Source organism: Rutidosis leptorrhynchoides, chromosome 10, assembly GCF_046630445.1.
Source record: "Rutidosis leptorrhynchoides isolate AG116_Rl617_1_P2 chromosome 10, CSIRO_AGI_Rlap_v1, whole genome shotgun sequence".
NCBI lineage: Eukaryota > Viridiplantae > Streptophyta > Magnoliopsida > Asterales > Asteraceae > Rutidosis > Rutidosis leptorrhynchoides.
In genome coordinates this window covers 108,830,849-108,902,937 of record NC_092342.1, presented here as the reverse complement: position 1 = coordinate 108,902,937, position 72,089 = coordinate 108,830,849, and the positions used below count along the sequence as shown (strand labels likewise).

At 34.9% G+C, this 72,089-nt stretch overlaps 4 protein-coding genes across 5 annotated transcripts; 2 read left to right on the top strand and 2 right to left on the bottom strand.

The window, feature by feature from the left end:
- The first annotated feature begins 37,691 nt into the window (after window positions 1-37,691).
- On the top strand, window positions 37,692-41,724 carry LOC139871957 (cysteine-rich receptor-like protein kinase 2). Of its 2 annotated transcripts, XM_071859720.1 has the most exons (9): window positions 37,746-37,771; window positions 37,812-37,821; window positions 38,144-39,023; window positions 39,205-39,318; window positions 39,408-39,547; window positions 39,630-39,840; window positions 40,532-40,766; window positions 41,060-41,210; window positions 41,378-41,724. In XM_071859720.1, the coding sequence occupies exons 3-9, from the start codon at window positions 38,255-38,257 to the stop codon at window positions 41,711-41,713; spliced, it is 1,956 nt and encodes a 651-aa protein (XP_071715821.1). In that variant the 5' UTR covers window positions 37,746-37,771; window positions 37,812-37,821; window positions 38,144-38,254; the 3' UTR covers window positions 41,714-41,724. The 2 variants fall into 2 exon arrangements, with proteins under 2 accessions (XP_071715820.1, XP_071715821.1); XM_071859719.1 differs by having other exon boundaries at window positions 37,692-37,821.
- Window positions 41,725-43,227: 1,503 nt separating this feature from the next.
- LOC139872302 (ubiquitin-ribosomal protein eS31 fusion protein) lies at window positions 43,228-43,846 on the top strand. The gene has a single exon (XM_071860151.1). The coding sequence runs from the start codon at window positions 43,252-43,254 to the stop codon at window positions 43,711-43,713; it is 462 nt and encodes a 153-aa protein (XP_071716252.1). The 5' UTR covers window positions 43,228-43,251; the 3' UTR covers window positions 43,714-43,846.
- Window positions 43,847-48,111: 4,265 nt separating this feature from the next.
- On the bottom strand, window positions 48,112-53,212 carry LOC139871573 (probable serine/threonine-protein kinase PBL10). The gene is made up of 6 exons (XM_071859276.1): window positions 53,133-53,212; window positions 51,117-51,436; window positions 50,735-50,870; window positions 49,928-50,070; window positions 49,677-49,800; window positions 48,112-48,750 (listed from the first exon to the last, which is right to left on the bottom strand). Exons 1-6 carry the CDS (start codon window positions 53,182-53,184, stop codon window positions 48,323-48,325), a joined length of 1,203 nt encoding a protein of 400 aa, XP_071715377.1. The 5' UTR covers window positions 53,185-53,212; the 3' UTR covers window positions 48,112-48,322.
- Window positions 53,213-63,499: 10,287 nt separating this feature from the next.
- On the bottom strand, window positions 63,500-63,934 carry LOC139870532 (uncharacterized). Its single transcript, XM_071858318.1, has one exon. It carries the CDS (start codon window positions 63,932-63,934, stop codon window positions 63,500-63,502), a length of 435 nt encoding a protein of 144 aa, XP_071714419.1.
- Between the last annotated feature and the right edge of the window lie 8,155 nt (window positions 63,935-72,089).

Genomic DNA, 72,089 nt, shown 5'->3' with positions numbered 1-72,089 from the left:
TGCCTAGTATGTAAAACATAAAATTCGCATGTATTCTCAGTTCCCAAAATAAGTTAAAGTAAAAAGGGAATGCTATAACTCACAATGATAAAGTAGCGGTAAAGTATGACTCGGAAAGTAAGCAAGTAATGAAGGTTGTCCAAACGGGTCCTCAACCTAAGTCAAATAGTACTAAGTCAGTAAATCGTCCGAATAGGTTTAAAAGTATGTAAATAAGGTCTTAAAGGTCATCATCATTCATCATCAAACAAAAGGTGTAAAGTAGGTTTCGTTTATGAAAGTAGTTTAAAACAAAGGCTGAGTTCGGTCAGTCACCACGGCCTCTACACATACTGAAATAAGGTGAGACCAGTGTCCATGGCTCCGTCTATGAGTCCTTTAAGTGTGGTAAAAATTACAGAAGCAAACTCATCTTCGTTTGACCGTGGCGATGGCCTAAGTGCGAGTAGGTCAGAATTTTCAGCACAACGTTAAATGGACATAGTGACGATCGGAGGGCCATAAATCCTAAACCGTAACTCGGATTAAGATGAGTCCTATATGAAAAGTTATCTACTCGAACAGAGCTATCTGAAAATCATAGTTACAGTAGCCCAGGACATACAGGTCAGACACAGAAACAGTAGAACAGTAGGGTCAGTAGGTTCCGGTGGTTCTTGGTGCTCGATGCTTATCATGGTTCTCATCCTTGATGCATATGGCTTCAAGTGTACAACTCGTTGATGTGTTTGCATCATTTTCACCAAGGTTTGACCATCATAACCCAAGTGTAAGTCTAAGACATGAAGCACAACTCACTTAAGTGTTGCAAGTGTTTTGATGAACCAAAGTTACATCAAAGTCTTAGATCTAACACATACATGAACTTTAAAACTAATAATAAGTTACAAACTTGAAAGTGAACTTATGAAATCAAGATCTTAAGATGTAGAACATAGTTCTTATTTTGATCTTGAAGATCCAAGACTCAAAAGTCTAGATCTAACATAAGTGTACCAAGTTATAATTAAAGAAACTTACTTACATGTTCTTGAACTTTTAAAGTTAATTTTAGTTCAAGATTAATGAGATCAAAGTTAACTAGTAACATTTGACCAATAACAACCAACAAACATGAAATTAAAGTGCATAAAATGAAGACATAAACTAAGTAAACAAGTAACTAGTTCATTGTTGTTCATACTTTAAAGATTCAAACCAAAGTTTGATCTTTAAGAAAGTAAACTTTAAAGTTTACTAACATGAATTACAAGTATGAGTTTAACAACTATGAACTTACAATCTTTTGATACATTAAGTGTAGAACATAAACTAGTAAGTTTATTTTCTTGAGTGTTCTTGTAAAAACAAGATAAAAGAAGAATGAAACTAGTAAGTTTGATTCTTGAAACCAAGTAAGTAAGTAACAAACAACTACTAGTAATCAACATAAGTAACAAAAGATTGAAACAAACAAAGAATGATAATGATTAAGGGTGTTCTTAGTTTCGGTTTTAACAAGAAAAGAAAAAAGAAAGAAAGTTCAAGTTACTCACAATATTTAGAGAGAATAAGAGAAAGAAATGAGAGAAAAAGTGAGCAAGTAATGTGTGTGTAAAGTGAAATGAACATGTGAAGACTACAAGTAAGAAGTTAATCAAAGTTTGAAAATAAAATCCACTCCCCCATGGGTGAAAGTCGACGGTCAGCAGCCCAACAAAGGGGGAAGGCAAATGTTTAATGGTTACTAGCATGAAATTGTCCTTAAAGGTGGTTACTAGATGGCCATGCATGGGAATAAGGTGATAACTAGATTCCTACAAGTATTTACTAACTAGATAAGTTCTAAAGTGGTACTTACATGTTAGGTTGGGCTAGTTAAACCATTTAAGATGTAGGGTGGGCTTATAAGCCCAAAATCATGAGTCCATAACATTAACAAGGTCCAAGTTCAAGTATTTAACAAGTAAGTCCAATTAAAGCCCAAGTAATTAACTAATCACCATAGTTAATTAAAATGATTAATAAAACTTAATCATGAATGCAAATAATATCTAAAAATATTATTCGTGAAAGTTTCGTGTGTCACAAAGACGTTTCGGGCAATTAAAGTCAGGTACGGGCAATCATGGCAACATGTAAATGTAATAACATACATTCGTTTAATCATAAGTATTAATAATAACAATTATTAATAATTAACGTTGGAAAATCCAGGGTCGTTACATTACCCACCTGTTAAATAAAATTTCGTCCCGAAATTTTAAGCTGAGGTAGATGGAAGAGTCAGGAAAAGGTGAGGATACTTCCGCACATTTGATCCTCTCGCTCCCAAGTAAACTCAGGTCCTCATTTGGCATTCCATCGTAACCGGACGATCATAATCTTGTTGCGTTTCAAAGTCTTGACCTCACGGTCCATAATTTCAACAGGCTCTTCCACAAAGTGGAGTTTGTCATCAATAGTAAGTTCTTCAAGTGGTATGATAAGTTCGGGTGCAGCAAGACACTTCTTCAAGTTCGACACGTGGAAGGTAGGATGAACTGAGCTCAATTGTGCTGGTAGATCCAAACAGTATGCAACGGGTCCAACACGTTCCAAGATTTCAAAAGGACCAATGTATCGTGGGTTCAACTTTCCACGTTTTCCAAAATGAATCACACCTTTCCAAGGTGCAACCTTCAACATTACACGATCACCAACGTTGAATTCAAAGTCCTTACGTTTAAGATCGGCATAACTCTTCTGACGATCGCGGGCAGTTTTAAGTCTAGCTTGAATCTGAGCAATCTTCTCCGTCGTTTCATGGACTACCTCGGGTCCAGTGATTTGCTTCTCGCCTACTTCGGCCCAACAAATAGGAGATCAGCACTTTCGGCCATACAATGCTTCAAAAGGTGCAGCATTAATGCTCGAGTGATAACTGTTGTTGTAAGAAAATTTGGCGAGTGGCAAATGCCTTTCCCAGGCCTTTCCGAAATCAATGACACATGCACGCAACATGTCTTCCAATGTCTGAATCGTTCGTTCACTTTGCCCGTCAGTCTGTGGGTGATATGCTGTACTCATGTCGAGACGGGTTCCCATGGCTTCTTGTAAAGAACGCCAAAATCTAGAAGCAAAACGGGGATCGAGATCGGAGATGATCGATAAAGGTACACCATGACGAGATACAACCTCCTTGATGTATAATTGAGCAAATCTCTTCATCGTATCCGTTTCCTTCATCGCTAGAAAGTGTGCAGATTTAGTAAGGTGGTCAACAATAACCCAGATGGTATCGTATCCGCCCATCGTCTTTGGTAGCTTGGTGATGAAATCCATCGTTATCCTTTCCCACTTACATTGTGGGATTTTCGGTTGTTGAAGTAAACCAGAAGGTCTCTGATGCTCGGCTTTAACCTTCGAGCAAGTCAAACAATTCCCAACATAAGTTGCAATGTCTTTCTTAAGATTCGGCCACCAATACTGTTCTTTAAGGTCGTGGTACATCTTGCCCGCACCGGGGTGAATCGAATATCTCGATTTGTGTGCTTCATCAAGTATAAGGTTCCGTAGATCTCCATAAAGAGGTACCCAAATTCTTCCGGCATAACATCGGAGTCCAGACTCCCTAACCTCGAATCGAGAAACAAGTATGTTCAAATGTTCATGAGATATATTCTCCTCCTTGAGAGCCCCATATTGGGCTACTCGGATCTGACTGTTGAGATTCGAATGGATGGTGATGTTCAGAGCCCTAACACGAAGAGGTGACATCCTCTTCTTTCAGCTTAAAGCATCAGCTACAACATTGGCCTTGCCAGGATGATAGCGAAGTTCACAATCATAGTCGTTTAGCGTCTCGATCCATCGACGCTGTCTCATGTTCAGTTGCTTCTGATCGAAGATGTGCTGGAGGCTCTTGTGATCGGTGAAGATAGTACTCTTAGTTCCATAAAGATAGTGTCTCCACAATTTGAGCGCAAAGACAACGGCTCCAAGTTCGAGATCGTGAGTGGTGTAGTTCTGCTCGTGAATCTTCAATTGGCGGGAGGCATAGGCAATAACCTTTGATCGTTGCATCAGTACACAACCAAAACCACTCTTCGATGCATCACAATAAACAACAAAGTCGTCACTGCCCTCAGGAAGTGATAGGATAGGTGCGGTGGTTAACTTCTTCTTCAAAGTTTGAAATGCTGATTCGTGTGCGGGTTCCCAAATGAACTTCTTGCTCTTGTGAGTCAGCGCGGTCAAAGGACGCGCAATCAGAGAAAATCCTTCAATGAACCTTCGGTAGTAACCGGTGAGACCTAGGAATTGGTGAATGTGGGTCGGAGTAGTGGGAGTCTCCCACTTTTTGATAGCTTCAATCTTGGTGGGATCAACTTTGATACCCTGGTCGCTCACAGCATGACCCAGAAACTGGACTTCCTTCAACCAAAATTCACACTTGGAGAATTTGGCGTAAAGTTGCTCTTGCCTCAAGAGTTCAAGTACTAGTCGGAGATGTTGCTCATGCTCTTCTTCGCTCTTAGAGTATATGAGGATATCATCTATGAAGACGATAACAAACTTATCCAAGTACGGCTTGCAGACACGATTCATGAGATCCATGAATACGGTAGGTGCATTTGTCAAACCGAATGGCATCACGAGAAACTCATAATGACCATAACGGGTCCTGAATGCAGTTTTCATCACGTCACTTTCCTTTACCCTCAACTAGTGATAACCGGATCGCAAATCGATCTTTGAGTAAACGCTCGATCCTTGTAGTTGATCAAAAAGATCGTCAATTCGTGGAAAAGGATACCAATTCTTGATAGTCAATTTCTTGAGCTCACGGTAGTCGATACACATACGGAAGGATCCATTCTTCTTCTTCACAAACAACACAGGTGCGCTCCAAGGCGAGAAACTTGGTTGGATAAATCCTCGATCAAGTAGTTCTTGTTGTTGGCTTTGTAATTCTTACATCTCGGAAGGTGCGAGTCTATAAGGTGCGCGAGCTACAAGTGCAGCTCCTGGCACTAAGTCAATTTGAAACTCTACTGCTCTCTGTGGTGGCAATCCCGGCAATTCCTCAGGGAAGACATCGGAAAATTCGTTAACAATTCGAACGTCGTTCACGCTTTTCACCTCAGTTTCTACTGTTTTCACGTGCGCTTGGACAGCAAGACGTCCCTTCTTCATAATCTTTTGCGCTTTCATGCAACTAATGAGGTTCAACTTCGAGGTACATCTCTCTCCATAGATAACCAGTGGTTCGCCATCTCCTTGTGGTATGCGAAGAGCTTTATCTCCACAGATAATATCGGCCCTTATCTTGCTCAACCAATCCATACCGACGATCACGTCAAAACTTCCCAATTTGATAGGTATCAAATCAATTTCGAAATCTGCACCAGCTATGTTGATAATAGCTCCTCGACTAATATGGTCAACTTTCTCAAGTTTACCGTTGGCGACTTCGACAAGCATACTCTCTTTTAACGGGACTAATGACCAATTAATCTTATCGCAAAAATGTCTACATACATAACTTCTATCCGCACCAGTATCAAACATGACAGAAGCTAAAAGATTGTTGATTTTGAATATACCTGTCATCAATTCGGGGTTTTTGCGTGCGTCCCTTGCATTAACATTGAAAGCTCTAGCGCACGGTGGTCCGCCGTCTTTTCTCTTGTTTGGACACGCATTTCTGAAATGGCTCATCTGCCCGCATTCGTAACACTTCTTCGGCCCGTTGGTGTTCGGCTTCCCATTCAAAGTGGTGACCTTGCAGTCTTTTCCAACATGCCCAGACCGTTGGCACTTCTCGCAGACAACATTGCAATACCCAGTATGATGCTTGTAGCACCGCTTGCATTGAGGTAGGGTTCCCTTGTAGTTCGGGTTCGTGTTGGTGTTCGGATTGGGGTTTCCACCGTTGTTGTTTCCCCTAAAACCCTCATGTCGTTTCGCCGGGTTCTGTTCATAGTTTCTTCCCATGTTGTTGTTGTTGTTGTGGTTATCCCATTTGCGCTTCTCACTAGTACCCGCTTCAGTCTTAGTTTTCTCCGGTTCATCGATGGTTATTTGATTCATTAAAGTATGCGCCATGCGCATCGCTTCTGGGACATTTGGTGGTTTGGATGAGGTGACGTTTCCCTTAATGCTCTTAGGGAGTCCCCAAAAGTATCTCTCCATTCGCTTGAATTCTAGGGTGACCATTGTCGGACACATCAGGGCTAGTTCCAAAAATCTCCTGTTGTAACCATCAAGGTCGTTCCCAACGGCCTTTAACTGCATGAATTCCATTTTCATCTTTTGGATTTCGGTTCTCGGACAATACTCCTCAATCATGGCACATTTAAATTCTTCCCATGGCGTAGCATACGCCTCATCAATGCCTTGTGCCTGTTCCATTGTGTTCCACCACGTGAGCGCGCCGTCAGATAGCGTGCAAGAAGCAAATTTGGTTTTGCTATCCTCCGAACAGTTGCTAACTAAGAATACTGATTCAAGTTTCTCGAACCATCTGGTGAGACCAACCGGTCCCTCAGTGCCGCTGAAGTTATGTGGTTTACAGCTCTGGAATTCCATATAAGTATACCCATTTCGAACGGGTTGAATAACCGGTGGTGGTGGCGGTGGTGGTGGAGCTTGGGGTTGCATTTCCTCAATGGCTGCGGCTACACGTTCTTGGATCATCTCTTCGATCTGAGCGGTGGTAGGTGTTGATCATCCGTTGGCCATGGTGTTCTAAACAAAAATTTTGACTCAAGTCAAAATCCGGTCTGCAAATAGTAATAATACAGTATATAGTAACCAATCATGGAATCAAAACATCACATGTTATTAAATAACGCATCTAGGTACAAATACCACAAAATCATCATACTGTAATGCAAATAGAACGTCGTGCAAGGATTAAATAACGCAAAGTTCCATTAATAATAATAATAAGTTTCATACATCTGAATAAGTTCGTACAATACATGAGTAATACCATAAACTACAACTAGATTACATAACGAAATCTAAATACAAAAGTCCTACGGTGAAGGTGGGTGAAGGATGTCCATAACCTGAGACATCTGCTCCTCAAGCTCAGCTACCCGAGCTCGGAGGATCTCCACCTCCCTTGTCAATTCCTCGACTGTGGGAGATGGTGGGGCAGGCGGTGCCAGCGGTGCAGGTGGTGCCGGTGGTGCAGGTGGTGCCGGTGGTGTAGGTGGTGCGGGTGGTGCCGGTGGTGCAGACCGCACGAAACGGGGTGCAGATGTTCCGGCTCCAGAAATAGTCAGTACATAACAGGGTGTCTTACGCACTTGTGGGTCGGCAGGGTACGGCACAAGCCGCTTACGAGCAGTAACCCTACGACGCCGACCAAATGCGTCAGTGAAAGCACGGCCTCCGTTGATCCCCGGAATAATGGTACCATCGAAGCGGTACCGCTTCTTCGGCGGGGTAGAGGGTGCATGTACGGGTACATCAGCAGGGTACTCATCATCACTGGAGTCGTCTGAGGAAGAGTCATCTGATGAAGAATCGGCGGATGATGAGTCATCCGAATCATGTGGTGGTGGCACTGGTGGCTGAACTGGCAGTCCGTGGTCGGCCATCATCTGTCTGTATCTGCCTGGCGGAATTGGCACTAAACGTCCATTAGGAGCGCATCGGCACGGCATGCGCATATGGTTACGGAATGGCCCTTCCCCGAACTCCGCGGGAATCACAACACCACCGATGCGGGGTTGTGGCTCCGAGGGTCCGGGAGCAGACGGAGCTGGAATCTCCGTAGGGTCCACGTGTCCGTCAATAGTAGCCACTGGTGCCGGCGAACTACTACTAGCTCCGGAAGATGAAGCGCCGGGGTCACTGGTGCGTATCGGGATCGGTGTGTCGGCAGCAGCAGCAGGTGGGGTGGCTGACGAGTCTGAACTGCCCAAAATGATAGCAGGTGGAGTATCCGACATCTGAACAAGGAAAAATAAATTTTTCCATGTCAGTAAGTCATAAAGCAAGCACGTATTAGGCCAACAGTTTAAATCATGTATAACAATAAGTAGCATGGCAATAATAACGAATCGTACAGAAGTAGCATGCAATCGAAAGTAAGTAATATCATACAGTAGTGAAATCATGTAATAGCATACGGCATATAGCAGTAAAAGTAAGCAGCAGCATGCAGTAAGTTCAGCGGAAACAAGTAAACTAGCAAGTTTTAGATTAGTCCTATTAGTGAATCCTACTCGGGTCGGTCTTAGACTCACTAATGCAACCTAATTCCCTACAACCAATGCTCTGATACCAAATGTGATGCCCCGTACAAAACTATCATGTACGAATCATCAACAACAGGATCATTACAAGGTTAAGTACTATATGCTGTAATAAAAGAAGTTGCATTCACGATAAAAAAGATGACGTCATAACCGACGTCAATTGTTTTACACCAACAGTATGCTTCTACGAATAGCAAGCATGAATAAATGTATGTGACCCTTAGGTCGTTACAAAACATAGTTTCAAATGTATTAAAGTTTGAATGCAAGATAAACAGTTCATGCGGTGATAACACTAGAGCAGCGGGTGTCTACGGCAAGACTAGCATGACAGCGGAAGCAAATAACCTTAATCACCTGAGAAAAACATGCTTAAAAACGTCAACACAAAGGTTGGTGAGCTATAGTTTAAGTATAACAGTATGTAAGGTAGGCCACGAGATTTCAGTGCTACAAAGAGCGTTTCAAAACAGTATGATAAAGTATATGTTAACCGTGGGCACTTGGTAACTAACTTAACGTTTATACCCCCTGAAAGTACACTTGGCAAGTGCGTATGTCTACGAAGTATTAAACACTCGTTAAATGCTAGCGCGACTAGCCCGAGTGGGGATGTCAAACCCTATGGATCCATATCTAAGATTCGCGTTCACGGTTCAAAAACCAATGATTAAACGTTACCGAGCTAAAGGGAATGTTTATGCCGTTGTATAACCCACACATATATAAGTTTAAGTACTCGTGCCTAGTATGTAAAACATAAAATCCGCATGTATTCTCAGTTCCCAAAATAAATTAAAGTAAAAAGGGAATGCTATAACTCACAATGATAAAGTAGCGGTAAAGTATGACTCGGAAAGTAAGCAAGTAATGAAGGTTGTCCAAACGGGTCCTCAACCTAAGTAAAATAGTACTAAGTCAGTAAATCGTCCGAATAGGTTTAAAAGTATGTAAATAAGGTCTTAAAGGTCATCATCATTCATCATCAAACAAAAGGTTAAAGTAGGTTTCGTTTATGAAAGTAGTTTAAAACAAAGGCAGAGTTCGGTCAGTCACCACGGCCTATAAACCTACTGAAATAAGGTGAGACCAGTGGCTATGGATCCGTCTATGAGTCCTTTAAGTGTGGTAGAAATTACAGAAGCAAACTCGTCTTCGTTTGACCGTGGCGACGGCCTAAGTGCGAGTAGGTCAGAATTTTCAGCACAACGTTAAATGGACATAGTGACGATCGGAGGGCCATAAATCCTAAACTGTAACTCGGATTAAGATGAGTCCTATATGAAAAGTTATCTACTCGAACAGAGCTATCTGAAAATCATAGTTACAGTAGCCCAGGTCATACGGGTCAGACACAGAAACAGTAGAACAGTAGGGTCAGTAGGTTCCGGTGGTTCTTGTGTAACAACCCGACATCTTAAATCCCTTAGACGCGTACCAAAAAAAAAAATTTCTATGTCAGTGCATCTGGACGGCGTCCAGAATCCTGGACGGCATCCAGCTCAGAAAGGTGGGACGGCGTCCAAAGTTTGGGACGGCGTCCCAATGGTCTTCCAGCTACTGATCACGGGTCCAACTCACACGAGCGGAAAATCCGCTTCCCGACACTTTCAAACGAAAACCTTTTTACCACAAGTCAATATAAGTGAAACTAAGAGATTTTCATCATCAAATCAAGTTTTACATCAACGGGCCCACATCGCCCATTTTACGAGTTTCGTTCAAAAATAAAAGTTTTGACCAAATATAAGTTTAAGTTCCAAACGACACTAGAGCATGGTGTTTGGGGTTAAACTACCCAATCTCGGTCGAACTCTAAAAGCTAACACCCAAAAGCATCCCCTAACAATACAAGCGGGAGATCAATAATCCAATTGAATGCTCTTACCCTTGTCAACGCCCGAGCCTACAAAAAAAAGGTAAACAACGAGAGGGTAAGCAAAGCTTAGTGAATGCAATAATTATATGAATACATATATAATTATACCTACTTGCATACACTTACACAACCGCAAACATGCTAGCAAACAACATTAGCTTATCGTCGCAATAACAAGCTATAATTCACCAATACCCCCAAGCTAGCATAACATCCGCATATAAATATAACTCGAATAATATAATATGCTTACAACACAAATAACCATGGTTAACCAATAGTACAAGGGAACGGCGCTCGTGAAAACGCCATCGGTGTTCACAACATCCGTTAGGGCACTTAACACCTCACACCACTAACCCCTAAGGTGGCACCTTAACACCTCGGCATTTCACCCCGAGTGGCATCTTAACACCTCGATGCTTCACTCATTATTTTACGGTGTGGTGTCTTAACACCTCGGCACTACACTCCTAGGTGGCATCTTAACACCTCGATGCTACACCCGAGTGGCATCTTAACACCTCGATGCTACACTCTTCACGTGAAACGTGGTGTCTTAACACCTCGACACTACACATTTCACGCTACAATAAATAGATACATTATATACCTACGCATATAATTATTCCACTCACTATATTAACCCTTCGTCATTGGGGTTATATAAGTCCACATCACACGCCCATGTGATAACGTACACACAAAGTGTGCACCTCGCCAACGTGGTCAACCAAAACGCACAACCGTGCCAATTGGACCTATACACAAGTCCAATAATTCCATCTATACGAGAAGCGAGCTCTACAAGCGAGAACCCCTTCTCCCGACCCGCACCCATCCTACACATACATATGCATATAGGATATTAACACTAATAATGGGTCAACTTCACCAAAAACCCTAACTTTAGTCAAATATGGTCTTATTACATTTTTAAATCACCAATTTAACTCATTTTCACACATGCAAGACCACTTAGGTCATTAAAGACCCATTTAACCCATTTCAAGGTCAACACACCCATTTGGGTCATTCACAACCCAAATGACACCCACTAACATTAACTATAAGTGTACTAGTGATTTGCTAGGCCTTTAAGACCCATTTACCCTTTCAAAACCCTAGGTTAGTCACCATTTGGTTCTTCATGACCCAAACTTACCCAAAACCCCCAAATTACTCACAAATGAGTTTTATGTGCAACACTAACCCAAACCCTAACCCTTAAACACATTAAACTAAGGTAATCAAGTTTAGGGCTTACCATCATAATCAAAACGAAGCTAACGAGGAGATGAACAACTTTAATGCTCGATCTAAAACCCGAAACGCGCTTCTTCTTCTCCGATTTGAGCTTTCTCACACTTGAATCACACTCTCTCACTAGGATTTAAGTGGATGAAGTTTGGTGGTTAGAAATGGAGTAATGAGGCTCAACCAAACTGATCTAGGGCCTTTAATTCGTCCACCAAGTGAAATTACCAATTTATCCATCTAAAATATTTAAAAACCCAATTCTGGCTCGACAGATCATCTGGACGGCGTCCAAATTTCTGGACGGCGTCCAGGCCTTCATAATGGGACGGCGTCCCAGATGTTTGGACGGCGTCCAAACCAAAAAGAAAACAGGATCTTACAACTCTCCCCCACTTGAACCGGATTGCGACCTCGCAATCCACGCCGCATGACAAGCAGGAAGATAAACAAAACAAACTCTTCGGGCTCTCAAGTAAACTCGGAGCCTATACTTTGACGCCATTGGACTTTAAAAGTCCTCACCTCCTTCTTTCTCAATTTCTTAACCTTTTCATCAAGTATAGCAACCGGCTCCTCAACATACTCTAACTTATTATTTAGCTCAATCTCGTCTAACGACACCCACGAAGAATCATCCGCAAGACACTTACGGAGATGGGAAACATGAAATGTATTATGGATACCCGCAAGTTCTTCGGGTAATTCCAAACGATAAGCAACTTCGCCAACATGAGCTAAAACTTTGAATGGCCCAATAAACCGAGGAGCTAACTTTCCCCGTTTTCGAAATCGAATAATACCTTTCCATGGCAAAACCTTAAGCATCACCATGTCACCTTCTTGAAATTCGATCGTTCGTCTACGTTTATCGGCATACGACTTTTGTCTATCTTGAGCCTTCTTCAAGTGATCCCGAATAATATCAATCTTGTTATTCGTCTCCAAAACCAAATCGGTACTCCTGATTTCCTTTTGTCCCACTTCACCCCAACAAATTGGGGTTCGACACCTACGCCCATAAAGCATCTCATATGGCGGCATCCCGATACTAGTATGATAACTATTATTGTACGAGAATTCCACCAAAGGTAAGTGCTCGTCCCAATTACCACCAAAATCAATAATACACGCCCATAACATATCCTCCAAAGTTTGATTCGTACGTTCGGTTTGACCGTCCGTTTGAGGATGATATGCCATGCTCAATTTCAATTGTGTACCCATATCTTCGTGAAACTTTTCCCAAAACCGAGATGTAAAACGAGTATCTCTATCCGAAACAATAGATATAGGAACCCCGTGTCGAGAGACCACTTCCTTGATAAACAACTTAGTCAAGGCCTCCGACGATATTGCTTCTTTAATGGGAAGAAACAAAGCACTTTTCGTCAACCGGTCAACTATCACCCAAATCGTATCAAATTGGGTTCTCGCCGTCTTAGGTAACTTTGTTATGAAATCCATGGTAATGTGCTCCCATTTCCATTTCGGAATTTCTAACGGTTGCAATTTACCATACGGCTTTTGGTGTTCGGCTTTTACTTGCAAACACGTGACGCATTGCTCAACATATTTCACAACATCCCGTTTCATGCCCGGCCACCAATAATCTTTCTTCAAATCATGATACATTTTCATCGCACCCGGATGAATGGAATATTTGGACTTATGTGCTTCATCAAGTAGCACCCGCCGGTAATCACCCATCTTAGGCACCCACACCCTTCCTTGAAAAGACAACAAACCACGCGAGCCCATAGTAATGAACTCTGATTGGCCCACGATTCGTTCTGCATGCTTGTTGTGAACGTAAGCCTCTATTTGAATCTCGCCAAGCCTCTCAAGAAAATCGTTGGAAATAATCAAACGTAACGATCACACTTTTATCGCCGGATGTTGACTCTTTCGACTCAACGCATCCGCGACAACATTCGCCTTACCCGGATGATAAAGTATCTCACAATCATAATCTTTCACCACATCCATCCACCTACGTTGGCGATAATTCAAATCTGGTTGATTAAAGAGATGTTTCAAACTCTTATGATCCGAATAAATCATACACCTGACGCCATACAAGTAATGGCGCCAAATTTTCAACGCATGCACAACCGCCGCCAACTCAAGATCATGAGTCGAATATCTCGTTTCATGTTCCTTTAATTGTCGAGAGGCATAAGTGATGACTTTACCTCTTTGCATTATAACACACCCGAGACCATTTAAGGAAGCATCACAATAAACCACCATATCTTCTACCCCTTCTGGCAACACTAACATCGGAGCTTGACACAACTTCTCTTTTAACAATTGAAAAGCAATCTCTTGCTCGTTCTCCCAATTAAACCTAGCATTCTTTCTCGTCAACTTCGTCAATGGAGAAGCAATCTTAGAAAAGTCTTGGATAAATCGACGATAATAACCGGCCAACCCGAGAAAATTTCGGATTTCCGTAGGTGTAGTCGATCGTCCCCAACTCTTCACCGTCTCGATCTTCCCCGGATCTACTTGAATACCGTCTTTGTTCACAATATGACCAAGGAATTGGACTTCCCTTAGCCAAAATTCACATTTGGAGAACTTTGCGTACAACTTCTCCTTTCGTAACATCTTCAATACCTCACGCAAATGACGTTCATGTTCGTTCATACTTTTCGAATAGACTAGTATGTCGTCAATGAACACTATTACCGACTTGTCCAACATAGGTTGGCACACTCGGTTCATAAGATCCATGAATGCCGCCGGTGCATTCGTAAGACCAAAAGGCATAACCACGAACTCAAAATGCCCATAACGCGTTCGAAAAGCCGTTTTCTCAATGTCTTCCTCACGGACCCGCATTTGGTGATAGCCGGACCGTAGGTCGATTTTAGAGAAATACGTTGCACCTTGAAGTTGATCAAACAAATCGTCAATCCTAGGTAACGGATAACAATTCTTGATCGTCACTTTATTCAACTCTCGGTAATCGATGCACATCCGCATACTACCATCTTTCTTCTTCACAAATAACACCGGAGCACCCCATGGCGAAGCACTCGGTCGGATAAAACCCTTCTCAAGCAACTCTTGGGTTTGATTTAACAACTCTTGCATTTCCGTCGGCGCTAAACAGTAAGGAGTTTTAGCAATGGGAATAGCTCCCGGAACCAACTCAATGTGAAATTCAACTTGTCTTTCCACCGGAACACCCGGTAACTCGTCCGGAAAAACGTCTTCGAATTCACTAACAACCGGAATTTCACGAATGGGTGGTGGCTCATCACGAGTATCAACAACATGAGCAAGGAAAGCCATGCCACCACTAACAACAAAACGACGTGCCCGTGCAAAAGTGCATATCGGCACCGGTCTCCTTCGCTTATCACCATGAATAATCAACTCTCCCCCACTTGGGGTCTTCACATGAATAAACTTATCATGGCATGCAATATCGGCTCTATAACGATCGATCCAATCCATACCAACGACAATATCAAAATCGCCCAAGGTCATTGGAATGAGATCAATTTTAAAGGTTTCGGCACCGAAAACAACATCACAATTTTCACACACATCAACCACTAGCACTGTCTTGCCGTCCGCTATTTCGACTTCTACCGGACGACTTAACTTAGCTAACCGTCTATCAAGTTTAGGCACAAATTTAGGAGACACAAACGACAAATTTGCACCGCTATCAAATAGAATTCTTGCCGGATTAGAATTAACCACGAAAGTACCTGAGACAACTTCGTTTGATTGCTTGGCTTCATCATTGGTCATCAAATAATTTCGACCCCTAGCTGTACCCGCCGCCTTCTCTAATCGCTTCACATTATTGTTTCGCAAATCGGGACACTCCGGCTTCTTATGCCCTTCTTTTCCGCAATTAAAACAAGTGACCTTGTTTCCGAAAGATGGTTTAGGACATTCACGAGCCATATGACCCGGTTGTCCACAATTGTAGCACGCATAAGAAAAACCCCCGGAAGCGCCCTTCTTCACGCTATTAACACTCTCGGAACCCTTCTTGTTCTTGTTCTTCTTGTTTGAAAAGTTAGAATGACTAGAACCTTCAAACTTTCTTTTGAAAAACGTGAAATCGCTTTTTCTTGGAACATCCGGCTCAAAACCCCGGGCCAATTCAAATAACTCATCAAAAGACTTAGCCATACCTTGACTAATCTTGCCCTTGAACTCATCATTCAAAGTACGGTAGAAATCTTTCATTAGCTTGTGATCGTCACCCACATATTCCGGACAAAAACGAGTTTTTGCCAAAAAGGTAGACTTGAGTGTGACCAATTCCATTGAACCTTGTTGCAAATGGTGCAACTCGTCCCGGATTCTATCAAGATCGGAAGAAGTTCGGTATTCTTTGAAGAATTCCTTCTTAAACTCCTCCCATGTCAAGTTCATGCATTGCTCTTCACCATATAAGTTGATTTTGTCGTCCCACCACAACTTGGCTTCTTCCCTCAACATACTAAAACCATACCTCGCCTTCCTTTCGGGAGGACACTCCGCGGTACGGAAAGCCCCCTCGATATCGGAAATCCAACACGTGCTTTTCAACGGATCTCGCACCCCATTAAACATCGGAGGTTGAGTATCCTTGAAATTTTTGTAGTGGAAGTCCCGCCTTCCACCCCCACTATTACCTTCACCCCCTTCGCCTCGAGGATAAATGTTTCTAGCCTCTAAAGCCTCCTCTATTGCGGCTTTCATTCGATCATTGATCATTTCGGTCACTTGTCCATCGACCGACTCTTGGAAGACCTTTCGAACGTCGTCAAGAAAATCCCTCTTTAGCCTTTTAAAGATGGCCTCAACCTTGACCGTGAGTTCAACGTCCTCACTCGTACCTCCGTCATTGGTGTCGTGTCCATTTCTCATCTTCATTATATAAAACAAAGTAAATTAAGCAACAAAACAAAAGGACTTAACCCATATGTATATACATATACACCACACTACCCCGTCTTGCTCAACAATCGTCGTACATTGCTTGTTTGACACGATTTGAACCCGTAACAATGGTAGCTAATCATTGTTACGCGAGCACATCGCATTAACTCACTAGTACCACGTCTATCTCGCTTGACGATTTTAAATACCACACAAAACAATAGCGCATGATTAGTTCACATAAACCTATGCACTAACCAAAACCCGATCCGACCCAAAGTCCTACAAGTCCCGCATAACGCGCACACAAAAGTCTAAGTCTAGGCACCTATCTCAAATCACCTAAATCCCTTAGACCATGCTCTGATACCACTTGTAACAACCCGACATCTTAAATCCCTTAGACGCGTACCAAAAAAAAATTTCTATGTCAGTGCATCTGGACGGCGTCCAGCTCAGAAAGGTGGGACGGCGTCCAAAGTTTGGAACGGCGTCCCAATGGTCTTCTAGCTACTGATCACGGGTCCAACTCACACGAGTGGAAAACCCACTTCCCGACACTTTCAAACGAAAACCTTTTTACCACAAGTCAATATAAGTGAAACTAAGAGATTTTCATCATCAAATCGAGTTTTACATCAACGGGCCCACATCGCCCATTTTACGAGTTTCGTTCAAAAATAAAAGTTTCGACCAAATATAAGTTTAAGTTCCAAACGACACTAGAGCATGGTGTTTGGGGTTAAACTACCCAATCTCGGTCGAACTCCAAAAGCTAACACACAAAAGCATCCCTTAACAAAACAAGCGGGAGATCACTAATCCAATTGAACGCTCTTACCCTTGTCAACGCCCAAGCCTATAAAAAAAGGTAAACAACGAGAGGGTAAGCAAAGCTTAGTGAATGCAATAATTATACGAATACATATATAATTATACCTACTTGCATACACTTACACAACCGCAAACATGCTAGCAAACAACATTAGCTTATCGTCGCAATAACAAGCTATAATTCACCAATACCCCCAAGCTAGCATAACATCCGCATATAAATATAACTCGAATAATATAATATGCTTACAACACAAATAACCATGGTTAACCAATAGTACAAGGGAACGGCGCTCGCGAAAATGCCATCGGTGTTCACAACATCCGTTAGGGCACTTAACACCTCGCACCACTAACCCCTAGGGTGGCACCTTAACACCTCGGCACTTCACCCCGAGTGGCATCTTAACACCTCGATGCTTCACTCATTATTTTACGGAGTGGTGTCTTAACACCTCGGCACTACACTCCTAGGTGGCATCTTAACACCTCGATGCTACACCCGAGTGGCATCTTAACACCTCGATTCTACACTCTTCACGTGAAACGTGGTGTCTTAACACCTCAACACTACACATTTCACGCTATAACAAATAGATACATTATATACCTACGCATATAATTATTCCATTCACTATATTAACCCTTCGTCATTGGGGTTATATAAGTCCACATCACACGTCCATGTGATAACGTACACACAAAGTGTGCACCTCGCCAACGTGGTCAACCAAAACGCACAACCGTGTCAATTGGACCTATACACAAGTCCAATAATTCCACCTATTCGAGAAGCGAGCTCTACAAGCGAGAACCCCTTCTCCCGACCCGCACCCATCCTACACATACATATGCATATAGGATATTAACACTAATAATGGGTCAACTTCACCAAAAACCCTAACTCTAGTCAAATATGGTCTTATTACATTTTTAAATCACCAATTTAACTCATTTTCACACATGCAAGACCACTTAGGTCATTAAAGACCCATTTAACCCATTTCAAGGTCAATACACCCATTTGGGTCATTCACAACCCAAATGACACTCACTAACATTAACTATAAGTGTACTAGTGATTTGCTAGGCCTTTAAGACCCATTTACCCTTTCAAAACCCTAGGTTAGTCACCATTTGGGTCTTCATGACCCAAACTTACCCAAAACCCCCAAATTACTCACAAATGGGTTTTATGTGCAACACTAACCCAAACCCTAACCCTTAAACACATTAAACTAAGGTAATCAAGTTTAGGGCTTACCACCACAATCAAAACGAAGCTAACGAGGAGATGAACAACTTTAATGCTCGAGCTAAAACCCGAAACACGCTTCTTCTTCTCCGATTTGAGCTTTCTCACACTTGAATCACACTCTCTCACTAGGATTTAAGTGGATGAAGTTTGGTGGTTAGAAATGGAGTAATGAGGCTCAACCAAACTAATCTAGGGCCTTTAATTCGTCCACCAAGTGAAATTACCAATTTACCCATCTAAAATATTTAAAAACCCAATTCTGGCTCGACAGATCATTTGGACGGCGTCCAGATTTCTGGACGGCGTCCAGGCCTTCATAATGGGACGGCGTCCCAGATGTTTGGACGGCGTCCAAACCAAAAAGAAAACAGGATCTTACGCTCGATGCTTATCATGGTTCTCATCCTTGATGCATATGGCTTCAAGTGTACAACTCGTTGATGTGTTTGCATCATTTTCACCAAGGTTTGACCATCATAACCCAAGTGTAAGTCTAAGACATGAAGCACAACTCACTTAAGTGTTGCAAGTGTTTTGATGAACCAAAGTTACATCAAAGTCTTAGATCTAACACATACATGAACTTTAAAACTAATAATAAGTTACAAACTTGAAAGTGAACTTATGAAATCAAGATCTTAAGATGTAGAACATAGTTCTTAGTTTGATCTTGAAGATCCAAGACTCAAAAGTCTAGATCTAACATAAGTGTACCAAGTTATAATTAAAGAAACTTACTTACATGTTCTTGAACTTTTAAAGTTAATTTTAGTTCAATATTAATGAGATCAAAGTTAACTAGTAACATTTGACCAATAACAACCAACAAACATGAAATTAAAGTGCATAAAATGAAGACATAAACTAAGTAAACAAGTAACTAGTTCATTGTTGTTCATACTTTAAAGATTCAAACCAAAGTTTGATCTTTAAGAAAGTAAACTTTAAAGTTTACTAACATGAATTACAAGTATGAGTTTAACAACTATGAACTTACAATCTTTTGGTACATTAAGTGTAGAACATAAACTAGTAAGTTTATGTTCTTGAGTGTTCTTGTAAAAACAAGATAAAAGAAGAATGAAACTACTAAGTTTGATTCTTGAAACCAAGTAAGTAAGTAACAAACAACTACTAGTAATCAACACAAGTAACAAAAGATTGAAACAAACAAAGAATGATGATGATTAAGGGTGTTCTTGGTTTCGGTTTTAACAAGAAAAGAAGAAAGAAATAAAGTTCAAGTTACTCACAATATTTAGAGAGAATAAGAGAAAGAAATGAGAGAAAAAGTGAGCAAGTAATGTGTGTGTAAAGTGAAATGAACATGTGAAGACTACAAGTATGAAGTTAATCAAAGTTTGAAAATAAAATCCACTCCCCCATGGGTGAAAGTCGACGGTCAGCAGCCCAACTAAGGGGGAAGGCAAATGTTTAATGGTTTCTAGCATGAAATTGTCCTTAAAGGTGGTTACTAGATGGCCATGCATGGGAATAAGGTGATAACTAGATTCCTATAAGTATTTACTAACTAGTTTAGTTCTAAAGTGGTACTTACATGTTAGGTTGGGCTAGTTAAACCATTTAAGATGTAGGGTGGGCTTATAAGCCCAAAATCATGAGTCCATAACATTAACAAGGCCCAAGTTCAAGTATTTAACAAGTAAGTCCAATTAAAGCCCAAGTAATTAACTAATCACTATAGTTAATTAAAATAATTAATAAAACTTAATCATGAATGCAAATAATATCTAAAAATATTATTCGTGAAAGTTTCGTGTGTCACAAAGACGTTTCGGGCAATTAAAGTCAAGTACGAGCAATCATGGCAACATGTAAATGTAATAACATACATTCGTTTAATCACAAGTATTAATAATAACAATTATTAATAATTAACGTTGGAAAATCCTGGGTCGTTACATACATTAATTTATGTTCACACCATAAAACATCTTTTTCTTTTCTTTTTTTTCATTTCTCCCCCTAATCTAGGGAACAATGATAATCAGCAAAATGTGCTGCAAAAACATCACCCGTTATAGGTTCAGTATATCTTATAATTGAAGATATTTCATATTTAATATATATATATATATCCCCATCCTCCTTTGAGGACCCATTTTAGTGCGTTGTGGTTGTGCAACTAGAACATACACTGCACAATCAAATGTTCTTATGGTGGGAAATATTTGGCTCTCGGCCAAAATCAAGTTGTAGGGGAGAATTTTTATGAGTTGCACTTTGTCTAATGTGAAATAATATCGCAGCATGTAAATTTGCATGTCCTCATATATATCACCTTGAATTCTTTCAAGAAACATTGGTGATTCTTTCTCAATGTGTTTTTCATTAATCACCATATGTGCTTTTCATTAATCACCATATGTGCTTTTTTCATTAATCACCATATGTGCTTTTTCATTAATCACCAAATGTGCTTTTCATTAATCGCCATATGTGCTTTTTCATTAATCACCATATTAATCACCATATGTGCTTTTTCATTAATCACCATATGTGCTTTTCATTAATCACCATATGTGATTTTCATTAATCACCATATGTGCTTTTTTCATTAATCACCATATGTGCTTTTCATTAATCATCATATGTGTTTTTTCATTATATATCCTTTTCACCATATGCGCTTTTAGTCATATGCGATGCACTTTTCATCATATGCGCTTTTCATCATATGCGCTTTTCATCATATGCGCTTTAAATCATATGCGCTGTGCTTTTCATCATATGCGATTTTCATCATATGCGCTTTTTAATCATATGTGCTGCATTTTTCATCATATGCGCCTTTTATCATATGCGCTTTTAATCATATTCGCTGCGCTTTTCATCATATGCGCTGCGCTTTTCATCATATGCGCTTTTCATCATATGCGCTTTTAATCATATGCGCTGCGCTTTTCATCATATGCGCTGCGCTTTTCATCATATGCGATTTTCATCATATGCGCTTTTTAATCATATGTGCTGCGTTTTTCATCATATGCGCCTTTTATCATATGCGCTTTTCATCATATGTGCCTTTTATCATAGTGTGTATGTTACTACTATCTGCAATACATAGGTCTTTACCATTTAATTGATGTTGTATTTCAGCAAGATTCATACTAAAACTTCAAATAAGATAACAAATAATGAGTTATATTTTAGCAAGATAATCAAATTATATTACCTGTAAACAAGTTACAATCTGAAGTACATAAAAGATAACACTTGATAAACATATGCGTTATGGTCTAAAACCATTTATTTATGAGTGATACATAACAAGCTAGGCATCTTAGAAAATTCAAACCATTCAAGTCTCAAGGTAGCTCAGGGTTTATTTAATCAAGATTTTTCAACAGATTCACTCTCGTTTTCTTTTCTTTTTTGGACTTATTTGTAGAGCTAAATAAGATGTTCATGTATTCAAGAAATAGTTACGCACAAGAAATTCAAATGATTCCAAACTTTAATTGCGCTCACAATTTGAGCATCATCTTCCCTTTCATTAACTTGGGGAGCGGTTCAACCAAGAACCTCGCAAGGTTCAACGTGATCAGGTAAAAGAACATCTTTTACTGTCAACGTTTAAAGTTCACACTAGTAAACTTTTCATATTTCTCAACATGAGAAATACCCGCATTCGACAGCGGTGGTAGATTGGAATCACGCAACAATTGTACCACAAAATTCTAGATATCCATCTACTCGGTCATTAAAAGCGGAAATTCGGTTCATGGTTTTAACCTTAGTTACATGTGTACAACCAATATCTCGTTATGTATCAACACATATACATTTGATTTACCAAACAGGCTCTTACGATAGAAAATTTATACTCGGATACAGTTAATAGACAAAAATATATAATCAAGATATTTTTCGAATATAATAGTTCAACCGATCTTTTAATATATATTTATTTATATGTTTATATTTGTCACCAATCACCACCTAATCCACTTTCTTATCTTTACAATCAAAGAGGATGTATTATTGATCAAAGTGGATGGCTATCATTATCAATATCTATATAATTGTCATAGCTACTATATTATAATCACAAAAATAGTATTTTAAAGATCAGTTGTTCTGATCATACAATCATAGTAGATGGATGTCATATAATATAAGAAAAAGTTTTGACCATATTAAAGATCAGACTTTCAACAACAGTTCATAAAACAATATTTGTGTACTATAATCGTATAGCACATCGATTATATACAAAAATATTTTTTCAGAATAAATTTAAAACCCCCAAAATTATCAAGTTAGATTCCAATATATATGATCATACTAAACATATATGATCACAACAAGCAATCCATATTCTATAGGGTGACAGGTAGTTCTTGAAGCAAAGGGAAATTAACTCTAAGATATCAAGTATACATCACTAAAGTCCAAGGTCAACATAATAATAAAGGTCAGCTAAACATAAGAATTTATCGTAACCAAATTACATATGTTTGTATGCTTATGATCTATAATCATAATTAAATCATTACTAAATAACAATAGTGGTGTAATCAATTAATACCAAAATTAGTATTGTATATACTCTTAAAAACATAATAACATAATATGAGATTATATTCCGCCTTAATAATTGATTTATTTAATATCGAATAATAATTGTCTATAACACGAACATGACAAGACTTGTTATTCGGTTAGTAGAATATACGGTGATAGCATACATACATATAAACACCATATAAGATCTATATTTATCCTCTTATATCCAGTTTGTAATACCACGTATTAATCCATGTGACATGCAATTAATAGAATGAAAGTTTCAACAAAGAGATTATAGATCGTAAAATCATTTCTTTTAAGAAAATCAATTTAAGATTATAAAACTCAGTTTCGTAGTCTGGAATTAAGTTTGTAGGAAAATTGTATACGAAACTGAAACAATTATGCATATTATCACAAACAAAATAATCATGTATAACACATAATTTGTAAAGACCCGTCCTAATCCATAAGAACGAATACAATAACATACGATTACATCGCGAGGTATTTGACCTCTATATTATACATTTTACAAACATTGCATTCGTTTTAAAAGAAAAACTTTCATTTCATCGAAAGTTGACAGGCATGCATACCATTTCATAATATCCATCTATAAATGATCTAATCTGTCATTTACTTAATCATAATCTTTACTGAACTCAACGACTCGAATGCAACGTCTTTCGAAATATGCCATGAATGACTCCAAGTAATATCCTTAAAATGAGCTAATGCACAGCGGAAGATTTCTTTAATACCTGAGAATAAACATGCTTTAAAGTGTCAACCAAAAGGTTGGTGAGTTCATTAGTTTAACATAAATAATCATTTCCATCATTTTAATAGACCACAAGATTTTCATTTCTCATAAATATACGTCCCATGCATAGAGACAAAAATAATCATTCATATGGTGAACACCTGGTAACCGACATTAACAAGATGCATATAAGAATATCCCATATCATTCCGGGAAATCCTTCGGACATGATAAAAACGAATTCGAAGTACTAAAGCATCCGGTACTTTGGATGGGGTTCGTTAGGCCCAATAGATCTATCTTTAGGATTCGCGTCAATTAGTAGATCGGTTTACTAATTCTTAGGTTACCAAGCAAAAGGGGCATATTCGGCTTCGATCATTCACCCATATAATGTAGTTTCAATTACTTGTGTCTATTTCGTAAAACATTTATAAAAGCAGCGCATGTATTCTCAGTCCCAAAAATATATATTGCAAAAGCATTTAAAAAGGGAGTAATGAAACTCACAATACGATATTTTGTAGTAAAAATATGCATACGATGATACTGAACAATGCAGGGTTGGCCTCGGATTCACGAACCTATATCATTTATATATATATATATATATACCTATAATCGTAATTGAACAATTTCATATATTATAACTTATATTATATATATTTAATTTGTGTATATACATTTATAATGACTAATATTTATATAGTTATATTAATATATATTTGGTTAATATTATATTAAAAATACTTAATTTGTTATATATGAATATCTATATAAAAATGTTAATGTGATTAATACTTTTTAATGCCTTTAAACGATCGATGAATTTTTTTTTTTATAAAACAGGTGTCCGCCCAGACCAAGTGATATGCCGCGGCGCGGCATCCCTTAGTCGCGGCGCGACATGTAGTGTCGCGGCGCGACATTACACGGCTGCTGGTACTGATCTGCAACTTATTATCAAAACCACATTTTCACCAATACGTTACATTATCAATCTTTTATCTACATGAATTTATCATTTCTAATATTAAAACGAGACACTAAAGTCACTCAGTCACGCACGACCTATTACACCAATCAACATATCGTTTCAACCCATATCGGCTTATATGTCAAACTTAACCCAATTGACTCATTCCATTATCTATCACACTTCATCTAAACACACTTAAACCTTTCATTAACCTTATTACAAAATCTTTGACTACTTGTTTACTCCAAAATGTTTAACGACATAACCAAAGACGTCAACACATGTAATTACCTAAAGCATGATTCAATTTTCGAGACTCACAGTTCCACTTATAAAGCCAATTTGATCATACTTGAAAACTCTAAAGCAAAACAACCTTGAATTACAAACATTTGAACACATGATCATCCGCATTCAATAACATAGATCATCATAATAAAAGCAAGATTTAGAAAATTGCTTTTACTTAGTTGAGCTAACTTCTTACTTAAATTCCTTGCGGAATCGGTAATTCTTCGACACTTACTATATATTTTTAAGAACTTGCGAGATCCGTTTTCTTCACTTGTCCCAATACATTCATGAAAGTCCACTTTATGATCTCTTGTCGCTTTTCAAGTACCTACATACATGACAACAATGAATATGGGTAAGCTCAATGCTTAGTGAGTAACATAGAGAGTTAAGAACAAGCGCCCATAAACTTGGCACACTATAAATAGCAATAATTATCCTTCGTAAACCGTCTTCTTGGTGGCTAATCTCTTAAGAAGAGTTTGTATGTCCTTGCTTCATGAACACATCATACACTTCATCACTAATACATCATAACAACACATATCTATAACATATTACATTCATAGAAAGAACTCTACAATAATCGTAAATCATCAATCACATAATACTTACCTTGCGCACCCGTGTATGTACAAGTATATCCCCACTTACCTGTCGTAGCCCTCATGATAGGCTTGTCCCGGTGTAGTTCATTCTTCATTGGTCTATCACAGACTCATATCTCGTCACTCTACCCGAATTCCTTTACTACTAAAACTCTTGAAAGACTTCTTTAACATCTTGAAATTGTATTAGCAAACTTAACACATCATAATATCATCTACCGCATTCATCATTAAGTACCCATTAACAACCATAACATAAACTAATAAAATTAACTTCATCAAAATCTTTAACTTGATAACTTACCGTAAACAAAATACTTGTTTACTCAATCATAATATTCATGATACAATGAAAAACACATCATAATATCGAATACATAATTAAATCGTTACTCAAACATAAATTTACCTATGTACTCACCTTGGCCTCTTTTGCACACTTGGCCGCTTTCCTTCCCTTGATTAGCTCCTAATCATAATGCTAATCACATTAATAACTTGCTTGACACATAAATCCGCTCATAACGCCATTAGGCATGAAAGTGGCTACTAGCTTAATTTTAACCCAATTAAGCTTTTGACCGATTTTGACTCAAGAAAGGGACTTGAACCACTACACTTCAAGTGGTAACTCATGTCCAAATAACTCCCTAATAACATGAACACTTACAACATGCCCAAAATTCTAAACAATAATACTTTATACAAATTTTACACAATTCCACCATTTGGACAGCCCTACATTCACAGCAGATTCTGACCCATTTAAGTCTCTTTTCAGCATTTAAAGACTTGTTCATTGGAAAGGAAACTCAAAGCCCTTTCCGAAAAGTGCTCACACGCCCAAAACAGAGCTACGGTTGATTTTATATGATTTTTACAAAATCAAGTTTTGTGTAGTTTTTCTTAGTGACGAATTTGACCAATTTTAACTCCATTTTCAACTCAAAACAACACAAAAGCATTTCCAACAAATTCAAGTTACATACATGTACTAATAACACTATTAGGGATGATTCTTGACTCAATTTAATCATCTTACATGGCTAGTAACCTCAAAAACATTACTAGTTCTTTTCTTAGGCATTTTAACAAACACCTTGTGTGCACTACTTGATTTTTAACCATTAACCACACAAGAATCTTCTTCTTATCCAAATTACTTGTTCTTTTGCAAGTTCATACATAAACATACACATTAACACTAATTAATTTCATTTTTAAGCTTAACCATAGTGCATATAACATTAAAACATTAACTAAACTTGAAACAATCATCAATTTCATCTAATTTCAACAAGATTCATACCTTACTTCTCTAGGGTTTATGAACCCTTAATTTAAGCTTGGATTTTAGGAAGAAGATGATGAAATACTTGCTTCCAGCATGAACTATAAGCCTCTAATTGTTCAATTTTGCACTTGCATGAAGAATCAACTTCCAATTTTTGGTCTCCTCCTTCCTCTTGCTCTCTCTAAAAACATCACACTCTCTCTCTCTAGAACTTGAGAGTGAATTTCCAGATTTGTTTTGAGCTGGAAATGAGCTCCACAGTCTGATTTTGGTGCTCAAATACGTTTTTGGCACTTTTACACAACTAGTCCCTCAATATACAAAAGCTGTCAAATCCCACTTTAACTAGTATTTGGCCCGTTTCCCGTCAATCGGGGCAGAATTTTGAAAAACTTAAAACACGAAAGTTGTCAAATATTTAATTACGGACGTCTGGGTTTTTGAATCACCTCAATCGAAGAAAATATGAGCAAGTTATGCTCGTTTTACGAAACAGCTCCAAAATGACAACTTATCGAAAAGTTAACCGTTAAGCATTTCGACTTACTATTTTTGGCCCACGACCACCAACACTTATTATTATTAAAAATAATAAAATGACTTTAATTCACTTCTAACCTTTCTTTTTACATTTATTCTTAAATCATACATAAAAAAACGTTAATAAAAGTTACTTATTAATTACTAGAAAAATATCTTGAAATTTGGGGTGTTACAACTATCCCCCCGTTGGATCGTTCGTGTCCTCATGAACCAATTCTATAATACCGATCGTAGCTAACCATCATTTATTACACATAAATTAAGTAAATTCACATCACTTTCCTTTATACCACTACACTGCTCACTAGTCTCTAACATAACTTTTACTGTTTTAATCATGATTTATCTTCTTTTAAACGGTTTCTCTTAAATCAACTTCTCAATCAATAACCTTTTTTAAGAGCTATTTCTATCAAATGCATTTTCTTATGAAAATACACGAAAGATGTCATAAGAAATACTTCAAGTTCCTTGGTATTGCCTTACTTCTTTCAATTTACAACAATATGACTTTAGTTCAACGACTCTACATAACTTAATTATCTTCTTATTTGTGGAAGTGCACATTTATCTCACTCTATTTCTTCCCAATTACTTGCATAAAATTTATTCATACCCGTGTGGTATATCCTCTTTGAATCTGTTCTATCAAAACAGAAACGTTAAAGTGACTTCCCGTCTACTCTTACTCGTTTTCAATTAATTGCAACTAATCATATTCAATTATGGAATCACCGTTTTCTTTTTAGCTTCATCATATAACTTTCGTGACAATGTAAACATTCTTATTTATCAAGGAAAATCTTGCTAGCTATCTTCATTTACCTAAAATTAAACGCGTAAGCATAGAATAAGGGCACCCATCATGGCATTTTGGCGTGTTAACTCACGCGTTTATTTTAAGGATAATATTCATTCTTCTCTGGCATAATCTATTACATTTCTAAGTCCATTCTACCTTAAGGCCATACTTCCTTTCTATCTAGGTATTCCCTTTAGTTAAAAGTCTATCTATATACATTGTCTGGTGATCAGTTCTTTCATCTCATAATTACCGTTAATCATGCTAAACTTTCTTAACACTTGTAATCCCATAACACTTGTGTGATAATATTCATCATAAATACAACCCTCAGGTTTTCTTAAATCAAGATATACATATAATCAACATCATGTATAGTATAAAATTTACTTATCTTGTCGTCGCGTTTAGTGTTCCAAACGTACGGATTCACATTCACTTAGTCGTTGCAGGTTCCTGTCTTTGCGCTTTAATGACCATTATCTATACTTCTCAATCGTATCATCATTCATATGAATAATTAACATAACTTACAAGAAATCAAACCTTGCTTAATGTGTGCACGACATGAATTTGATAGCCCTTTATTACATGTCCTTCCACACTTAAAGTGAAGCTCTTTCAAACATTGATACTCTGATCGATAGAGTCCATTCAGTTGTCCATCAATTATGCATTTCATAGTTCCTGCACTTTATGATCCTTACACATTACATATTCTTTGATATGAAACTTAGATTTCATCATTTACATAAATATCATTTAACAACCACATTAACATTTATATCTTTGCAACTCTGACTTTTCGTATAACCATAAAGAATCCCTTGCTCGGTGCCATCCAGAGACTTAAGTCTACCTTTCACAACTTTAACTTTTTATCAAGCATACAACTTTAACTCATTTAACATTTCTTGTCGACTCGTTCTTAAACACCATTCAACTAAGTCAAAACTTGTTTAGCACATTATCGTTACATCGTTATTAGTCATCATCACTTAAGGGCACATTCATTATACTTTTGACAACTACTTTACATGACAGTTTCTATTCATCATTTTTGTTCATCCTAAACTTGCAACTTACATCATCCTATATAAAAGTCGTGGTCACGAAAACCCAAGAGCACTCTTAGCATTAGCATAATCATAACCAAAAACATAACCTGTTAACCCGCAAGTTTCTTTCTTGTATCGAATCCGGTCATACCACACCATAGACGCAACTTACTAGGGATGACCTAGGATTGTGCCTAAGCTAAACATACATACCCATAGACATAAGGTCTAAACTCATCAAAATTAACATGGATGTCGAGTCTAAGCTCGTCACCTTAACATAGACATAAGTCTAAGCTTTTCACCTAGTGATCTTGATCGTCACCCTCTTGCACGGATGCAATCCGGAAACATCAAGTCACTTATGACATCATAATTTTTGTTCATGATAAAATTATGAACATTCTTTCATACATAATCATAACCTTTGGACTCGAAAGTTTCCTTCTAAAATCTGATTCAATCATACCATTCATAGACATATGGCCTACGCTTATCACAATTTACATGGACATAAATCTAAGCTCATCATCATGAATATGGACGTAAGTCCAGGCTCAATAACATTACCATGGACCCAAGTCCAAGCTCATTAACTTTACCATGGACACAAGTCCAAGCTCATTAACTTTACCATGGATGCAAGTCCAAGCTCATTAACTTTACCATGGACGCAAGTCCAAGCTCATTAACTTTACCATGGATCCAAGCTTATCATTATCGACATGGACACAAGTCCAAGCTTATCATCATCAACATGGACACAAATCCAAGCTAATCGTCACTGACATGGACACAAGTCCAAGCTTATCATCATCAACATGGACACAAATCCAAGATAATCATCATTGACATGGACACAAGTCCAAGCTAATCGTCATTGACATGGACACAAGTCCAAGCTTATCATCATCAACATGGACACAAATCCAAGCAAATCGTCATTGACATGGACACAAGTCCAAGCTAATCGTCATTAACATGGATCCAAGCTTCATTACTTAGTGGGTTTGATCGTCACCCTCTTGCATGGATGCAATCCGGGTGCACCAAACCACTCTCATACATCACATCACAAGTGCATAGTCTCCTCGAAACTATCTACTTGTTAACTTATTCCATATGATGCGTACCATTATCGAATTAAACTTCATACGTTCAAAATTCATTTCATTTAATAATCATATAGTCACACATCATTCATTTAGCGTAAGCAACTCATAATAATTAAAAGCCGTTACTCATAGTAATCATGCAATCATACATGTCTAAGCATAGATATACCTCGGTTTAAGTCTAAATAATCCTATGGTGGATTATCTAATTCTCTTAAAACACCGCTCTGATACCAACTTTTAACGCCTTTAAACGATCAATGAATTTTTTTTTTTATAAAACAGGTGTCCGCCCAGACCAAGTGATATGCCGCGGCGCGGCATCCCTTAGTCGCGGTGCGACATTTCAAAGGAAATCATTCCTGCTTAACAGCTCTTCTGTAAATGAAACATTCGATATGTCGTGCCGCGACACTACCGCGATATTACACGGCTGCTGGTACTGATTTGCAACTTATTATCAAAACCACATTTTCTCCAATACGTTGCATTATCAATCTTTTATCTACATGAATTTATCATTTCTAATATTAAAACGAGACACTAAAGTCACTCAGTCACGCACGACCTATTACACCAATCAACATATCGTTTCAACCCATATCGGCTTATATGTCAAACTTGACCCAATTGACTCATTCCATTATCTATCACACTTCATCTAAACACACTTAAACCTTTCATTAACCTTATTACAAAATCTTTGACTACTTGTTTACTCCAAAATGTTTAACGACATAACCAAAGACGTCAACACATGTAATTACCTAAAGCATGATTCAATTTTCGAGACTCACAGTTCCACTTATAAAGCCAATTTGATCATACTTGAAAACTCTAAAGCAAAACAACCTTGAATTACAAACATTTGAACACATGATCATCCGCATTCAATAACATAGATCATCATAATAAAAGCAAGATTTAGAAAGTTGCTTTTACTTACTTGAGCTAACTTCTTACTTAAATTCCTTGCGGAATCGGTAATTCTTCGACACTTACTATATACTTTTAAGAACTTGCGAGATCCGTTTTCTTCACTTGTCCCAATACATTCATGAAAGTCCACTTTATGATCTCTTGCCGCTTTTCAAGTACCTACATACATGACAACAATGAATATGGGTAAGCTCAATGCTTAGTGAGTAACATAGAGAGTTAAGAACAAGCGCCCATAAACTTGGCACACTATAAATAGCAATAATTATCCTTCGTAAACCGTCTTCTTGGTGGCTAATCTCTTAAGAAGAGTTTGTATGTCCTTGCTTCATGAACACATCATACACTTCATCACTAATACATCATAACAACACATATCTATAACATATTACATTCATAGAAAGAACTCTACAATAATCGTAAATCATCAATCACATAATACTTACCTTGCGCACCCGTGTATGTACAAGTATATCCCCACTTACCTGTCGTAGCCCTCATGATAGGCTTATCCCGGTGTAGTTCATTCTTCATTGGTCTATCACAGACTCATATCTCGTCACTCTACCCGAATTCCTTTACTACTAAAACTCTTGAAATACTTCTTTAACATCTTGAAATTGTATTAGCAAACTTAACACATCATAATATCATCTACCGCATTCATCATTAAGTACCCATTAACAACCATAACATAAACTAATAAAATTAACTTCATCAAAATCTTTAACTTGATAACTTACCGTAAATAAAATACTTGTTTACTCAATCATAATATTCATGATACAATGAAAAACACATCATAATATCGAATACATAATTAAATCGTTATTCAAACATAAATTTACCTATGTACTCACCTTGGCCTCTTTTGCACACTTGGCTGCTTTCCTTCCCTTGATTAGCTCCTAATCATAATGCTAATCACATTAATAACTTGCTTGACACATAAATCCGCTTATAACGCCATTAGGCATCAAAGTGGCTACTAGCTTAATCTTAACCCAATTAAGCTTTTGACCGATTTTTGACTCAAGAAAGGGACTTGAACCACTACACTTTAAGTGGTAACTCATGTCCAAATAACTTCCTAATAACATGAACACTTACAACATGCCCAAAATTCCAAACAATAATACTTTATACAAATTTTACACAATTCCACCATTTGGACAGCCCTGCATTCACAGCAGATTCTGACCCATTTAAGTCTCTGTTCAGCATTAAAAGACTTCTTCATTGGAAAGGACACTCAAAGCCCTTTTCGAAAAGTGCTCACACGCCCAAAACGGAGCTACGGTTGATTTTATATGATTTTTACAAAATCAAGTTTTGTACAGTTTTTCTTAGTGACGGATTTGACCAATTTTAACTCCATTTTCAACTCAAAACAACACAAAAGCATTTCCAACAAATTCAAGTTACATACATGTACTAATAACACTATTAGGGATGATTCTTGACTCAATTTAATCATCTTACATGGCTAGTAACCTCAAAAACATTACTAGTTCTTTTCTTAGACATTTTAACAAACACCTTGTGTGCACTACTTGATTTTTAACCATTAACCACACAAGAATCTTCTTCTTATCCAAATTACTTGTTCTTTTGCAAGTTCATACATAAACATACACATTAACACTAATTAATTTCGTTTTTAAGCTTAACCATAGTGCATATAACATTAAAACATTAACTAAACTTGAAACAACCATCAATTTCATCTCATTTCAACAAGATTCATACCTTACTTCTCCAGGGTTTATGAACCCTTAATTTAAGCTTGGATTTTAGGAATAAGATGATGAAATACTTGCTTCTAGCATGAACTATAAGCCTCTAATTGTTCAATTTTGCACTTGCATGAAGAATCAACTTCCAATTTTTGGTCTCCTCCTTCCTCTTGCTCTCTCTAAAAACATCACACACTCTCTCTAGAACTTGAGAGTGAATTTCCAGATTTTTTTTGAGCTGGAAATGAGCTCCACAATCTGATTTTGGTGCTCAAAAACGTTTTTGGCACTTTTACACAACTAGTCCCTCAATATACAAAAGCTGTCAAACCCCACTTTAACTCGTATTTGGCCCGTTTCCTGTCAATCGGGGCAGAATTTTGAAAAACTTAAAACACGAAATTGTCACATATTTAATTACGGACGTCTGGGTTTTTGAATCACCTCAATCCGAGAAAATATGAGCATGTTATGCTCGTTTTACGAAACAGCTCCAAAATGACAACTTATCGAAAAGTTAATCGTTAAGCATTTCGACTTACTATTTTTGGCCCACGACCACCAACACTTATTATTATTATTAAAAATAATAATATTTCAAGTCACTTCTAACCTTTCTTTTTACATTTATTCTTAAATCATACATAAAAAAACGTTAATAAAAGTTACTTATTAATTACTAGAAAAATATCATGAAATTTGGGGTGTTACATACTTACTTATATGTAATATTACTAAAAGTATATTTTTATATACGAAATATTTATTTAGTAACATAATATCAATAATAGTAATAAAAGTTGTTTTTGATTATAATGATAATACTACTAATAATAATAACTATAAAAATAATGATTTTACAAATAATAATAATACTAATATTTATTTTAATATCTATAATGATAATAATACTACTAATAATAATACTAGTACTTATGATAATAATAAAAATAATAATGATAATGATAATGATAATGATAATAATAATAATAATAATAATAATAATAATAATAATAATAATAATAATAATAATAATAATAATAATAATAATAATAATAATAATATTAAAAATATTAAAAATGATAATAATAATAATAAAAATTTTAGAATACAACCTTTGAAGAAACAAGCTTCTAAAAATAAAACGCCACTGCCCGAACTTGAACCCGCGACCTCTCGCTCAACGACAACACTCCTAACTATTTCACCATTGCTTACTTTCTGATTTAATTACGCTAGTTAAATTCTTTTAACTCGTCATTCATCATCATTTATTTTACAACACCGTCATCATAATATACACCGTATGTTATCATTATTATCTAGCCATATCATCATTATTTACATCATCATATTACCATCATCATCTACCATATCTTCGGCCCAACAGAGTATAAGATGAATCTCGGCCCAAATAGAAAACAAAATTGAAACATGGCCCAATAGCAAGAAAAATGGTCATTGTTCAGGTTATGGATTTTGAAATTTCAAAATAGTCCACAGAATCTAACCCTCTTAATTACTCTTCTCGGCCCAACCATCATAAGCGTATATGGGTACCGTTTATCTACCTATGATTAATATTAAGTTTTAAAATTATCAAGTGGTGAGGTGGGGTTACTTGTTATTGTAAATTTGGTCGGCCATTAAGAAGGAAAAGAGCACTTGTGCAATAATAAAAGTGAAAGTAATAAGAATAGAAAGAAGTTAGAAGTATATGGTTTGTATTCACTATTAATCGCCATTTTCATTCATCATCAATTCGTTGTTTTAGCATAGGAAAAGAATGAAACCGAAACCGAATAGTCCAGAGCCGAAACATAAGTGAGTTAGCATGAGGGTAATAGGGTGGTTATTGGGTGTGTTTACAGCGGTTTAAACAGAAGCAATAACAGCGTTCTTGAATGGTGGTGAAAGATTTCGATGGTAAAGTGGTGATGGTAACGGTTGTTCACGGTTTAACCTGTACATTCTATAGTAAATACATTGATCGATGCATATGTGGGTTAGAAACAGAAATTACATCGAGTTGCAATGTTACCCAGGAACAGAAATTAAGGCTTCTGTAGCAGTGTTTAGTGAAAGTTTCGAAGTAATAAAAACAGCTATATTGTGGCGGTTGTGTGGTGTTTTCAAACGGAACAAAATCAACATAGACAGGTTACCATCATATAGCAGTTATCGTCGATTTTGCAACAGAAAAAGGAACTCCAGCTATAGTAGTTTCGAGCAGTAAAAAAGGTTTCATATAGTGGTGGTTTGGTCACGAAGAAGTGAGTGAAGAATGGTGGTGGTCTGTTGTGTTTACGGGGAGAGAGGGAAGAAGAGAGAGAGATATAAAAATACCATTTGTTCTCGAATTCATATAGCAAGTCGTTTACAGTTTCTTCATTGGAATATTAAACACCAACGTAGCCAAATCTTACAAGGTAGTCGTGTACTTGAATATTGTAACGAATCAAACGCGAAGGTGGGTTAGGGTGGTGAGAGTGATGATTGATGATGGTGATTGTTGTGGTGGTAAGTCGAAGAAGAAAGGTGGCAATATGGTGTGGGTTTGTTCATGAACCCGAAATAAAAGTCGAAGGTGGTGGTTTCAATGGTGGTTTAAACAATACAACAGATTAGTTTGAGGTGGTTCTTGGGTGAAGGTAGTCGACGGTTATTAAATAGAAATGGGAACATATAATAAAAAAAATGGACGAGATGGTTAGTGATGGATTGTTCGAAGATGGTTAAGTGATAGTGTTAGTCTCGGTTAGCAAGTAATAACAATGAAGATGAGGGTGTGGTGCTCAAAGAAAAAGAACAAGAAGGAATTAAAGGAAGAGAGAAGGAAAGATGAATGTGTACCTAGTTGATATATATGCTATGTATATATTATAGAAGAGAGAATTCAGTGGGTGATGGAAAACAACAACAAACAGTAAATCATAAAAGTAATAACGTCCGTGAATCTAAATTCTCAAATCTCAAATCTCAAAATTAATATTAATAATAATAATAATAATATAATAATAATTATAATATAATATAAAATTAAAACGTGTGATTAAGTTAGCCGTCGTCTACTATTTCATTTACGGAATGAAATTCGTGCTCCGTTGATAAATCAGTGGCGGACTAAAAGTCTCCAGAAAAATTCCAAATTTTTAAAATTAAATAGCTTTATTTATTTTGGTCATTATGGTATAAAATTCAGTTATTAACTATTAAATAAAAATTACATTAATTATTCACTCCCAACCCCCAAGTGAAATATAAAAAGTTCTAAAATTTGACAAAAATTTGACAAACAACTTCTAAATTATTATTAATAAGCCTAAAATTTATAAAACTCATTTTCGGATCAACATTTATTTTAAAATCATATAAGTTTGAATTTAACTTGCTTAATATTATTCGGAACATCAAATAAGAATTACAATCATTTAATATTTATTTTTAATATACATAATATATATATATATATATATATATATATATATATATATATATATATATATATATATATATATATATTCATATAACTTCATTATCAAATAACTTCATTATTTAATTTTACATGTTTATTTCTAATACTTAAATAGTATATTATTTCAATTTATATTTCAAATTATTATATAGATACATTTAAATATATATATGTATCTATTTACAATTAGTTGTTCGTGAATCGTCGAAAATGGTCGAAAGTCAAATTAATTCATGTAAACAGTTCAAAACTTTATGAGACTCAAAAGTACAGACTTTGCTTATCGTATCGAAATCATATATAGATTAAGTTTAAATTTGGTCTGAAATTTCCGGGTTGTCACATAATTATAATAAGAACGGAAAGATGGAACGATCTAACCGAATTGAATGTTGAATCGGGCTTGTGTTTGACACAATTCCCTTAAACAGATTTGACGTCTGTTCCCAGGGTACACCGGTCTGAAGCAGCGTACTACCGGACTTGAACACTTGCCTTGATTAGTGACTTGTACTTACTTAGATAAACCTTGATTATACGGAGCACTTCGTGCTGATAACGTGTTATAATTTAGTATGCTTATAACTACCTTTAGTGTGTGTTATAATTCAGTAGGCTTATAACTACCTTTAGTGTGTGTTATATTTCAGTAGGCTTATAACTACCTTTAGTGGATTGGTTCTTGAATATAGACTTTGAAAATCTTATGAATAAGAGTATATGGGTAAAGAGAGAAATTTTCTTGTAAGAATGAGCAAGTATTATGCTTGCTTGAAGGTCTATTTATAGCAAGAATTCAAGTACTTTAAGTAATACAATAACATTAATTTTGTGTATCAAAATTCACTATCCACTCTATTATATTTATATTTATATTTATATTCTATAACATTTTTAATATATTTTGTGAATGAAGTACACGTATATAAACTTTATCGCTTTTTCTTTCTGTTGGAGTTGTTTAAATCGTGACTTCTCAAATTCTTAGTTTTTATTTTATTTATTTCATTAAATTAAATAATCCGTAGTAGTACAATAAATAAATGGTTTTATACCTAAAAAAAAGGTAAGCAAGGGTCCCCCACAAGAGTCAATAGCGTCAGCGTGAACAACACAGTTGATAGTGGACTGAATCTTTACAAATTACACCTGCACATGAACCTGTACTTCCACTCTATTCTTCTTCTATATTAATCAAATCTTTCCGCACTTTCCTAAACTCAAAATCAAAATCAAATATCAAAATTCTATTCACACAAACTAATCCTCAATTCTCTTTCTCAATTTTAGGAAATTCATCTTAATCCTGCTACAACTGGTAAGATTTCGAGTTATTGATTGTTTACTTGAATCGAATTTGATGTTTTATTCATTAAATTATACTCTACTGATACGTTTATTTGATTCGAATGTTATTAAAACAGTAATTGAAGCTCCACATATAACAATTCCGTTAGCTAAGTTTCAAATTAAGATCATATTTGCTGTCCTAATGAATTGATCTACTTTCGATTTCAATTTTGTATTATCTGATTAATATGTACGGAGTAACAGATATCGATCCATATGCACTCGTTAATTCAGCGTGGTTCAAATTATTATTTTAAGTGTTTATATGGTTTTCAAATGATGAAAATCAGGTGAAATTTATGAAGAACAAATTTTGACTGCAAATGAAATGAAGACGAAAGTGATCCGAACATGATACTTTTGCAAATCAAGTTACTGGAACGCGCTACGTTTCATTAGTGATGATGAAGGGATCAGTACTGGTTGTATTTGTTCTTCTGAATGTTATAGTACTTTTTCTTATGGTTGATAGATCTGAAGGTGATCCTAGAAACCAAATAATCCAATTATCATGTTATAACGAGACGGAACACAATCAAGTAGACTTCAGCACGAACTTCATTAAAACAATGGAAAAAATTGGTGATCAAGTACGACGATCTTCACACTTTGCAACAGCAGTTACAGGCACAGCACCTGATGCTGCGTATGGTCTTCTTCAATGTTATGGTGATTTAACTATAACTGATTGTATCTTATGCTTCGATTCAGCACATTATGTTGTTTCCCGTTGCTTTCCTGCTACTGGTTCTACTGTTTATCAAGACGGTTGTTTTATGCGATTCCAGAATTATAGTTTCTATGAGGAGTATTCTAGACCTAGTGATACTCGTATATGTGGGAACACTACGCGTAAGATTACTGTGTTTCAAGATTTAGCAAAGGAAGCTGTGTCTAATGCTGTGCGGGATGCATTGATAAGTAGTGAGTACTTTGCAAGGGAAACGATGGTGTCTGGGACATCAAATGAGTCGGTTTATGTGTTGGCGAATTGTTGGAAGATTTTGAATGCGAGTTCTTGTAAGACTTGTTTAGAGACGGCTTCTAAATCGATAGTTCAATGCTTGCCTTGGTCTGAGGGACGTGCGTTGATGACTGGATGTTTTATGAGGTATTCTGATACCGATTTTCTCAATGCCATTGCCAAGCCAGTCAGACACAAAAACAGAGGTAGCGAGTTGTTTACAAATTAATAAATTCTATTTATGTACTTCAAATAGGTTATTTCCAAAGATCACTCCTTAATAATTTGGGATGGGGGAAATATCTCGATTAGATATTGTGTAATATTTAGTAGTTCGGGTTATTGTGGCATAGCGGTGCGATAATATTTGTTATTTTTTTTTAACAGGGAAGATGATAGCTATAGTTTCAGCTGTTGTTAGTTCTATGGTGATTCTTGTAGTTTTATTGTTGATTGCTTTGTATGTACGGAGAAGAAGATGGATACAACAAAAAAGAACAGGTACATACTATGGAAACAATATTTAATTCTACATAATCGAAGGGACAATACACTGAAAAATTGACAATTGCACTAATGATGATGTTCAGGTTCGTATGATGCTAAGAAACTGGCTAAGATTCTCACCGATAGTAGCTTGAACTTCAAATACTCGACTGTTGAGAAAGCCACTGGCTCTTGGGACGATTCTAATAAGCTTGGGGAAGGAGGATTTGGGGTCGTTTATAAGGTGGTACATTATGACTAATTATATATTTATTAAGTACTAATTGTAATTATTTTTAATGATTTATTTATCTGAAAAATTTCAGGGAGTTCTTCAAGATGGAAGAGAGATTGCTGTGAAGAGGCTTTTCTTTAACAACAAATTTAGAGCAGCAGATTTCTATAACGAAGTTAATATGATTAGCAGCGTTGAACACAAAAACTTGGTTAGGCTGTTAGGATGCAGTTGTTCAGGGCCAGAAAGTTTTCTTGTATACGAGTATCTACCAAACATGAGCCTTGATCGTTTCATCTTTGGTAAACACGGAAATTTAATATAATAAGACGTAAACACGTCAACTACTCGATTTATTCACGAGACTAGATTCAGCAAGATGGGCGGGGCGGGTTGGTTGTCAAAATGGGTATTTATGGTACTTTAGGGTTGGGTCAATGGGCTTACAACACCTTCTGTCCCAAAACCATAAGTATTTATATGATTTTTGGTTTGCCAAATATAATTCCAAAAGTTTTATTATTTCAGTATAACAAACTAGCTACTCTATTAATACTATTTAGGATGCTTATGCATAGTATACTACTTTTTCGAGTTTCAATCTGTTCAAGTCGTTTCCTTTCTAGCTATTTTCACGTATGCTATACTCGTGACATCCCTTGTAGATTAAACATAACAGATTCAGTCCATTTATAAATGCATTAGTTGCAATTGCAACTTCTTCTTTAGACTATCTTCTCATCAAGAATGTTATCAGGGGCGTCTGAGAGGATGTGCAAGATAGACCATCAAACAGGGCCCAAAATCTTGAAAGGGCCCAATCTTTTTTTAGAAAAAGAACACCATGTATATATAATTGTTTTCAAAATTGAAGTGATTTATTGTGATTTGATAAGGGTCCATTTTTATTACTCGAACGGGAGCTTATAAATTAATGCGATGGTGTTATGTTGAATTCATGAAGTTGATGAAATTGAGCTTATTCAAATGCAGATGCAATAAAAGGTAAGGAGCTAAATTGGGAAAAGAGATTTGAGATTATAATCGGCACAACTGAAGGTCTAGTCTACCTTCACGAAAACACCAAAACACGAATCATTCACAGGGATATTAAAGCTGCTAATATCCTATTGGACTCGAGGCTTCGTGCTAAGATTGCTGATTTTGGCTTGGCCAGATCTTTTCAAGATAATATGAGCCACATCAGCACCGCCATTGCCGGAACTCTGTAAGTACCCATTTTCAGCAATTTTTGTGATCTACTTCTGTTTTTTAGAAAGGATTATTGTATGCTTGTTTCACCTTATCCTCAAATGTGCACGAAAGTAGCTCAAACAGAACAAGTGAACAAATTGAAAAGAAGAAAGATCCCATTCTGTTTTGAAGTTTTTCGTGTATAATAGAGATGGTAATTTCGACCCATTTAAGGATATGGATCAGATTTAGTTAACTTTGTTCAAACGGGGTTAGAAGAGTAAACTCTAGAAAAGCTTATGCAATTTACCCATGTGATTTTAACAGAGGATATATGGCCCCGGAATATTTAGCACTTGGCCAATTAACTGAAAAGGCAGACGTGTACAGCTATGGTGTGCTGTTGCTGGAGGTAGTTACTGGAATACAGAACAACCGAAGCAAAAACTCTGAATACTCGGACAGCTTAGTTGCAATTGTAAGTCTAAAACTTCTTAAAATAATTTGATTAACAAATTACATCATAATGTTACTAATAGTACTTATACATATACAATTATACCTAATTAACTATATTTATTTGATTATGAAATTTTGAAAAACATACACAAAAGTGTTTCTATCATTGTTTTATTTTTAATACAGGCATGGAGGCATTTCAAACAAGGTACAGTGGAAGAAATACTTGATCCGAACATAATGTTCCACACTTATTCCAAACACAATTTTATAAAGGAGGCTATAAAAGTTGTACACGTTGGACTTTTATGCACCCAAGAAGTCCCATCTTTAAGACCAGCAATATCGACGGTACTGAAAATGCTAGTAAAAGATGATGAGCCGTTACCCGCACCCTCTAATCCCCCGTTTATTGACGACAAAGAAAGCATTGAATCAGAGGATAAAATACAACGTTACCATGATGACAGTGAGTTCTACTCAGTTGCTACTGTTTCTCATAGTCACTTTTCCCCTAGGTAAACACTTTCAGACTTAAATAGTTTCTCAATTCATCCACCGTATCATATAAAGATCAAGGGAAATGAAGAGTGTTTAAGTAGCGAGTTGAAGGTAGCGTTCGTATCAGAATAATGTTTGAGTGTACAAACAAGATTAATATTGGGTTGTAGTGACGAAATGGAGTGAAAATGTAGATGATTTATTTGTAACAGAGAGATTCAGAGACTAGAGAGGTAGTTAAGTTGTCGGTTATAGAATTTTATACAAGTTTTGATCCTTGTAAATTTATCCTGTTCCATCCTTATACAAACTATTAAATTGTTGTCACAACTTGTTCTAATTTGAAGCTCCTTTAATGCATAGTAGTGAGCAGGACCGTCTTAACAATTTAAAGGCCCTAGACGAAAATAAAAATGAGCCCACATATAGGTTCAAATTTTTTACTACGCATAAAAAAATAATATTCCAATTTATCTATTTATTTACTTACATTGTATTGTATTTAACTATTAAAAAGGGACTTTATAACTTTAATTGACAATTTTTTATTTGATTTAATTAGATATATTTAGAAGAATATTTACATATTCAAAATTTTGGGCTCTAGGCGGTTGTTTATCTTGCCTATGTTCGAAGACGCCTCTGGTAGTGAGTAGTACATTGTGTACTGAGTTGTCGATCCAGATATATGTTGTGTTTGGTATGCTTTGTATAATTGCATCTAAAAATGGTCCTAGGGATTGGGATTGGGATTGGGATCGGGATCGGGTATTGTTATTATTGCAATTAATCAATTATTATACATTGACAATATATTGTACAAGACTATTCCTAATCCTGATTGTGAGGAGATTCGAGATGTAGTCAAATTGTGTAAGTATTTTTTAGTGACAGTGGATTTTTGAGTGTGATTATATTTGACCTTTATTAATCTAAAATATCAAATTTTTGTGTCAAATATTGATATGGTTATATTGTAAAATTGATTGAAAATTTGTGTGAAAAAATTAAATTAAATAATAAATATAAAACGTGCTGAATTATGATTGGATAAGGAAAATGTCAAGTGCAAAATCAATTTCGTCAAAAAATCAACTGACGCTTGCTTCTGTCAAAAATTAACTCCGGGTTAATTGGCGTCAATTCCGTCACTCGATGTAAGCTCATTTGACGGGTTCGATTTAAGGCTGCATTGCATATAGTCTAAGTGAACTTTTGATTGACATAGATAAGTGTACGTGTGTATGGTTCTATATTTTTCCGCATAAATCGTGTGATAAAATGTAAAATTCCATTTTTTCTTAAAGAGGTTGTTCGAGATTAGTACGTATATAGTTCAGTGAAGCCCATTTTCAATATGAAGTCCACGTCCAATAATTAGGCACTTAAATCGAAACCAACAGAAGAAAGCCCAATTAGATCCAAACCCTACATCACAATCCAATACAACCCGACCCGAGAAAAATACACACAACACTGTAACCCCAACCATATAAATACATCTCATTCCCAAACCCTAACCACCACCACAACACATTTTCCCCCAAATCGGCTACAACATGCAGATCTTCGTGAAAACCCTAACGGGTAAAACAATCACCCTAGAGGTTGAATCATCCGATACGATCGATAATGTGAAGGCGAAGATTCAAGATAAGGAAGGCATCCCACCGGACCAACAGCGGCTGATTTTCGCCGGAAAACAGCTAGAAGACGGCAGAACCCTAGCGGACTACAACATCCAAAAGGAATCAACTCTGCATCTGGTGCTCCGTCTACGTGGCGGTGCTAAGAAGCGTAAGAAGAAGACGTACACAAAACCTAAGAAGATTAAGCACAAGCATAAGAAGGTTAAATTGAGTGTTCTGCAGTTTTATAAAGTTGATGATTCAGGTAAAGTGCAGAGGTTGAGGAAGGAGTGCCCTAACGCTGAGTGCGGCGCTGGCACTTTCATGGCCAATCATTTTGACAGGCATTACTGTGGGAAATGTGGACTTACTTATGTCTATCAGAAGGCTTGAATTTGAGGTTCAATGGTTTTAGCTTTTTTTAAGTAATTTTGTTTAATTATTATGTCGTTGTTTTGGGATCTAAACCTTGGATTTTGGTGATGTTATTTTTAATTTGATAATACATTGCTTTTATCTTATTATATCTATTAATGTGTATGCAGGTGTATGTATATGTGTATGGTTATTTGCTATGTGTTAGTATCTGTTTATAGGATTATTATTAGCGATTACCTTTTAGTATTCTATAGTTAAGGTTGAAGGTGATCATTTTAGATGGTTTGAAATATGATTAGTGAATTGATGTTTGGTTAGATTTGCAAGTGTGCCCTTGGACACTGTTGCAAAAAACCCGATTACTCAGCCGATTAATCCCGATTACTCATTTTTAAGAGTAAACTGATTAGATTTTTTAAAATCCGTTAAATTAATCGGTTAACGTCTATTGATTCGTCAAAATCGAATTTGGTAATCAAAGTTGGTCAAAGTCAAAATTGGTCAATATTTTATATGGATTTTAATTTAAATTAGAACTTCAGAGTTCTTGAACAAAATGAACTTTTTCCTACAATTACGTTAAAGTTTATGATTATGATTATGGTTTTCTTTTATATTTACACATATAATTTTTGAAATTTAATACTTAAATTTATGAAGTGCAATCCGATTAGTTTCCGAATTGTCGATTACTCATTCCAACAAAGTCTTGACCGATTTATCCCCAAATAACGAATTTTGAAACCTTGCCCTTGGATATTGTATTTGAGTTATTGAGTATGTTCTAAGATCATACAGTAGTTTGTTATGGATATACAAGTGTTTGATTTAGTTAGTGTTATCTTATTATATAGATCTGGTAATGTTACGAAGTTTTAGCTAGTGCCTGAGCTTTTAGTTTTGTCTTTTGTATGCTTCATATTTAGTCAATTACAATTATTGCATTTGGTAGGCTTTGTAGCTCAAAATATGTTAGTGATTGAATGAGCTTTATTTGCAGCCAATTTCAGTTCTTTGTTAGTAACATAGTATTGGTTTTTGCTTTGTTAGATGTATATTGTCGGTCTAGCTTTTTTGGATCAGGTTACTGGATAGGACATAGATTAGCACATATTGGTTGGGCTGTTTTTGAGATAAGTTTATCACGGAGTATATGCATTATAATGAAGTTAATGCAATTTTGTGCTCCGTAATAGTTTAAAGAGCTGTAGTAGGTTAGCATGTATAGTTTGTCAATGTTGTAATCATTGATTGACAATGTTGTTTGTTCAAAGTAGTTCGTTGGATCTACTCACAGTAGATCCTAGGATCTGCATCAATTGTTAATTTCATTATATCTTATGATCTATTTTAACTTAATGTATGTTTTTTTTCAAAAATAAAGTCATCTACCTTACTTATTAGCTGTTGTAGGTTGCTCTTTGATACAGGGAAACCTAGTTTTGAAGTGTGTTCTAATAATTTTTCATTTGTAATTCATTTTCAAAAGTAACTAGTGTTTTCTAAAAGCCAAGATGATATACTCTGTAATCCGTATCTTTTAATTTCAAAGCAGTAACCCTTAATAGTATGCAATTTTAATTAACTACGAAGTAAATGCTTTTGCAATTTGGTGGGTTTTTAGCCCATAATTGATCAAGAAGGATAAAAATATGATTTGCATTTGCTCTCTGTTTGTGATGGCTACTGCTGTGAAGAGTGTTATGGCAAAAAAGGTGTACGTTTGGCAGGGACACCCTGACCTTGTGTTTCCTTTGGAAACCCATCAGACCCATCCCGAAAGAGTCTGGTGCCGGAAAATTACCTCCAACAGGCTGTAAGAGTGTTTTTATACATGTTGCATGAGAAGTTATCGTTGCTTACCTTTTTTCGTTTGTGATGTACTTTCTTTGTCCTATTATTAGTTTGCGAGTCAGTTTTTTAGCACAACACTTCAAGTATACCTTTTTTTGTTGGGATTATCACTTTTTTGCCCATTTTTTTCACATTTTTGCGTTGGAGCCCCCAATTTTTTTTTGTTGCCAAATTGCCCGCGCGAGGCGCAAGGTGCCTTGCGCCTTGCGTCCTTGCACCTGGGGGTTCCTATTGCGACCTTGCTTCCTGGGGACGCAAGGAGCCTCTTGCGACCTTGCTTCCCGGGGACGCAAGGACGCAAGGTGCCTCTTGCTCCTGTCTGATCGTTTTCCTTCAGACATTTCATCGAACACCTTGTGTGCGTGGAAGAAAAGAAGAAAAGTTTTTGGTATAAATGAACGTATGTTTTTGGTCACGACAACAGTGAAACTAGAAGGAAACAAAGGAAATTTGCATGGTGGGATATAAAACCTACGTTCATTTGATCCCCTTTAATTCATATTTATACGGGATATAAAACCTACGTTCATCTGATTGCAGGTACATAAGGTGTATATAAAAATATGCATGCACATAAGGTGTTCGATGAAATGTCTAAAGGAAAACGATCAGGCAGGAGCAAGAGGCACCTTGCGTTCCCGGGAAGCAAGGTCGCAAGAGGCTCCTTGCGTCCTTGCGTCCCCGGGAAGCAAGGTCGCAATAGGAACCCCCAGGTGCAAGGACGCAAGGCGCAAGGCACCTTGCGCCTTGTGCGGGCAATTTGGCAAAAAAAAAAAATTTTTGGGGCTCCAACGCAAAAATGTGAAAAAATGGGCAAAAAAGTGATAATCCCTTTTTTGTTTTGTCCTGCGTTAATCTAAAAGGTCAAATACATATCTCGTGTACGGTTGTATGCAGTCATATACATATCTCGTGTATGGTTGTACACATCATAGTAAGTGATGCACAAATAATGTACCAACAATCATTCGACTTGTTATCTAGCTGGATCAAATTACTCTTTTCGAGACCTCTAAAATTGAAAGCTTAAAAAGTGATCCACTAGTTACAGCTGTTAATAAGTAACAAAGTGTATAATTCGATCAAACCAATATTGTGTGTTGGAATTCAAATTTGGTTTTTGGATCAGGTGTCTATAAGGTATACGCATCCAAGTAAGTATCCTATGAACCTGGTGGCGAAACTTGACATGAGATGGGGGTGAAACTAGTGAAATGGAAGTAAACACTAAAAAAACTTATGTTTTACAGTAAAAAATACAAATTTTGTGTAAAAATTTTTTTTAATCAAGCTAGGTCGGATACCCTCGGTATATACACTAAGCTTTAATGCTTATTTTAATTTATAGTTAAATCTTCTTGAACGATGGATCTACTAAACCTAGCAATCGTACACCTTATATGTGTTAGCCGATTAGGGCCTTCCTTTAGCAATCAATTTAGTTAACCAGGTCCTTGTGAGACCTTTGTACATCACGAAACTCATGAACCAGATGAACTTTGAACCCAACAAAAAGAATACTGAATAATCTATAATCTAATACTGTACTATTTTAGGAATTTTGGTATCTCCATGTTTTTAACGGCCGAAATTTTATTAGAGACTAGCAAGACACTAAAACAAAAAAAAAAAAAAAAAAAAAAAAAAAAAAAAAAACATTAAAAAATAAACATAAAGAAAAAACACGAAACAAGAAAAAAAAAATAGGAAATTACAACAGATTACATAGCCGTGTGGTCCACGTGAAGGCAAGTTTGGATCTTGCCTGAAGCCAAGCGGACCTTATGTTATCGAATAAGTCTCTTTATTTTAATAGAGCCTTTTTCATGAAGTTTATCATTTTTAAGTCTCCATAACCACCAATGGTAGCAGCTACAATGCTATAAATGCGTCTTTTTTAACAAAGTACCATTTAAAGAATCCATCCACTCGAAAAAATCTTCAATTGTAATGAACTAATCAGGCCAAGCGATAGCAGTCCATATTCTGATACGTCTCCAAATCAAGTTTGCAATATAACAAGTGATAAATATATGATCCCTGGAATCTCCACCAACACTACATAAAGGACAAATAATATTGTCGATATCGAAACCCTTGAAAGCAAGATTAATTGTAGATGGGAGTTGTTAAGGGTAACCGAGCTCAGATCTGAGATTAGATAGGAGAGTTTCGCCAAAAGTGGAGGGTTTCGTGACCAATCCCAAAGTCCATCCATTTTGTTCGCTTAATCTCTCACAGATAAAACAATCAGGATTATTGTCAAGACGAAATAAACGATTGAACTTACTTTCAAGAGTGAAGTTGCCCAACCATTTATCCTTCCCAAAATTTCGTATTGTGACCATTTCCTAGCTCGAGATGAAGAGTATTTTCTGGAATATCTCCATAATCAGAGATTTAACAAATGCTACAATGTTACTCCAAACCCTGTTGTGTTACATCCGCGACCCTTATGATCTTCACCGAAACGATTGACACCGAAGAAAAATATAATTCTTTGAATCTACATTCTACAGTTTCCAAAATTAAAATTACACAGAGAGCTACTCCTTATGATTAATTTAACACGTTTAATTTTATCATACCCAGTAAAAAAAGTCTCATCTAGTACTACATGTCTTAGCAACATACTATACTCTTTATCATCGAATGAAGTATAAAAAACCGACTTGCAAAATAAGACCAAAAAAAACAAAAAAAAGAACTGTACACCATGTAAAACCGATGAGGGCGCAACTGAGAACAAAAATATATATTATCCGCTTTATTAAGCACGAAGTGAAGCAGAAGGTCTGGGATAAGAAACCAGTCCTTGGCCGATTTCTTGTCTACAAGACCTCGCTTTATTACTCGGTGTGTTTGCATTTGGTTCCCGACGTTCACGTTTTTCGGTGTCTTGAAGCTCTTCCAAAGTGGTCACAACCTCATCCATACTTGGTCTCAACTTGGGTTCCATGCATAAACATTGAAGTGCAAGGTTTGATAATTTGAGTGCTCGGGCAAGTGAATATTGACCCTCGAGTCGTGGGTCAAGAACCCGGAAGATTCTTCGTTTGTTGGTTAGACAAGGTTTGGCATATTCAACTAGGTTGTGTTCTCCAGGTGGCCGGTTTTTGTCTATTGCCTTTTTACCTGATAAGATTTCTAGCAGTACTACTCCAAAGCTGTATACGTCACTCTTGGCGGTTAAATGACCTAAAACAAGACAAAATTTTGTCAAAAATTAGCTCAAATAAAACCTGGTTGAAATGAGTCGTATTTAGTTGTGGTCGAAACAAAAAGTGTTGCAGAACTCGTGAGTACTTGGGAGTACTCTGAGTACTCGACAAAAACTGTCACCCGCCTACTTGGTCCAATTATTCGGATTACTCAGTCAAATTTGGTCAAAACTCATGTGTACTCGGTCAAACTCGGGATTACACGAAAATCGGACAAAACTTGGTCAAAATTGGTCAAAGTCAAACTTGGTCAACATCCGAGTACCCCCGACTTGCCAAGTACCCCTACCGGCTACTACCCAAGTAGCGTTTTTTGCAGCATCGGAAACAGGGTAGGTTGGTGTGACCCCTGAACCATATTTGTCAATTACTATGACAAATAAATATGTTACTTATGACCAAAAATGATAATTATTACGTTTATAATCTAGTTATCTTAATCTTTTAATTTAAGAGTTGTATTGTATGCATCAAACTATATTTGGGTCACTTTTATTCGAGTAGCTTTTGACTCTTTTCCTTTCGGCTAAGTTAGTTCGATATGCTAATTTTAAATTTAGCACGGCCTAAATCAACCTCCCTATAACCAAGTCTGCATAAAGTAAACATGTCAACGGCACAAGTACGAAAATTTGGCCCGCAGATATACGAGTACTCGACAACTCACTACACAGGTACCAACGAGAATGTGGATGACAATTATATTTATTTAATTATGTTATTCTACGTCATTCGTTATCCTTTTCTTATCCTAAAAATCATCATAAATTACCGAATAACCAACTGGAAATAACTATTTTTTTTTTAAAAAAAAGCTACTTTCATAAAACTCCAAAAGACAATATTTTTTGGCACTCAGTGTTGATATTTGATTTTTTACATTTAGTTAAAGAATATATATACCTGTGGAAATATATTCAGGAGCAGCGTAACCATGTGTTCCCATAACCCTAGTAGAAACATGGCTTTTGTCTCCGGTGGGGCCATCTCTTGCCAATCCGAAGTCGGATAATTTTGCGTTGAATTTCTTTTGATAAAGTAATCAAAATTAAATGTTAGAATACTCAGAATCGGATAAATGATACACATAATCATCATATGTTCATTTCATTGGACAACATATAAAAAAAACATATAAATGATAAATCATATACCGAATCAAGTAAAATATTTGAAGTCTTGAAGTCACGATATATGACCATCGTTTCAGCATTATGAAGAAACGCAAGACCCTTTGCCGCCCCAAGTGCTACTTTCATGCGTAGACGCCAAGATAACGGCTGGAAATAAGAACCTCCTGTTTGTTTATCACAAAATGTTAATATGTTTGATTTTTTTTTTTTTTTTTAAAGCAAACACACACACCCACACCAAACACGAATATTTACATAACGTCCACCTCATGACTTGAACATATGACATCAAGGTTAGAGGGGCACCTCGAAGGCCAATGAAAACTATGAATAAATACACAACAAATTGATTTGTAAATAAATTATATGATCAATATATAACATTTGGCCAGTATTTAATTGTTAGTTTTCTACATATTTCTCTTTTTAAACATGAGAAAGAAGAAGAGATAGACGACTCAGTAGAAAAAAATTCCATTACTTTATGATGCATACAAGAAAAAATAATGTTGGTTATGAGATAATAGGAGGATTAGTGATTATATTAAGTAAATACGTCGATTTCCCTTCCAATTCGCCCATATATGGGCGGAAAGTGTTCTTAACAAAAATCTTATGTACTATCCTTCCGAATCCTTTCTTTTCCTTTCCTTTCCTTTTAGAATGCTTATTACTTTCTATTCGGCTCAATTACTTTCCTTTCCGCCAATAAAAACAAGAATGGAGCATAAATGAAACTAGACGACAATTTAACCCATTCATACATAATGGAATTAAATTGCCATCTTTACTAAATGTTGAGCATGTATAAAGTTATTGTTAACTTACTCCTGAATAAATGATTCTCCATGCTACCCTTTGGCATAAATTCGTAGGCCAATAGCCTATGATCGTCTTCTAAACAATAACCGATCAATTTCACAAGATTAGGATGACGTAATTGTCCAAGATAATTGATTTCCGCCTGCACAAGCAAACGATTCATTCATTAAAAAGCTCAAAGTTTGTTTACTTAAGGATAAGTGAATAACATGTGAATATCATCAAAGTTATCAAATTATAAACATAAAAGCTTTGAGCCAATGAATAAAAGGTTGAAACTTGAGGGTGCAAAATCAGACTAGATGATCAACAAAATGCCAAAAAAAATAAAAAATAAAGAAACAAAACACACACACACACACACACACACACACACACACACACTAACCAGCCACTCCTTGTGTCCTTGAAATCCTTCTTGATTCAGCCTTTTAACAGCAATTACGATGCCGGTTCCTGCTTTCGAAGCATCAAGAGTTTGCTCATCAACCCACCCTTTAAATACAGAACCGAAACCACCTTCGCCTAACACGCTATCAGGACGGAAATTTCTCGTAGCGTTTTTAAGCTCGTTAAATGTAAAGCTCTTTAAATTGGAGGATTGCAATATTTCGCCTTCACTGCGAGGCGTTTGTGTTTGAGAACCAATCGAAACCTTGCTACTTGAATTACTGTTCCCATTCCTGTCTCCAGTTTTAGAGTCGTAACCTATAAACACACAACTAAGTTTTTCAACTAAATACATTAATTATGACTTATAAACTGATTCAAAATAATAATATCCTAAAGAGTAAATTATACCCGTTGTCCTCGTGTTTTAAATGAAATTACGCCAGTTATCCTTATCTTCTGAGAATTACAGCGATAGTCCCTCTGATTTCAATGAAATTACATCAATTGTCCTTATCTTTTGAAAATTATAGCGATAGTCCCTCTGATTTTAATGGAATTACATCAATTGTCCTTATTTTTTTAAAAATTACACTGATCGTCCCCGACTTACGTAAAACTGTACGTTAATGGTCCATCCTATTAGTGCAAACTTTGGTTAAGTTAGGAACCATCAACCTACACTTTATACAAGTCAAGGACCATCAATGTACACTTTTACATAAGTCAGGGACGATCAGTGTAATTTTGTAAAAATAAGGACAATTGGTGTAATTTCATTAAAACCACTAAGACGGCCACTATAATTTTCAAAAGATAAGAATAGATAGTGTAATTTCATGTAAATCACAAGGACTATTGGTATAATTTACTCTGTCCTAAAAGTACATTAAAATAACATGATACAGAGATGTAGGTGGTGAGAAAAGAAAATTAGCATCGGCTATAATGAAGTAAGGAATCAATTTCACCGGCTCATCATCAGTTAATTATTATTAAAATACCTAGAGGCGGAGCTAAATGTTTAAATTAAAGGAGGCTCAACTTATTTATAATGAATGACAATAAGAATTAAAATTTATGAAGAATGACAATAAGAATTAATATTATATGTAATATGTTATAAGAAAATAAGAAAATCTTCCTTTCCAATCCACTTATTTTTAGATGTAAAAAGTACATCAAACAAAAACAATGTTAATTTCCATTTATTTCCTTTTGTTTTTCTTTCATTCCTTTTATTTTCCTTTCATATCTTTTTATTCCCCTTTCATTTCCTTTTGTTTCCTTCTTAAAAAAATACTCACAAATGACTCATTTTTTAGTAAAACAAGAAAATAAGACGTGTAAAAATGTAATAAAATCTTGTTCATAACAGTAGTAGTATGTATTAAAAATTGAAAAAATATTTGAAGATTTTATTTAGTGAAAATTGTTAAAAGAAAAAAAATAAAAAGAACCTTCAGAAAAAATCGAGAATGATATGAGATTTTATTTTCGTAATTTGTTATACTTTATTACGGAGTAGTTGCGTCTTGAATCGGTATTTTAATATAAACAAAATGTAAGCTTAGGCTAATGAATTATAGAGTAACTGAACTAATTACAAAAAACAAAATAGGATCACTCATTGTCTGTTGGGCTATATACATAAATAGTATATTAAGAGTAGTTAAGAACTTAGGATCATATATTGAAATTAAGATACTAAATATCAATTTCAAATTGGCTGATTGGGTGGCAGATCATCCCTAGCCACCCTACATCCTATAAGATCCATACAAGCAATAATATATAATATATCTATATAGAAATCATACTCCAAATTGACAAACAACTTACCATTTTTTAACAATTTTTTAGATAAAGTTGCCAGCTTTATAATTATAAACACAAGATAAAAAGAGCAGCAAATAAGACTATAAGATCCATACAAGCAACTAACAGAACAAGCAACTAACAGAAATTATTAACAGAAACAGTAAAAGGGTAAAAGTTAAAAATAAAAAATTACCATTAGAGAATGCACTGTCAGCTTTAATCTGAATACTCCAACAAATTCCCATGTATATGAAGTAATCTCAAGATCAAAAACAAGCTACAGATCACCAAGAACAGTAATTACAGCTAAAAATCATATCTTTAACAAAACCCTAATTATAGTTGTTGAGCGAACGACAACAATAGTATTCTTTGATCCGATGCCAATTCAAGTCAGATCTTTAATAGTAACTACAAATTACTTTTAATTTGTATTTATATTTTGGTTCGGCTGAATTAAAATTATTTGTGGGAAATAAATAAAAAAAGAAAAAGAATTGGGAATTCGCAAAACCTCCTTTTTCAAGACTTTGGTGAAATTTGGTTGACTTGATTTCTGGCGTCTACTTTAAGTTACGTCCAAAACTGAAGTAGCGGTACCAATTGAGATATATAATTTTACATAAATAGTCCTTGTTTGATGAAGGGCCGTGTTTTTTTTTTTTCGACAAATAAGGATATGGATGAAAATAAAATAAACATGAAAGATTTCATCAATCGATGTTAGTTGTGGTTTAGTTGTCGTGGTAGTGTGTAAAAGTTTGTTTTGAGGTCATAGGCGTTTCGTCTCTAACTCATTTTTTTGTCATTTTATTTTAATGATGTCGACTTGTGTTTTGTTTAGATGTTGGTATGGTTTAAACGAGACTCGATTCTAAATAGTCAGTTAGTTTAGGTTTGTTTGGTTTGAGTCATATTTTTTGTACGTTTTCTAGTTGCGAGATTTGTCAGGTTATGTTGTATAGCTGATTTTGATAGGTTCTTACATTTTTTTATGAAAGTTCGTTGGTTCTATATAGTTTCGTTTTTTTAGTAAAACTGATGAAAAGTAAAAAAAACAATCGTACTTCAAAGCGACTTATAATGAATTGGACTACAATAACACGTCTTGAAAGAGGATCCAATGAAGAATCAACCAAACAACACATTCTTGAGTGGATTGATCCTTGTTCTAAAACATAACTATAACATATAGTCATAAATGCCCTTTTTACTTGGAATTTATGGAGAATGTTCTTGTTTATGTGATGTGGTTGTTATTCATTAGAGAGGAATTTGTATTTTGGTAGATATAAGTTTTTCTATTTTTTCTAGTGGGCTTATTCCTCCTCTTGACTTCAAGATTGAATGCTGATTGGTGGGCTAAAGACAAGATGTATGATATTGCATCGGCTACTGCTTGAAGCTTATGGAAGATTCGGAACAATGGTATGTTAGTTGCAATAATAAACACTAGTTGATGTGTTTTTTGTTCATGAGATCATCAAATATATTGTGTTGCTTTAAACATGTATTTGGTATAACTTGTTTTGTCGTATGTTTGTTTTATTCAAGTTTAGTAACGAGTTTGCGATTATTTACTTTTAAATAATGTGAGAACGGAAAATGATATATTATTGGTTCAGAGGGGCTGGTTAGGTAATTTTCAAGACCTGCGTGCTTAATTTTAACTAGAAAAAATCCGACCGCGCGTTGCTGCGGTTGTATTCGACGCGCGATCCAATTTGAATATACGATGTCCGTTTCGCGTATAGTTAGTCGTGTTGTATATGTATATATATGTATGTAATATAGCCCGAAATATTTATTTTTTTTAACGATGTCCGTTTCGCGTATAGTTAGTCGCGTTGTGTTCGTAAAATTATTTCGAGTTGAACGGTGGTCTCGAAAAAATTTAACTCGCACCGAGCGTGAATATAGAGCCCGTTATTTAGTGTTTTTTTAACGATGTCCGTTTTGCATATAGTTAGTCCCGTTGGGTTCGCGAGATTTTTTCGAGTTGAACGGTGGCATCGGAAAAATTTAATTCGCACCGAGCGAGAAGATAGGGCCCGTTATAAATTCGGGTGGAGTAACGTTTTTTTATTTTAATTAAATTATAAATTTACGTTTTTTACCCCTGAAAAAGTGTAAAGCTGAGGGGTTGTTGTGTAATTTGTGCGAAAGTTGGAGGACCATTTGTAGTGTGAACGCAAACTCAAAACGACGTTAAAACTGAAACGACCAAAAACCGGGGAGGTTTAGTATATAAGATTAAAATAATAATAATTAATAATTAATAATAATAATAATTATTATCTAATCTAATTTATAAATTATTTAGAATTTAGAATTTATATTAATATATTGTACGGAGTATTATATAATTATAATAAAAAATAAAATTGAAGGAAAAACGAGTGTTGGGTGATGGGAACAATTATTCTGTAGCAGATTTGTTTTTTTATGGAAGGTTGACTATAAGTCAAAGTTAGGCTCGTATACTGGTTTCGTAGAAGCCAGAATTTTTTTTTTTTTTTTCTAAACAAATATTACTATTACTATTAAAATTAAAAGATCTTAATCAATAGATGAAAAATTCACAAATCGATCAATCAAAGAGACAAAAGCTGCGAAGTGCTCAAAAAGAGTAAACTAAACTAGACCGGAAGTTGTGATGTGGTCCAGCGATTGGTGGTCTGCCTCTTTTAGGAGAGGTCGGAAGTTCGACCCCCGTTGGCCACATATTAAAAACACAATCTCATCCTTGTCATGAAGTATTGATGTAGACTAAAGATAACAACGAATATATAAGTGAACCCAGTGGACCTCATCAATAATGTAACAATATGTAACGTGTCCTTGTAATTATTGTATGTAAATACGTGTGATTAGTGTACTGGCCATGTGGGCCATAGGAACCAATAATGTAAGATAACGTGTATGGTTTACGTTTAAAGTTAAATAAGTGCGCGGACCACAGCAATAATGTAAACGATCAATAATGTAAATGATCGTAGTACGTGGGTCCCAGAGCATCTGTAAATAGTATTATGGCTCGCCTATAAAAGGAAGCCTCGGCTGTCATTTGTAATTAGGTTAAGTTTGATAATAAAACCTCACTGGTTTGTTTCTGTTGAATCTTTTAGATTCTGAATAGCAGAGCCCCCGTCGTTGAGTCTTAACCGATTCTGAATAGCGACACCTATCTAAGCATTATATATTCGTTGTTTAAAAGCACCATCGAATATAACCATCAAACATATATTCATTGTTTCAAAGCACTTTGAATATAAACCTACAGTTATCATTCACTAAAACAATTACTGATTTACGTATTAAGATCATAAAAGTTAGGCATATGTCAATTATAGAATCAAAGTTAGGCAACTATCACTATCATATTTCATTCATGAATTCATACGCTTCATCTATATTTAGATCTAGTAGATATTAATCGGATCTTCACGATCCAGACTAAATCAAACAATTCCGCACTAACGTAAATTCGTTTTGATCCTGGTATCAGAGCTAGCAGCACGATTCTAGAAAAGCAGTTGCACCTTCAGAATTCTACATAAAAAACAATCAAGAAAAAACACTCAGGTATGCTTACAAACTCAAAACTTGAAATATGAGTAATATTGAAGAACAAGTTGAAACTTTAACCAAACTAATGGCAGCTTTAGATATACCTGAAACAAACGAAGAAGCAGATATAATATTTGATTATAGTTCAAAAGAAGAAAATCCTTATACACAATATAATTTTGCTCAAAAACGAAAAAAATCTGATATTGAAGAAGAAAATTTAAGACAATTTGATTATAAGCCGCCATCACCAACTGAAAATTATTTATATCAACAAAATATGATAAGAAGTAAAATGAATAAATGGGAACAAATACCACCACAATACATACCTAAAGTACCTATAATAAATACTAACGATGAAATTTTAAATATTGACTGTGAAATAAATATAGAAGAAAGAATACAATATTGGTATAACAAAATGAGCACACAAATTCAACTAACTAATGAACTAAAAGAACTCTCACCCATAGAATTGTTAAACTTTATAATTCATAAAACTTCAGGAAATGTCTTTAGATATTTAGAGTCTTGGACTGTTGAAGAAAGAGCTATGGTAGCATCAATCGATGCTATAACAACATTTGAAAGTATCGTAGGAAAAATTGTCCAAGAATTTACTGGAAGGAATTCCAAAGTTGAGGTTTCTAATGAATTATTTAGAGAAATAGCTTTTTGGCATATAACTAATTTAAAAATATGCAATATGTACTACCTTGAACCTTTCATATGTGAATTCTCTGAGCAATATTCCAAATTAAGTGCCTCACAAAAGAAAATAGCACTAGATATGTTTTTTAACAAATTACCTGAATCAGTTGCCACAAGAATTAAAGATGACTACAACACTAGAGATAAGTCAAAAATTGAAGATAGTCTAGGAGTACGCATTACTGAAGTAAAAACCTGGATGAAAAGTGAATGTTTAAAAGAAAAAGCCAGAAGAGAAGCGCATGTAAAACTCTATTGTAAAATTCAAAGTAACCAAGTTGGAAGATATGGCTGTGAGAAGCCTAAAAAATGAAAAAAGAAACCATATAAATCTAGGTATAAGAAATCTTATAAAAATAATGAACAAAGGTATTTTAGAAATAAAAATCAGCACAGACAAAAATATCCGAAACAAGAAGATTCTAAAGAGCAATATTGTCCATCTAAGAAAAAAGACTGTAGATGCTGGTTATGCCATGAAATAGGACATTACGCTAATAATTGTCCAAAAAAAGGAGAAAAAAGAGAAACTGAAATATTAAAAATCGCTTATGACCTAGGATACGAACCTTTAGAAGATTCCGAGATAGACTCTGATATAGAAATCTATGCATACACTAGTGACGATGAATAAAAAAGAAATAAATCCAAACGCCACTTTTATTACAGTCTTTGTTGATCAAAAATCATTATTAGCATATATAGACTCTGGATCTACGATGTGTTTTGGAAAGAAAAAAACTTTTAAAAATTGGGAAAAACTAAAAAAAACCTTTAGAAATTATTGTTGCTGACAAATCCGTACACAATATTTAGTATGTCAGTAAAACGGTTTTTATTATCATAGAAAAACATACATTTATTGCACCAACTATTTATATGCACGACTCTGGAGTAGATCTAATAATTGGAAATAATTCTTAAAATTATATCAACCATTTATACAAACCACTGAAAGCATTAGCCTAAGGCATCCTAAAACAAAAAAAAAAAAATGGTTTCCATACCAATTAAAAAGACAAAAGAAGTCATACGATCTATAGCACAAAATATAAAATTTCAAATAGAAATGATTTATCTTTTAACAAAAGAGAACCTTGAAGAAACCCTAAAAGATGTATGTAGTGAAAACCCTTTAGATATAAAAAATACTAACGATCAGTTAATCACTATTAAATTAAAAAATCCACATGATGAAATGAACGTTTCTAATAAAATTCCTTATAGCATAAAGGACGTTAAAGAATTCAAAGAAGAATGTTAACAACATCTTGAAAAAGGAATTATAAGAGAAAGCAAAAGTCCTCATTCGGCACCCGCTTTTTATGTAGAAAATAAAAATGAAATAAAACGAGGCAAAAGAAGAATGGTTATAAATTATAAAAAAATGAATGTAGGTTTTACTTGGCCGTGCCCTTGGATCGGTTTCAAGGTTTTCTCCCGGGCAGCGATGGGGGCGGAGTTATTATCGCTGCATCGGCATAGTCGAACGGGAGATGATCACAACGGGTGGTTTAGTCCCACTCAGGTGATCCTAATCACTGTAAAAAAAAAAAATAGACTAACCTAACTTATACGCTAACTCGAACCAAGCCCGAAAGACCAAAACCTATGAACGAGAATACAAACAACCACATATCAAGATTAAAAAAGTTCCTGATGCTACTGAACAAATACACAGAGAAATAATCTTTCAATCACAAGAAGCAAATCTTTCAATCACAGGAAGTCGAAAAATTACAATAAACCAAAAAACTCTAATTACAATCAAAGATTGTAACTAAATAACGGTTCACACAGTCACTCACTAACAAGTTCAACAGATTTGAACTTGTTTACACTCACAATAGCAGTAATCGAATCAATACAGGATGAAACCCTAATAGGGTTAGAGAGAACAATCGATGGAGAAAATAACAGATACGGATATGAATAATGAATAAATTAAACAAATAAAAACTATTTATAATAACTTAAGTTTCAAAATAGCCCCTCAAGTTCATTCTTCAATTCCGCAACCAAGTATTTAAAATTCCACTTTGACCACCAAACTTAACTTTCAGAAATGACTCCAAGGACCCTGCAATTACACTTAACCCAGAAATAAAAAAACTTAACCACAAAATATATCCATGTTTAGATTAGAATGTATAAATTTAATACCCTCCCTTAATCTAAACATGGAATGCATCTAATAAAGTAAGTTTTTTACACAACTCATTGTGTTGTGTAAGAGTGAGCCCTTTTGTAAAAATATCATAAATATTATCACTTGAAGAAATTTGATGTGTTTCAGTAATACCTAAAGAAATTTTCTGTCTAACAAAATGTAAATCTACTTCAAAGTGTTTAGTTCTTTCATGAAAAACATGATTTTTAGCAATTTGTAATGCAGACTTACTATCACAAAAAACTTTAACAGGTAAAACAGTTTTTAATATTTAAGTCTGTAATAATTTTCAAAATCCAAACAATTTCACATGTCACTGAAGCAAGAGCTCTATACTCTGCTTCAGCAGAAGATCTTGACATAGTAGATTGTTTCTTGCTTTGCCAAGAAACTAAAGAGTTACCAAGAAAAACACAAAAACCAGTAAAAGACTTTCTTTTCATACAAGATTTTGCATAATCAGAATCAACAAAAGCAGATATAGAAAAATTATCACACTTTGAAATAGTAATGCCAGTACCTGGAGACCCCTTTAAATATCTTAAAACTCTAAAAGTACTTTTCAAATGTGAATTCAGAGGAGCATGCATATATTGACTTAAACAATGAACATCATATGCATTAGTAATGCCAGTACCTGGAGACCCCTTAAAATATCTTAAAACTCTAAAAGCACTTTTCAAATGTGAATTCAAAGGAGCATGCATATATTGACTTAAACAATGAACAGCATATGCAATATCGGGTCTAGTTAAAGTAATATAAATCAATTTTCCAATAAGTCTTTGATACACACTAATATCAGTCAAGGGAAAATCAGAAGAAGAACAATTATCAATTGTAGACATAAATAATCCTAGTTTCAGTAGGAGTAATAGCAGGTTTACTTGCTAACAAACCAAACTCGGAAATAACCTCAAGATAATATTTTCTCTGGGATAAAATAAAACAATCATTTTCTTCAACTAATTCAATCCCAAGAAAATACTTAAGTTTACCCAAATCTTTTATTTTGAATTTAGTTTTCAAAAAAGTCTTACAATTTTCAATATCTTCTGGATTACTACCATTTAAAATAATATCATCAACATATACAACTAAATACATGCATTTACTCCCATTGCATTTTGTAAACAAAGAATAATCATTAACACTTTGTTCAAAACCATACTCAGATAAAGCATCACAAAATTTTTCATTCCACTTTCTATGAGCTTGTTTTAAACCATACAAAAACTTAACAAGTTTACAAACTCTTTTATCATTTTTATCAAAATAACCTTCAGGAAAAGACATATAAACTTCTTTAGTTAAGTCACCATATAAGAATGCATTATTAATATCAATTTGAAACAAAGACCAATTATTTTGCATACCAACATTAATCACAATTCTGACAGTAACCATCTTAACAACAGGAGAGAAAGTTTCATCAAAATCAATACCTTCCTTTTGACTATAACCTTTAGCTACAACTCTAGCTTTATAGCTATCTATTTCACCAGTTGACTTATATTTTATTTTATAAACCCACTTGGATCCTATAGGTTTTCTACCTAAAGGTAAATCAGTAATTATCCAGGTATTGTTTTTATTTAGAGCTTCCATTTCATCATTCATGCTTGAACCCAATTCTGATCTAATAATGCCTCATAAAAAGATCTAGGTTCATATCCTTTATTAAGATTAGTAACAAAGCAATAGTTTTCTGAACCAAGTTTACAGTAGTTTAAATACTTATTTAAATCATATTTGACATTTCCATTGAGTACAAAATCTTTGTACTTAGATGGAACAACAGTTTGTCTACTAGACCTTAATTGAGGTTGTGGTTCAGGACTATTGTGAATTTCAGTAACAGGAATGCCCTCATGAACAACTTGTGTCACAATACTTTCAGCATGGGAAGTTGCAGGTACACCATCATCAAGTAAACAATCACTTGATGAGGCATGATTGCCTTCATCCTCAGTATTGTCTCTCCCTTCATCAATGGAACTTACATGAGAGTTTTTATTTGAAACATTTTCAGTTATAGTAAAATCACAGTCATAAGTATCAAAAAAATTAAGATTATTTAATTTTTTTTCCAGTAAAAACAGTTTTGTAAACAGAGTCTAATTTAAAAGGAAAAATATGTTCATAAAATTTAACATTTCTTAAGTAAATAAAACTTTTATTTTCAAGATCAAACAGTTTGTAATCTTTTTTAAAATTTGATTATCCCATAAAAAACACATTTTATAGACCTGCTGGAGAATTTGTCATGATTATTGAAAATGGTAGAAAAACAAAGACAACCAAAAATTTTAAGATGGGAGAGATTAGGACATTTTTTTGTAAATCATTTCATAGGGACATTTTTCATTTAGAACAGAAGTGGGTAGCCTGTTAATCAAGTAGGTAGTAGTTAGAATACATTCAGACCACAGATATAAAGGAATATTCCCTTGAAACAATAAAGATCTAGCCACATTCAACAAATCTCTATGTTTTCTTTCAGCAATACCATTTTGTTGAGGAGTATATGCACAAGTTTTCTAGTGAACAATACCTTTTTGATTGACAAAATGATTCATTTTACTATTAACAAATTCAGTACCATTATCACTTCTAATAGTTTTAATTTTAGTATCAAACTGATTTTGCAACAAGTAATAAAAAAATTTAAAGAATTCAAAAACATCTTCTTTTGTTTTTAACAAATATGTCCACACAGCTCTTGAATAATCATCAACAATGGTTAAAAAAATACTTAAAATCATCTTTACTTTTAACTTTATAAGGCCCCCAAGTATCCAAATGAACTAATTCTCCAACCGTTTTTGACTTATGATCACTTAAAGGAAAAGGTTCTCTAGTTTTTTTAGCTTGATGACATATGTCATAAGGTTCATTATTAGCAATTTTGTTAAAGCCAAGATCTTTTCCTAAAACAGTTAAAACTTGATCAGCAGGATGACCAAGTCTATTATGCCAGATTTTATGTTTAGTCGAATTATGTAAAGACACATTTGAACTAAAATTCTTACCACTTAAACAATCATCAAAGAAATATAGACCATCAAAGTCACTACCAGTCCCAATCAACCTTTTTTGAATTAAATCATGTATGTAACAACTTTTAACATCAAAACTTACAACAAGATTGCAATCTTTAATTAACTTATTGACAGACAGTAAACTAACATTGTATTGTGGAATAACCAGCACATTAAACAGTTCAATTTTATTTGAAAGTTTTAGATTACCAATTTGTAAAATCGTAGCAACAGTACCATTAGAATGGTTAACAGTTAAATTTAAATCACTGACATCAACCACATTATCAAGTTTAAAAGAATTAGACACCATGTGCTGGTTAGCTCCAGAATCTATAATCCAACCTTTTGATAAAGATTGATTCATATGAAAACAGTTTGCAGAAAAGAATTTATTAAAATTTGTGTTAAAGAAAACATTGTTATTTTGAAAACTACCTGCCATATTGGCATTGGCATGATGGGAAACAGGTTCTTCATTAACAAGACTGAGAAGCTTCATGATTTGTTCACTAGTAAGCTGAACAGATGAACTATCAACACACACATTATCAGAAACACAATTATTACTATTAAATCTAGGTGCACCTTGATTAAAAGATTTTTTAACATAACTAGGTGGGTAACCTATTAGTTCATAGCATCTATCAATGGTGTGGCCAAGCATGTTACAATTTGTACATTTTAATGGTGGATTCTTATATTTTTCTTGTTATTAGTAGGATTATTACTATTAACAAAATTAGCAGTTTTAGCATTAAAAGCAGAAGACTGTGTTTTATTAACATATGAACAAGATGCAGTATGCATTCTATGAAATTCATCCCTAGATATAATAGAAAATGCAGTTTTAACGGAATGAACGGGATTAGAAGTAAGAATTTGACTTCTAATTGGCACATAGACATCATCAAGACCCATTAAAAATTGCATAATTTTTAAAAATTGATTGTGTTCTTGAAATGACTTATTTACAAAAACCATATCATCAATTTTAATCATATCATCAAATTATCCCCACATAGCATTCAACTTATGAAAATAATCAGATAAAGATTGACCAGATTAACTACATGAATTAATTTTTTGATATAAATTAAATGTAACAGAAGCATCAATTTTATCATAGGTTTCTTTTGATTCAGACCAAACAGATTCTGCAGTTTTAGAGAAGATTTGACCATTGTAAACATCTTCAGATAATGACAATAAAATCCTGGTAAGAACCACAGAATTACATCTATCCCATTGACCAAGTAGCACATCATCATCTTCATACTCATACCTAGGACAAGAACCATCAATAAATCCTAATTTATTTTTAGTCTGTAATGCAAGTTTCATAGCACGTGACCACACATTATAATTCTCAGTTGCTTTAAGTTTTTGTGTTATAAGTGAAGCACCAGGTGTATCACTTGGATGCAAATACAAAGGATCATTAAACTCAAGTTTACTAATCTTAGTAACACTAGTATTTGACTTAGTATCACTAGCCATGTTAATCAGAAACAAACACAGAAAAAAATAAAAAATATGCAAATAGTAGAACATAAATCAAGTATAAAACGTATAAACCAACAATTTTAACACAGAATAAGCATGCAGAACAGTAAACTTAAACAAATAGCACACAAATAACCGCAACAAATCCACGGTTCAGACACCTGTAACTTACGTTGTTGCAAAAAACAAGATTACTCGCCGATTAATCTCCGATTAATCATTTTTAAGAGCAATTCGTTATGATTTTCAAAAATCCGTTTAATTAAACGGTCAACGTCAATTGATGAATCAAAATTGAATTTGATAACCAAAGTCGGTCGAAGTAAAAAATGGTTACCATTTTAACATGAGTTTAAACTAGAACTTTATAGTTTTTGAGCAAAATGAACAATTTTGTACAAATATGTTAAAGTTTATTTTTACATTTATGATTTTTTTCTATATTTACACATATAATTTTTAAAATTTAATATTTCAATGTATACAGTAAAATTTGATTAATCCCCGATTAATCCCCGAATTGCCGATTAATCTTTTCAAGGTCCCCGCCGATTAATCCCCGAATAGCGAATTTTGCAACCTTGCCTGTAAGGAAAGAAAAACAAACCTCAATGGACTGGCTACTAGACAGGAAGCCTGTAGAGATGATTTACACAAATAATACAGGTCAAGATCTTACTACGCTTGATCAGGTATTCATAGATCTCTTGGATCTAGATCAGGAGTTGGGCGTAGGGATCTGGTCAAGGTTTATAACAAAATAAAGCACAAATAAACACGAGACTCCCATTTGAAGATCTGAACTGATGTTAAAGCAGAGGGGTATAAAATACTATTAATTTTTAGCAGGAAATACTATTAAATACGATACAATTTTACACAAGATATTTATTTATTTATAGAATGGATATACTTAAACCTTGCTACAACACTTATAGGCAGTGTACCTAATCGTACAGTAGTGTAGTTTTTAGTAAGTCCGGTTCGTTCCACAGGGAAATCTTTAAACAAAGCTCAACGCTATATTAGTTTACTTTTATAAAAATACAAATATATATATAGGTAATATTATTATTATAAAGGGGGGGTTTTTACCGTTTAATGACCGGTTTGTCGATTTTAAAACTTTAGTCGCAGTTAAAACCTAATGTAAAATATAAAATAAATACAAGACTTTAAATTAAAGCGTAAAGTAAATAACGATAATGAAATTGCGAATAATAAAAATGCGATAAAATTAAATTGCGATAATTAAAAGTACGATAATTAAAAGTGCGATTAAATAAAATAACAATAAATAAAAATGCGATAATTAGAAGTGCAATTAAATATAAAATAAAGGAAATTAAATATGAAATAAAAGAATTATGCTTATTTAAACTTCCGTAATCATGATGTTTGACGTGTTGATTTTAGTTTTATGCCCTTGGGTTAATTGTCCTTTGTCCTGGATTATTCAATATGTCCGTCTGGTTTTTGTCCATAACAGTCCATCAGTCATAAATATAAATTGCAAGTGTCCTTGTCAAATTATTATTATACCCGAAGATAAATATTCCAACTAATTGGGGATTCGAATTGTAACAAGGTTTTAATACTTTGTTTAATGAATACACCAGGTTATCGACTGCGTGTAAACCAAGGTTTTACTACTTTGTTAACAATTACACCAATTACCCTTGAATGTAATTTCACCCCTGTTTTAATTATTCTAGTGGCTATTAATCCATTCCCGTGTCCGGTTAAATGAACGATTATTCGTACATATAAATACCCCGCCCATCGTGTCCGATCGAGTGTATATGGTAATTTATAGGAACGCCCAATTGTAAATCTTTATATTAACATTAACAAACTTTCATTTAGTTAAACAAATATAAAGCCCATTAATAGCCCATAGTCTAGTTTCCACAAGTGTCGTTCTTTTGTCCAAACCCCAATTATGGTACAAAGCCCAATTACCCAATTTTAGTAATTAGCCCAACATCATGATTACTTCGTTTTAAATAAGCATAATAATAACTTAGCTACGAGACATTAATATAAAAAGGTTGAACATAACTTACAATGATTAAAAATAGCGTAGCGTTACACGGACAGAATTTTGACTTACACCCTTACAACATTCGCTAACATACCCTTATTATTAGAATTATAATTAAAATTAAAATATAAATTATAAATATAAATATATTACGTATATATTGAGAGAGAGATTGAGAAAATAAGATGATAAATTCGATCAGAATTCGGTTGGCTTTATAGCCAGAAGTGAAATTTGGGGCTCCGCGACTCGCGGCAAAATGGCCTTAAAACTCCGCGAGTCGCGGAGAGGTTCTGGCTGCCGACGGTTTTTAATATATATATATAATATATATATAATTAATATAATTAATTATATATTATATTATATTTATATACATAGTTAACTTGTAATTTTTAGTCCGTTGCGTCGAGCGTTAAGAGTTGACTCTGGTCCCGGTTCCGGATTTTCGAACGTCCTCGCGTACAATTTAATATCTTGTACTTTGCGTTTTGAATCTTGTACTCTTGTGATTTCGAGACGTTTCTTATCAATAATTGGAACCTTTTTGATTGTCTTTTGTTCTTTTGAGCTTTTTGGTCGTTTGCGTCTTCAATTCGTCGAATCTGTCTTTTGTCTTCACCTTTTATTATTTAAACGAATATCACTTGTAAATAGAACAATTGCAACTAAAAGCTTGTCTTTCTTGAGGAATAATGCTATGAAATATATGTTCGTTTTTAGCATTATCAAATATTCCCACACTTGAGCGTTGCTTGTCCTCAAGCAATATTGTCTTGAAATACTAGAATCACTTCTTTATTCTTCACACTTTGTACATCAGTGATTTCTATATGGCGGTATAAACAATGGTAGTAACTATATGGTTTACAGTCCCACATGACTATAAAAATTTAGATCCATTAAGGAAATTGGATCTTTATGAAAACATTTGATCTTTTGAAATCTAGTTTTTACCCTAGATAAGTTTTCCGGAATAACCCTTTACCGGTGTTTGCAAAATATTTTTGTGGGTTTGGTGGGTTTCAGATTTGAAAATTTTAGCTCAAAACTTGCGGTTTTGTGTCACCCACTTGCTAACCTTGTATTTGGAAAGCAACACGTCCAGTTTACTTGTTCCGTATATTACCTTTCGGCAAACTACCGTCCGGTTGTAAAGGAAAGCGTTGAACAAGCAACTGTTAAGGCAATGTCCCGTGACATGCTTTTGATTATGGTCTATAACGTGTCGGACGCAATTACTATCCTTGGTAGGAGCAATAGTAAAGCTCACCCTTATAATTTTTTCGGTCTGGCACAAGGTCATGTCTTTGACCACTATGCAACCACCGTTCTTACGGTTGACACCCGATTTAGTTTAGGTGACCTAATGAATTCCAGGTGAATTCCTAGGATTCTACGTTCAATGGTAATGAACGCATTGAAAATAGGGTTTTCAGAAAACAAATCGGTTTGTATTTTTGATCAAAATATTTTCTCGTTTAAGCTCGAGTTTAGATATCATTGAATTCCATGAGTTTGAATTCTCAATCTTTAAGGTCAATCTCTAGGATTGAGTAATATCAGTCTTAAAAGCTGATTTTTAATCTTTAAGGAGATTATCCTTTCTGGGGATCTGATTCATTAGTCTTATCCAGCTAATTTGCACGGTGCCTCCCCATTGTACGAGATAAATCCTTCTCATGGTTAGGATAAATCTGACCACTTGGCGACCCTGTTTGATGCTGAGGTCCGTGGATTTCCTGCTAATTTTAGAGATGACTTTTCTAGATTTTTCGTCAACCTACAGCTGGTCTGGACGACAACTTCTTGACCTAAATCAAGAAGCGCGTGTCTTTTTCGGAAGACTTTACTTCCTTTTAATGATGGAATTGATTCATCGTGTAGATCCATCTCTTCTTTTCTTTCATCGGGTAAAACAGTTTAGTTTAGTCCAAAGCAAAAGTATTTTCAGTTATTTGTTACAAATATATGTGACATATGTTTAAAATAACTTGGTAAATTTTCCCACACTTGGCTTTTTATTTTTCTTTTTATCGTCCTCTATTCCATTTTAAATGAATTTTGACGTTTTAGTTTGTTTCTCAATTTATGTCCTTTTTGAGGTAACAATAATTTCGGTGTTAAAACCTAGTTTTATCGTTCATAAATATGTATAAACATGATTTTAATTCATTTAATTGAAAATTTTGAAAAATTTTACTAGAATTGGGTAGTCAGTATATAAGACTAGGGCTGTTCTTTTTTATCAGAGAGCACTAGATTCTAATACAACTACTGCTTTACTAGTATTTTTAATGGTAACCAAGTGTATAAAGTAAAAATTTATAAAATCCGAAAGAATTTAACCCCTTCCCACACTTGAGATCTTGCAATGCCCTCATTTGCAAGAAATCAGTAACAATTTAAATTATTGAGGGTGATTTGTGTGAAAATGATTAAATTTTTACCAAAGTTTCCAAATATATTGGCGTTTGTTTGCTGAATGATAAATGGTGCACATCATTTGTTCATTCCGTCTTGTTGTTATTTCACATATATTTTGCATCTTGTCGTCAAAATTAGTTGCTTTTGCTGAACTTAATGCCAGTCTTTGAAAATGCGTTGTTTTACCCTGTTGTGTACATAAGATAAACTGCAAACATATATACATATTTTTGAAGTTTGGTATATTACCCCACATTCAAAAATTATTAAAATCTAAGAATAAAAGTTAGATAATTATAAAAATGATTACAATATTAACAAAAGTATTAAACATATCAATAATTACAAATTACAAAATAAAAATAAAAATAAGTAAACTAAGGATGATATTGGTACCAATAGGGGTTCCACGCATAACCATAAGTGCTATAGAATGCTTCGGCAGGGTCATACGTAGGATATGGTGGCTGCATCTCTATCGACCAAGGAGGGAAGACGGGTTTTGGTGTAGGAATATAGTTTCTACCTATATGTTGGCAATGCGCTATGATCTGGTTCTGATGAACTTGCCAATCTTCAAATGCTCTCTGTCTAGCATTTTCGTATTCCTGAGAAGCTATAAACCTATGCATTTCTTGCATCTCATTCCCCCCTCCTACATTACCTTGTTCCTGGTTTCTCTCTACCTGTGGATGTCTACCATTGTATCGTACTGCGGCGTTATTTCGCCGCTTCAAAACTTTAGCACCATGGTATACATTTAAACCTATAGTGTCGCGGGGTTCCGGCTCTTCTACCAATAATCCCCCCCGACTTATATCCACACCGAGATATTCACCAATCAAAGTAATAAAAATACCACCTCCTATTATGCTATGTGGACGCATCCCTCGAACCATAGCTGATAAATAATAACCCACACAATATGGTATACTTACAGCGCTGTGTGGGTCTCGAATACACATATGGTAAAACAAATCTTGTTCATTTACCTTTTCTTTGTTTTTACCCCTTTGTGTAATCGAATTAGCTAAAAACCTATGTATTACTCTTAATTCGGCTCTATCTATATCCAAATAAGAGTAGTTTCCCCCTTTAAAATGGTGATGGCTTGTCATTTGACTCCACACACCGTGTGTATCAAAATTTTCATCTATTTTCCTACCGTTTAGTATCAATCCTCTACAATCGGCAGACGCTAATTCCTCAGGCGTATATATACGTAAAGCCTGAGCCATGTCCAGTAAAGACATGTGGCGCATCGAACCGCCTAACAAAAATCTAATAAAAGAACGATCGGTTAAACTAGCTACCCGATCATTCAACTCTATACTACATAACAACTCTTCACACCATACTTTATATACAGGTCTGCGTATGGTGAATAAACATATTCAGTCATTAAAAGAAGAATTACCATACCTCTGTACCAGTAATTCCCTAATTGGCCCGGCCAATTCTACAGCTTCCAAGGGTCCCCATTCTATGACCCTCGGTACCTCAACAACCTTGGAATGAAGAGTATGCAAACCCCGTTGATATTTTGGATAATCTATCCAAAGTCTGTCAAACCTCAGGTTCGGGTGCAACTGTTCCAAGTGCATATCTGAAAAGGTCATGACTGGATGAGGTACATCCTGCTTGTAGTAGTTATCTACCTCCTGTTGTTCCAAGTTCTCAGCAGGAGCATGGCGGGCTTGGGATGAAGATTCACCCCTTTCATTCTGCAAAACACATCAAACACAAATTTTGTGCATCCAAATATGCATTAGTGTCAGCAAAATCATCAATCAAAATAATTACAATGACATTATCAATTTACATCAAACTTAAGCTTATTTTCACATTTTTATCAAATCTACACTTTTTCAAATAAGCATATACGAAAATTTTCGCTAAGTTCATAAACATTCAACTCAAATAACATGTCAAAATAATCATTACTAGCAAATAAACAAGTCTCAAATGGCATTATCTTTCAAAAATCAAGTTCATGAATTTTGGACTTGAAAAAGTCCACTTTAATTCTCAAAATCATGTTTAGGCTCAAAGTTTGGATCATTTAACTACCTAGACATGTTACACTACTCAATTTAGCAACAATTCATGACAAAAATCGGCCATAACCTGTTTATATCAAAAAGCCCCAAATTGCTCAAGAACACAAACCCTAGATTATTCAAAATTTGAAGTTTAAGGCTTCTAATCATGTTAAACAGCATCAATCTAGGTTATACAAGCATAATACATAAACAATTTAAGTCTAATTACACTAAAAAGCATCAAAATCAAATTGGGGAAAAATAGCTCAAGAACACTAAAATTCGAATTAAATGGTGTTTAGGTGTAGAAATTTACCGTTTTTCTTGAGTAGTTCTTAGATATCATCCTTCTCAACATGATTTTAGCAAAAAATTTGGTGATTAACGGTTAAAAATTGAGATTTTTGGGGGTGATTTTCGCAGTATTTCGGGGTCTTTTTTCGCAGTATTTGGGTGTTTATGTGTGTGGGTGAGTGAACTGATCGTGCAGCTGGTTATATTTTTTTTCTGTAATTTTGTCCCTCCGCGAGTCGCGGAGGTTTTGTACTGAAAACTCCGCGAGTCGCGGAGTTTACCTTTTTTTTTTTTTTTTTTTTTTTTTATAATCTTTAACTTATAAAACAATTAAGAAATTAATTTTAAAATTTTGTTTCCCTTGTTATTTAGGACGAGGTCGTTTCGGATCGATGTCCTAGTCCGTCCTTCGACAAAATTTTAAAATTTGTCTTTTTGTAGCGATTGTTTTAAAAGCTAAGATTTTTGGGTTTTTTCAATGTTTTTGGCATACTTTAAATCAATAAGATTTAAAAATAATGATAATAAAAGTTCTCGTCCCTCCCTCGGGTAAAGCAATTTCGGTTCAAAGACCTAGTCTTCAACTTACGACGAATTTTAAAAATCATATTCTTAACTTAATGAGATATAGTAAATTTTTGTTTTTAAATTCACACAACATAAATATAAAATTCAAAATTAAAATTAAAAATTCACACCAAACTCAAAATTTAAAATGCATAAAATTAAAATTCATATTTTAAAAATTAAAAATTCACACCAAACTTAATTTAAAAATTCATATTATAAATTCACACCAAACTTATATTAATTTTTCAAATATTTACAATTTTAAAAATATTGTTTTTACAAAGTTTACAATATTAATTTAAGATTTAAATATTAATTTTTTTTTAAAAAAACATGGTAAAAATAAAATTGAAAATCTTTTTGTCTTTTTATCCCACTTTAATCAATCAAATATTATCAAAAATATGCGCCCCTCTTTTCGGTAAAGTAATTTCGGTTCCAAGACCTAATTTAACTCATGACGAATTTTTGAAATATTTTGGTTTGATTGTTTAAAGATATTTATACCTTAAGAATAAACGTTAAATTTCGCAGTGATGTAATAAATTTTTGAATGATATCAATAATTTCGGTCGCCAAACCTAATTTTATTTAATACCAATTTAATACTTTTTAGCGAACAAATTAGCGTTTATTATCAAAAGGTTAAAAATAAAAATAAAAATAAAAACTGTACAGACATACCTGTGAAATAGATTTCTTAGTTATATGATCTATTATATTCATAAGATAGTCGATTTAATTGGTTTTCCATGGCTGCATAGGCGTAACC

What these genes read in the sequence shown, in the direction of transcription:
- LOC139871573 (XM_071859276.1), bottom strand. Translation starts at nt 53,184, where the DNA reads ATGGGAATTTGTTGGAGTATTCAGATTAAAGCTGACAGTGCATTCTCT. An exon ending in GGAGAATCATTTATTCAGGA is followed by an intron (nt 50,071 to 50,734) that starts GTAAGTTAACAA and finishes ATAAACAAACAG; the next exon opens with GAGGTTCTTATTTCCAGCCG. An exon ending in CAAATATTTTACTTGATTCG is followed by an intron (nt 49,801 to 49,927) that starts GTATATGATTTA and finishes CTTTATCAAAAG; the next exon opens with AAATTCAACGCAAAATTATC.
- LOC139872302 (XM_071860151.1), top strand. Translation starts at nt 43,252, where the DNA reads ATGCAGATCTTCGTGAAAACCCTAACGGGTAAAACAATCACCCTAGAG.
- LOC139870532 (XM_071858318.1), bottom strand. Translation starts at nt 63,934, where the DNA reads ATGGCTAGTGATACTAAGTCAAATACTAGTGTTACTAAGATTAGTAAA.
- LOC139871957 (XM_071859719.1), top strand. Translation starts at nt 38,255, where the DNA reads ATGATGAAGGGATCAGTACTGGTTGTATTTGTTCTTCTGAATGTTATA. An exon ending in CCTTGATCGTTTCATCTTTG is followed by an intron (nt 39,841 to 40,531) that starts GTAAACACGGAA and finishes ATTCAAATGCAG; the next exon opens with ATGCAATAAAAGGTAAGGAG. An exon ending in ACCGCCATTGCCGGAACTCT is followed by an intron (nt 40,767 to 41,059) that starts GTAAGTACCCAT and finishes TGATTTTAACAG; the next exon opens with AGGATATATGGCCCCGGAAT.